At 33.9% G+C, this 66,741-nt stretch overlaps 4 protein-coding genes and 1 pseudogene across 4 annotated transcripts; 2 read left to right on the plus strand and 3 right to left on the minus strand.

The window, feature by feature from the left end:
- The first annotated feature begins 11,064 nt into the window (after positions 1-11,064).
- LOC120200747 lies at positions 11,065-11,715 on the plus strand. The gene has a single exon (XM_039201507.1). It carries the CDS (start codon positions 11,065-11,067, stop codon positions 11,713-11,715), a length of 651 nt encoding a protein of 216 aa, XP_039057438.1.
- A 2,392-nt stretch (positions 11,716-14,107) lies between these two features.
- LOC120200748 (replication factor C subunit 3-like) lies at positions 14,108-19,981 on the plus strand. The gene is made up of 12 exons (XM_039201508.1): positions 14,108-14,866; positions 14,914-15,030; positions 15,859-15,969; positions 17,183-17,215; positions 17,300-17,477; positions 17,558-17,736; positions 17,816-17,952; positions 18,041-18,136; positions 18,298-18,367; positions 19,587-19,664; positions 19,751-19,826; positions 19,899-19,981. Exons 1-12 carry the CDS (start codon positions 14,108-14,110, stop codon positions 19,979-19,981), a joined length of 1,917 nt encoding a protein of 638 aa, XP_039057439.1.
- Positions 19,982-28,917: 8,936 nt separating this feature from the next.
- Positions 28,918-53,002, minus strand: LOC120200805 (ubiquitin carboxyl-terminal hydrolase 12). The gene is made up of 32 exons (XM_039201556.1): positions 52,841-53,002; positions 52,475-52,538; positions 52,146-52,293; positions 51,882-52,039; positions 50,442-50,707; positions 50,130-50,348; positions 49,935-50,043; positions 49,725-49,840; positions 49,345-49,443; positions 41,889-41,998; positions 41,665-41,739; positions 41,087-41,165; positions 40,845-40,982; positions 40,658-40,738; positions 40,435-40,554; positions 39,928-40,050; positions 33,110-33,187; positions 32,927-33,015; positions 32,740-32,848; positions 32,575-32,643; positions 32,394-32,504; positions 31,809-31,864; positions 31,534-31,711; positions 31,342-31,443; positions 31,167-31,238; positions 30,750-30,815; positions 30,524-30,589; positions 30,000-30,086; positions 29,794-29,910; positions 29,514-29,588; positions 29,318-29,401; positions 28,918-29,192 (listed from the first exon to the last, which is right to left on the minus strand). The coding sequence occupies exons 1-32, from the start codon at positions 52,868-52,870 to the stop codon at positions 29,151-29,153; spliced, it is 3,336 nt and encodes a 1,111-aa protein (XP_039057487.1). The 5' UTR covers positions 52,871-53,002; the 3' UTR covers positions 28,918-29,150.
- A 3,754-nt stretch (positions 53,003-56,756) lies between these two features.
- On the minus strand, positions 56,757-57,957 carry LOC120200750 (40S ribosomal protein S5-like). Its single transcript, XM_039201509.1, has 4 exons — positions 57,909-57,957; positions 57,371-57,444; positions 56,991-57,262; positions 56,757-56,908 (listed from the first exon to the last, which is right to left on the minus strand). Exons 1-4 carry the CDS (start codon positions 57,955-57,957, stop codon positions 56,779-56,781), a joined length of 525 nt encoding a protein of 174 aa, XP_039057440.1. The 3' UTR covers positions 56,757-56,778.
- Positions 57,958-58,641: 684 nt separating this feature from the next.
- On the minus strand, positions 58,642-60,602 carry LOC120200751 (annotated as a pseudogene).
- Between the last annotated feature and the right edge of the window lie 6,139 nt (positions 60,603-66,741).

Consider the following 66,741-nt stretch of genomic DNA (forward strand, 5'->3'; position numbering starts at 1 on the left):
ATTTTGATAGCAGTGGAATTTAAGAAACATCGGCCCACACCCCAATAAAGGGTTGGGAACGAGGTTGACAGTGTATTGCAGTAGCCCCCACCTATGCTAACCTGCGCCACATAGGTGCCAAATCGCCAAAAGCCAACATCCCCCCACTTTCATATTCTGTATCCATTGGGAGGGTTAGCATTTTGCAATTAATGCCACCAAACTTTATACACCATGTGGGAGGATCCTAAGACTTGTTTGGCACTTTCAATTATCCAATGGAATGCTCAATTCATAATCAAATGTTTATGCTGCTCACATTAATTCAATCATTTTTTAAATAAATATTAAACGTGTCGTTTTTCAGATATTAAACATGTATTTCTAGTTAGTAGCATGCGGGAGTGGTGGTTAAAGTTCTGTCATTAGCTTCACTCCTGATTCATAATACAATGATAACGAGTATTTAAACAACTGAAATTTATGTCAATAATATTTTAAGAGTTTAAATTTTATCACTTATTGTTTCAAAAGCTTATATTTTAAGAGTTCAATATTTATCCTTGAGGACAAATTTTGAGTAAGTAGCCTCAACGGTGAAAAGGCTATTTGTTTGTGTAGCCTTAGTGGCAAAATATTATTATCTGTTGTTGTGGCTTCAGCAGCGATATATTATTATTTATTTGTGTGGCTATGATGGCGATCAGGAAAACAGTACAAAATACTCGATACTATACCTATGCGACTTTAGTGACAAGAGACTATTTTCTATTTCTGTGGTTATAATGGTGATCAAGAAAATAATACGAACACTCGATATTATACTTATGTGATCTTAGTGGCGAGAGACTATCGGGATATATGTGATTTTATAGCTTGATTCTTAGTGATAATAGACAAACATATATTACTGGTGGAATAATATTCAATGCTTAATGATATCGGGTACCACCCTTGTCATTGCTACCTGACGTTTACTGATACTAGATATCAATGCTATCTGATATTCGATGCTTAATGATACTGAGTATAAAATATTATATATTATACTTGAACGTTGTGTGACCAAGTATAAATATTGTGTATGATACTTGATGGCACCAAAAATGAGTTAATATGAGATTTAAACAGTGAGATATTTCTTTGGCTTAATACGTTAATTATACCTTGAATTTGATAATTTTATTTAATAATTATTTTTTCTAAAGAGGTACAATGTGTTGACATGTTCATTCAACAATCAAATATATTGTGATATATAACACTTTATTATTAGTTTATTGATCAGTTAATCTCATGTAAAAAATTTAATCAGTCGTGGAAATGTCATATCAACTTTGATATTATTTATTATTCTTTTCAAATCCAAGTAGCAATGTAGTTAAAAAGAATTCATGTAAAATTAAAAAAAAAAACATCAAATTCAAAGCTCAATTGATATACAAAGAAAAAAAAACATTTAAAATGACTTTAACTCTTTATTTATCATGAAATATAATCTACTTTTAGTTTTAAAAATATGTTCTATTTTTATTTTTTTTAAATAGTTTTCATTTTAAATTTTTAAAAATTAGAAAACATGTTTCGTTAATATAAATGAAAACTTGAATCTGAAATAAAAGTAGTGAAAATGTATTTGGTATTTATTTTTTTAAAATAGAAATGAAAAAATAATTATTAAATAACTTAAACTATAATTATTAAAAAAAATCATTACATAAATTTAACATGAAAGTTACACGAATATAAAATAATATAGTTAATAAGAAATTTTATAACATAAAATTCATTTAGTTTATAATAAGAATATAATGTTAATGCATATTGGACATTAATTAAATTTTAAAAAATACATTAAAAATATTATTGTAAGGAAGAGAACATAAAAGTGTCATTAAAATAAAAATAAGTTTAGTGATAATAGGCCCTCAAACTTTTGGGGGAGGGGAAATCAGTGTAGCCTTTGAACGTTTTTTGCACTCAATGTAACCTTTAAACCGAAAAAAAAATCAATATAACTCTTTGACCAACAGAATCAAATGTTGACAGTCACGACATAAGATAGTTCATGAAGCTTACATGACAATCAAAATGTTGATATGATAATTCATGATATTGTTGTGGCAATACATGATAGACAATGATGTAGTAGATGAAGTTAATTGACTTTTAGAAATTTTAAGGATTTATTTAATTTTTTTAAAAAGTAAGAAATTATTTAAATTTAAAATATAAAATATAAACAATTATTAAGATATTCAATACATTAAATAATAAAATACTACAAAATAAATTATTAAAAAAGTTCAATTTAAAGACAACATTTAGTGTAAAAAAATTTAGGGAATATATTATTTTTTTTTACAAAACTTTGAAGATTTTAGATATCATTAAGTCAAAAATTATTGTTAGAAGGATTTGAACTTGGGTAAGTTAAGTTAAAATCTAGATCCGATGTTTTCCTATTTTTTTCAAATTTTCAAAACAATTTCAATGAAAATATTGAAAATATCTTTTTTATGTTTTCATGTTTTCATTTATTTTTGTTTTCATTTTTCAAAAATCATTTTCTAATTTTAGAACAAAGCATGTTTTCTTCATCGTTTTCTATTTTCTAAGAAAATAAAAAAAAATAAACTATATTTTCGAAAATCAAACACACCCTAAGTATTCAAGTAAAAATATTTTTATGAAATTAATTTCTAAAACGTAATAAGTGATTTATTTTAGTTTTATTAAGAATAGGAAACAACTTTTTTTTTATCTCGATTTAATACAATTGAACCGATTTTCCATATTCGATTGAATCCTCGACTATTAGGACGTGCCAAAGAGGTCATAGTTCCCGGTTAAACCATTTTGACCAGCAGTTTCGGTGGGACTTCTAAAACACTAGTTTCAGTAAAGTAACATTGACTGCAACATAAATGAACTATACATAACCAAAGTAATCAAAATCAAAATGAAATAAACACAAAAATCTAAGATATTTACGGGAAGCATTTTACTTAAAGAAAAGAAACAAAAAATCAAAACCTAACGCAAGAGAAGACCTAGTTAATTGCCATCACTATTCAGTCAGAAACAGGTTACTTAAATGCATGAACATTATAAGAAAAACTATGACCAGACAAGTCATTAAACCTTATCTGATGCACTGCCGGAAACCTGTTACCTGGACTTCAATTCTTTTGTTAATAAGAGCAGCTCTAAGTTGAATTAGATGCATTTATACGATGGCTACTATGCACGTAAAGTAGCGCCAATGGCTTTCACTTCCATTTATTATACAATCCGGACTATTTGTAACCCTTCATGCATTTAACTGTGACAGTAGCTGCTTGAATAAATTCACAAAGTCAACTGGCATATATATGTATATATTGATCCCACTTTCATTTTTCCTGAAGTAATCGTGTTAAGTACTATCCATGTCTAATTCATATCCGGATCATCTGTATATTCTCTTAGCACAAAATTTCAGCAAGAATTCTTAAAAGAATCGACTCTGGAAAAGATGAAAGTTTTAAGTACGATAGGGAAATTATAGTGGAATACAACCAGCGAAAACTGAACCCTACATTGCATTTTCATCTCTCCACTATGAAATTTCCCACCATCATGGCAACAAAACTGACTTCTTTTATCAGTGAAAAGTCTAGCCAAAAGTGTGTTCTCAATATATATATATTAGAGATTAATTCAGTTTAATTCGATCTAAAAATTTTACGATATACTTTTTCGATGAATTTTTTATCTTATTATAAAATATGTTGTCGATATCTATGATAATTGTTTAACAGTGATGATGTGAAATCTCATTATATTGTTAATCAATCACATATCATTTTTATATGAAATTCCGGTTAATCTTGTTTAACCAATAACAAATTTATATGTTAGTAAAATAATTAAGACTTTTATTTATCACTTTAATGACCATAAGTAAAGGCATTATCAATTTGGACCTATTAATAGTATTATGAAAGTTTATGCATTAAATATCAAATTGCAACACGGTATAAGGGCTAAAATAAAAATTGACCCTAACTAATTAATTCTCACCGGAGCCTGTCCACTCACTTCCATTGCAAATAAAATGTTTTAAAACTTTGGGTCGGTAATTGTCTCCCAATATGTGCTTTTAATGCACCTTGTAAACATCGGCATCTTGCTTCTCAACAACAGTTTCATCTGCCGGAATGATTGTCGACGCTGTCATCGGTGCAGCTGATGGTTCCCACACTCTCTCTCAATAGCATCTCCTCAACTACTAATTAAACACCAGGAGTATCGTCAGCCTCCATTTTCTCCAACTTTATAGTTGAATTATTACATGCAAATTGGTGACAAGAAAACTAATCGCTTTAACAAATTTCAGAACATCAGCAGAAGTAGAGGTGTCCTTGTAATGATCACCAGTTGTCCTACAAGTAAAACAACTAGAACCAAGTTCTTGAACTTCACCAGACATGCTTTTTTTTCTTTTTCACGATTGATAGAAAGGGTGGAATCAGTGAGTACTTTGTAATATGGACTGCACATATTGTTCCTTTCATCGTTCATGCCACCAAAAAAATTGCTGACATGAACCTTATGAGGAAGTATTCCGTGAAACTTGTTATGTGCTCCTCTGTTAAATTAGACACTTTTCTTCGTTGATCGATTAAGTCGTCTAGTTTACTGATGTTACTCCAACTAATCCAGTGATACGATTTTTCACAACGATGAGTGGAGGCCGAGGAGCAAGTAGACCGGGGGATGACGACGAGGGTCTCAGCCGGGTTAGATGAGGAGCGTCCGGGGCATGTCTGGCTTCACATTTACTGTGTTGCCCTGCCAGTATCTGTAAATATGATTTGATTTGTTTGCCATCCCACGCTTGTTTTGTTTTGATGTAGTGATAAAGATGATGAACAACTCCAAAGAGTTTCGATGAAATTAAACGAGGTAGAGTGTTAAAATGTCATCAATAATGCTCAACTTTGTCCCACTCGCAACTCATCAAATCATATAGTACAAGTGTTATATTTTATTCAAAATAAAAAAAATGTTTAATAAGACAAACAAAACATAATGTTGGATTTTTTTTCTTCTAGGACGGGGGTTTATTTAATTTTCTTCTCAATTTTGTAGTGTGCTAGAACGTCACAAACAATGCTCAATTTTGCCCAACTCAAAACTCATCGATCAAACTAGTTGGATTTTGTAATACTTTCTTGTTATCGGCATCCATTATTATCCTTGTAAATTTCAATTTCTTAAAAAAATAAATTAAAAAAAATTCACGACCCAAAAATAATTGAAGTGGAATTGATATCTATTTTATCTTTTTAAAAAAATAAAAAGCACATTTGGTTAATAGAAATAAAAATAGTGAAAATATATTTGATATCTATTTTTTTAATAGAAATGAATAAATAATTATTAAATAATTAAATTAAAATATAATGATTAAAAATGATCATTAGAATAATATAATATAAGTAAATTAATTAAAATTCTAAAATCAATAAAAAAATACACTATTAGAAGGATTGAACATGTATAACTTGAGTTAAAAAACCAAATTGTGTATTTTTTTTTCTATTTTAAAAATAATTCTAATGAATTAAGAAATGTTGTTTTAAGTGGTAAGTAGCTTGATATCGTTTAAGCAAAGTCTCGAATTCAAATCCTTGTATACGTAGAAAATCCATGTTGGGAGACTCACCCACCAAAGTCAGGTGTTCGACGCGGGTCGGTCCGAATTAATCAAGGCGAAACCTTAGAACCGGTAGGACAAAAAAATAATTCTAATGAAAATATCAAAAATTAAAATTTTCATTTATTTTCTATTTTTCTAAAAATTATTTTTTAGTTTTATAAAAACAATATTTTCACTTTTCAATAAAATAAAAAAAAATATTTATTTTTCAAAAGCGAAAAGATCCTTATTTTTATTCACTTTTAAATTGAAGAATTGGGTCCACTCATTTTGGGCCAAGTCATTAATTTTCTTTTCAACTCTGTAGTGTATTAGAACGTTACAAACAATGTTCAACTTCGTCTCATTTAAAACTCATCAAAAACAAATTAATTATATTTTGTCTACTTTCTTATTATCGTTATTATGATATTATCCTTGTAAACTTCAATTTCTTAAAATAAATTAAAAATTTACCCATAAAAAGTTGAAGTGATATTGATGGTTCAAAACAAAACATAATATATAAATTATTTTTTAAATGTATAAGCGGGACAAATCATTTATTTCCTTTCAACTTTGCAGTGTGTTAGAACGTCACAAACAATGTCTAACCTCGTTTCACTCAAAACTCATCAATTAAACTTAGTTGGATTTTATTATAATTTCTTGTTATTATCATCGATTTGTCAACCTTGAAAACTTCAATTTCTTAAAAGAAATTGAAAAAAAATATTTAACCTGAAAATTAAAACGTAGCGTATAATTAACATATTTTTTTGTCCTCCGGTTTCAAGGTTTCATCTTGATTAATTACGATCGACCCGCATCGCATATCTAGTTTTGGTGGGTGAGTCTCCCACCAGGGATTTTCTGCATATACAATGATTTAAACTTGAGATATTGCTTAAGTGACATCTTGCTTACCACTTGAATTAACCCCTGTTAGTTTATTAGAATTATTTTAATAATAGAAATCCGGACCGACCCACGTCGCACATTGACTTTGGTGGGTGAGTTTCTCAGTATGGATTTTTTGCATACACAATGACTCAGTTAAGACATTGCTTAAGTGATATAAAACTGTTTATCACTTGAACAAACCCTTGTTGGTTAGTATAATTAACGCATTTGATTCAATGGAAACAATTTTTTAGAAGATAAATTTTTAAAAATAAATTATGTTTTTTCAGAAAACAAATTTCAGAAATTAATTTTTAATGTTTAGGTAATATTATGAAAATAACATTTTATTGTTTAGTAAAATTTTATTTTTAAAATCTCTTTTAATGAAATAAGCATATTATAAATCAAGTTTTCTCTCTCGGTGCATGTTAGCTGGCTCTAACAGCGAGAGAAGACGAAGCGCTATTTTTTTTGATCTAGTGTTCATCTCTTTTTCTTCTGCCATAATTTTTTAGGGGTTCTACTGGGCTATGTCTGGCGACATTGCTACGAACTGGCGTGAGCTTTTTGCAGCGGGGATTGATCAGGAGTTAGAATTTTTTCCACCAGCGATGATAGAGGGCTCCTGCATTGTCAAACCACCGAAAGATGTGTTTGAGGAGGGAATCTCGGAGTGGAAATTTGCTCTTGTTGGTCAGTTCATTGGTTCGGCTCCAGCTTTTGGATCCATTCAAAGAGTTGTCTCGATGCTTTGGGGGAAGGCTTCTCCGATTAAGGTAAGTCTTGCCGGGCAGAACTTATTCGTTTTTTCTTTACCAATTCGGTTGCTAGGGACTGGGTTTTAGAAAATGGTCCATGGCATGTACAACATAAACCGATCTTTCTTAGAATATGAGAACCTAATTTGAAGGCACTTCAATTTGATTTGAGTCAAATGTCGATTTGGATTCATTTGTACAATGTTCCTCTGGAGCTCTTTTTTAGAAGGGGGCTCAGCTACATTGCAAGCACCATTGGGAGACCTCTTCACATGGATTTCGTTACAGCTGCTCGAGAGAAGCTGGAATATGCTCGAGTTTGCATTGAAGTTACTGTTGGATCTCCCATTCAGGATCGTATTGATGTGGTATTGAATGATGAGTCAGTAGCAAGTATTAGGGTCTCAATCCCATGGATGCCTAGCTCTTGCACTGATTGTGGGCGTTTCGACCACTCTGTGAAGTTGTGCCCTCGGGGTAAAAGAACTGAACAGGTATGGAGGGTCAAGGGGCCTGTCAAGCCTTCTGTTAATGGCAGGTCCTTAGATGATGCTAGCACTAATAATATAACATCTAAGGGGTTTAATTCGAGCAAGGATAATGATCAAGTTTCTAATGTTGTCTTGCCCTGTATTCAGGAGGGAATTAGTGAGTCTCCTGTTGAGTGTCTTGCTTCTGCCAAACCAGTGTTGGATGATGGTTGCAAGTTGGTTAACCAGAATGATATTGTTGCTGATATCAGGAAAATTTCTGAGGGGGGTACAGGTCCCATGTTATAGCCAAACAAATTTATCATCTTCCTTTGAATAAAAGAGGTAGAGGAAGACCTGCCAAAGAGAGTAAGATTATTGGTGCCTCAAAAATTAAATTTGAGGTCCTCAACTCTTTAGATCCTGACAGTGTCTTGGAAATTCATGTTGTTTATTATGGTAAAAAGTAGAGAGAAGCTTTTATGGGAGTTGTTAAACTTGTTCAAGAGTTGAAACTGAAGAAGAAAGAGCATGTAGATAAAGTCAACAAACTTGAGGAAAGAGGGGGTGCTTCTTCCTCCACACCTGCTTCAAGTTAACATGTTTTTGGAATATTAGGGGTTTTAATAGCCCCCTAAAGCAATGAAAGGTTTTGAGGTGGGCTGTTAAGAATCATACTAGTATCCTTTGCCTTCTGGAAACTAGAGTGAAGGAAAGCAATTCATTAGCTATTCTGTCAAGTAAGTTTGGTGATTGGCAGTATTGTTGCAATTATGATTATGCTGAAAATGGTCGTATTTGATGTAGCTTGCTCCATTATTTCTTCTTTTAATCAAAGCATCACTCTTAATTGTCGTTTTAAGAGTATTAATTTCTTCATTACTGTTGTTTATGGCTCAAACGATGGCTCTACTCGCAAGCATCTGTGGACCTATCTTTGTTCTATGAAAGCCTCTATGGGAGACAGGGCTTGGTTAATTGGTGGTGACTTTAATGTCATACTCAATGCTGAGGAAAGTTATGCTCAGATTAATGCTGGCCCTTTGGCTGACATGGTTAACTTCCAAAGTTGTGTGGAGGACTTGGGGCTAACTGATCACCCCTACGCTGGTCCACTGTTTACCTGGACTAACAAATAACACGCCACTTATTTAGCTCGCAAATTAGATCGGGTTCTTGTAAATCCGAATTGGAACGAAGCTTTCCCTACCTCTGATGTGGAGTTTCTAGCACCTGGTGATTCTAACCATTGCCCTGCACTTGTATGGTTGTATAAAGAGGTCCCTGCTGCCAAGCCCAAACCATTTAAATTTTTCAACTTTTGGGTTATGCATCCTGATTTCATGTCCTTACTCAAGGATTCTTGGCAAGCCCTAATTTATGCAAATCCTTCTCAAACACTCTTTCTAAAGCTTAAGAGGCTGAAAATACATCTTAAGGAACTTAATAGAAATAATTACAACAACATATCTGGGTAAGTTAGAGAGAATAGGGAAAAATTGGAGATTTTCCAACTTGCTAACCTTTATCCTGCTACTACTGGAAGAAGTATCATTGCTGAGCTGGAAACTGAAAAGGAGTTGAGGGCTCTTGAACAAGCTGAGTTACTTTTCTACAAGCAAAAAGCTAAATCCGACTGGATTAGGGAAGGTGATCAAGGTACACAATTTTTTCACTCCATGGTAGCTTCTAAAAGGAAATGTAATACTGTTAGAGTCCTCTACAATCAAAGTGGTGCCAGGCTTGACACTTTTGAGGACATGTCAAATGAAGTGGTTAGTTTCTTTGTGAACCAACTTGGAGTGGTTGACCCTGAAGTTAAGGTTAGTTCTGTTAGTTGTATCAAGGATCTCCTTGGTTATTCCTTGTCACGTAAAGCAGCTGATGGTTTATGTAGAGCTATTTCTGAAACTGAAATCAAGAAGGCCTTATGGGGACAAGAGAACAATAAGTCCCCTGGCCCAGATGGGTATAATGTCTTCTTTTTCAAAAAGACATGGGATATTGTTGGAGAGGATTTCCTGACAGCTGTTCGATACTATTTTGATCATTCTTTTGTGCTTCCTTCATTTAATGCAACTACTGTGGTGTTTGTCCCTAAAATCCCTAATCCTAGCCTTGCGAAGGACTTTAGGCCCATATCCTGCTGCACGGTTGTCTACAAAACGATTACAAAAATCTTAGTGAACCGGCTCTCTTTGGTTTTTCCTGATATGATCTCTTTTAATCAAACTGCATTCGTAAAGGGGAGAAGCATAATAGAAAATACTCTCATCGCACAGGAAATCGTTAGGGGCTTAAGATAGATCTGCAAAAGGCTTTTGATTCCTTAAATTGGGGTTTCATTAATGTGAGCTTGTATGCCATGGGGCTGCCTGAAAAGTTCATAGATTAGACATGGGCTTGCTTTGCTAATCCTAGATATTTCATTGTTTTCAATGGTAGTCTTGTTGGATATTTTAAAGGGGCTAGAGGAGTGCGACAGGGTGACCCCCTCTCACCTTACATCTTTGTACTAGCAATGAATGTCTTGTCTAATCTCCTTAATATGACAGTTGAAAAGGGTGTCTTTAGCTATCATCCAAAGTGTAAGAAAATTGGGCTCACCCACCTTTGTTTTGCGGACGACCTCCTCATATTTTGCAAGGGTACCATGGATTCTGTTATAGGAGTGCAGGTTGTGCTGTACCTTTTTTATTCCATGTCAGGGCTGAAGCTTAATGCCATCAAATGTGAGATGTATGTTGTGGGTATTCCTATAGAGCAACTCAGTATCATCAAGGAGAGCACTGGTTTCAAGCTGGGTAGCCTCCCAGTGCGATATCTGGGAGTCCCGCTAATTACCAGGAAATTGGCTGTCAAAGATTGCTAAGGCCTTATTGACAAAATTAGAGCTAAGCTTAGTTCATGGGCCAACAAGCATCTCAACTTTGCTGGTCGTTTACAGTTTGTTCGTTCCGTCTTACTCAGCATTACTAGCTACTGGAGCAAGAAACTTATTCTTCCTCAGGCAATTATTAGGAAGGTTGAGCAGTTGTGCTCTCGTTTCTTCTGGAAAGGGTCCGATACCCCAGCCAAAGGAGCACGTGTGAGTTGGAAATCTATTTGTTTGCTGAGATCTGAAGGTGGACTGGGGATTCATGATATAGGTGGCTGGAATAAGTCATATGTTGTCCAGTTAATCAGGAAGCTTTTGGCTAACAATGGCTCTCTTTGGGTGGCGTGGATGCGTTCTTATGTTTTAAGAAATGCTGACTTCTAGCAGATGGAAGTCCCTAAGAATACTAGATGGAGCTTTAAATACTTGCTGAAAATCAGGCCTGAAGTTGCTCCCATCCTTGTGGGTCTAGCCCAAGAGGTTAGTACGAGTTACATCTGGGACAAGTTGCGCCCCCCAGCTCCTAAGGTTCCTTGGCACCACCTGGTCTGGTTCTCGGGTCGTATTCCTAAGCATAGTATCATCGTCTGGATGGCCTTATTAAACAGGCTTCCTACTCGAGTAAGACTTCTGCGCATGGGCCTTGCTATTGAATCGGATAAATGCTTGTTGTGCGATAACGAGGCTGAGACCAGGGATCATTTATTCTTCGAATGCCAATTTGCAAGGGATATTTGGGGATCCATTCTTAATCTTTGTTGTATCTCTCGAGAATGTTGTAGTTGGAAGAGTGAACTGGCTTGGGCTACCTTATTACTCAAGGGTAAGTCCCTCATTGTGGTTATTCTTAAGCTTGCTTGGTCTGGGAACATTTATGGTATATGGAATGAAAGAAATGGCAGACTATTCGGGAACAGGGCAAGATCGAATGATGAGTTGTTAGGTGACATCAAAGAGACTATACACATTAGGCTGGCGGGAAAAGCATTCAACCGGTTAGACTTGCTCTATGTGTTAATTGGGGCATTGCCTGAATAGGGTCTATCTTGCTGTTCTAGTTTAGTTCACTGGTTTTCTTTGTGGTTTCCACATGATTTCCTTGCTTTGCTATTATGCTATTTATTGTCTTTGTTTACTGTAACATGATTTTCTGCTTCTTGGGTAATGAAATTGAATTATCTAAAAAAGAAATAAGCATATTATAGATTTTATTAAGGGTTAGGATCCACTTACATAATGTAAAACTTTTTAGTTTCACACATATTTAGGACCGTTGGATGAGTGAAGATAGATGTCTGAGATTAACACCTTGTATTTTTTTTCCTAGTGAATATCTTCTCATTTCCTACTGTTAATCTCAACCATCTATTTTCACTCATTCAACAATCCAAAATCTGTGTACATTGTGTAACATGATTATATCCCTTTTATTAATTTTTACCCTTTTTATTAAGTTAATTTATTGTTATCAAATTATATTTTACAAAAGTTTAAAAATTAGTTTATATTTGTAGATAATATAAGTAACTTAAGTTGATTATGTTATAAATATATTGTTTTAATTTTAAAATATTTATGATGCATATTTATTGGTATTTGTAATATTATCTTTGTATTTTAATTTTTAATTGATATTATAATTATATTCAATTGATATTATCTTAATAAATTATAAAAAAGTATGTTTCCTCCATGCCTACATTAAAAGAACAAAGAGTGATATTAATTAGTATCATATCACGTTAAACTATAATAATTCTCAACAATAAAATTAGTAACGCACCATATTAAAATAATAATATTGTTCAAATACATAAATAATATCACACCATACTAAAACAATAATATTATCTAAATACATAATTAATAGTACACCATAATAATATAATAATATTGTCTAATTGCAGAACAACACATTAAACCAACGATATTGTTAAAGTACATAGTTAGCACTACAACATATTAATACATTAATATTTTATAAGTATATGTTATTATTAAACATCACATTAAAATTACACATTTTTAACCTTAGATAAACTTTTAAGCCAAAATTTTTGATATTTTTTTTAGTAAAAAAAACTTTAGCCACGAACTCATTTTTTACTAGAAAATCAAACACATTGTAAAGAAATTTGTCATCAATTTTTTTTCTTCAACAACATCACTTCTTTGTAAAAATATTACGTCTTATCCCTAATATTTTTTTAATGATTCATTAATCTCATAAATTTGTCACTCACGGATTGGTTATAGTTATTATCAACACTTTCTTTGATTTTTTTTATGTTTTGATGTTCCAGATGAAGATATTTTTTTTCTTCCTCACATCTTTCTTCTTGAAGTTAATCATTATCGAATATTTATTAAAATTGTCCAAATCTATATCAGTAAATATTATGGAAAAAACTCTATGTTGTTATTCTTGATTGATAACCACGACCATCTCATCATAATTATCAAACATTTTTATTAAAAATAATGGATATTTCAAGTGTATTCATTAGGTATATACACAGTTAAAATAACAAATAAAACATAATTTTAATATAGTAGAAAAAGAGCATACAAATACTATTGTCACTACATCATCATATGTTTCTCTGTCTCATGTTATCATTTTCATATTGTCATTCTATCCAAATTTACCCTCTCATCGAATTTAACATATAATTTTTTATGTATTTTTTATGATCCTCAAATGGTATTCTACAATGTTCTTGTGTCGCATTAAACTTGGAATCTCTTAAAAATAATTGTGGCTACTCGATTTATAGAACCCAATATGAAAGTATCAGATGTTTTATTCCACTTTTGAGTTTCTCTATAAGTATTTCACAGAAAATGCATTCCATTGATTTTATCCATACGTGTCCCCCTCTTTATTTTAACGTGGCTACTAGATTCTGAAATTTTATTTACAAAATCAAACAAACTCTTTATCTCATCCAACGATTAATTTAGTCGGATTTTATTATAATATTTTTTTATCATCATGATTTATTATCCTTGTAAACTTTAATTTCTTAAAAGAAAATAAAAGATTTATTTATCGAAGAATAATTGAAATTGAAATGACATTGATGATTTAAAGTTGAGAGGGAGTTTCTCACAAGAAATTGTTAGAGAAATATATTTGATGTTAAAATTTTTTTTTTTTGAAAAAAAAAATTAAAAAAATTATTTAAGTAGTATTAAAATGTTTTTATTAAAAAATTGAGTAATAAATTAAAAAGTAGAGTATAACTTGCCTATTTGATTCAAAATAAACAAAAATATTATTGAATAAGAAATTTATTTTCTTCTCTTTAAAAATGAATTAGGGGAAGCTTTCGATGTCCCCCAAAGTTTGTTCTTCACCATCTTTATCGGTAGATATCAAAACAACGAAAAAAGATAGTAAAAGAAACAAAAGGAGGGCAAGCGTGGGATGGCAAACAAATCAAAGCATATTAACAAAAACCGGCAGGGCAGCACAACAAATGCAATTCCGAGTCCAACTACTCGCCCCCGACGCTCCTCATCTGATCCGGACCTCACCATCAAGACATCCAAAGCCGAGACCCTCGTCGTCATCCCCCGGTTGAGTCGATCCTCGGCCTCCACTCATCGTCGTGAAAAATCCTCCTACTGGATTAGTTGGAGCAACATCAGTAAACTAGGCGACTTCATCGATCGAAGAAGAAAAGAGTCTGATTTAACAGAGGAGAGTCTCGGTGCACATAATGAGTTTCATGGAATACTTCCTCATAAGGTTCATGTCACCAATTTCATTGCTGGCATGAATGATGAAAGGAACAATAAGTGCAGTCCTTATTACAAAGGACTCACTGATTCCACCCTTTCTATAAACCGCGAAAAGAAGTCTGGACCCGACAACAGTCCGGATCGAGAGAGTCAAGCAACTACTGCGGCCAATTCATCTAGCTCGTTTTCGAGTATGTTGGGTAAAGTTCAAGAATTTGGTTCTAGTTGTTTTACTTGTAGGACAACTGGTGATCATTACAAGGACCCCTCTACTCCAGCTGATGTTCTGAAACCTGTTAAAGCAACTAGTTTTTCGTCGTCAACGTGTAATAAAACAACTACAAGGCTGGAGAAAAAGGAGGTCGACGATCCTCTTGATGTTCAGTTAGTAGTTGAGGAGAAGCCATTGAGGGAGAGAGTATGGGAACCGGCGACTACACCGGTGACGGCGCGGTAATCTTGCCGGCGGATGGAACTGTTGTTGAGAAGAAAGATGCCGATGTTTACAAGGTGCACCAAAAGTACATATTGGCAGACAAGTACCAACCCAAAACTTTAAAAGATTTCATCTGCAATAGAAGTGAGGTCACTCGGTTGCAGGTTCTGGTGAGAATTAATTACTTATTCCTATCAACAAAAAAAAAAAGAATTAATTACTTATGGTCTATTTTTATTTTAGCCCTTATTCTATGTTAAAATTTGAGTTTTAATGCATAAACATTTATAATACTATTAATAGGTCTAAATAGACAATATTCTTGTCGTCTTTACTCTTTAGAGTGATAAAGTTTCTTTTATATGTAAAAGAGTCTTAAATATTTTATTAACATGTAAATTTTATTGGCTAAAATAATTAATTAAACTTTCATGTAAAAATGATATGTGATTGAATAATAATAATTATATTAAATAATGATAATGAATGTACACAGTGACAAGACTATGAAGGAACCGGTGGCAATCTAAATTTATTTTAATAATTCTTTAAAATAAATATATTTTTGAGGATGAATTCCATCAATGGATATACAATTTGATTCATTTTAATTCTATATACATGTTTTATTTGGTCTGAAATCTTTCACATCTATTATAAATCTTTATTTTCTCTCAAATTTAACTTTTCATCAAACGAATAACACTATAATTTTTTTTAGTTTTGGTCAAATTAAATTTAAATTACGATCTCTCATAATCGCTTTAATTGTAGAAGCTAACGATGTTACTGATTTTCAGACTTGTTTATGATGTTACCGATTTTCAGACTTGTTTATAATATTATAAAATTAAATACATCTTTCTAAATTTTAATATAATAGAAGGATTAAAACAAATAAGTAGACCATTACTTGCTATTACTTTTCATATATATATATATATAGACTTTCTTAGTTTCTAATACTTCGTGCCCCAATTGTATGTCGTATGTTACAGGTGAAAAGTGGAGAATGTAATCACATTATATTTGAAGGACCTCCTGGTGTTGGCAAGAGAACCATGATTTTGGCTATGCTTCGAGAAGTTTTTGGACCCGACCAAGTTCAGGTATGATAATATTAAGTATTTACGCAATGTATATACGTTGTCAATAGGTTAAAAATATTCTAAACATATATTACATTATAATCATCATATTATTAAAAAATAAAACTTCACGGGAAACATGATTTTGGCTATGTTTCGAGTCATTTAGAGGGCATTTTATCTTTTTGGTCACCAAATTAACATAAAATACTATATAAATCATAAATCTTTAGTTTAATCAAATAATATTAATGAACATTTATTATTAACAAATTAGGTTATTTATATTAATTTCGTTGAATGTTTTTAGTTTAATTTATTAATAATAAAAGGTTCAATAATGTAATTTGATGAAGTTAAAGATTTCTGACTAAAATGTAAATTGATGCTAGATTATGTGGATTTTAATGTAAATTACCCTCATTTAGATGACCCTTCAACTTCGCTTCATGCAAATTGTCACTTATAATAACAGTCTGGTCTCTTGTATGAGCATATTCGTTCGTTTGCAAAGCCACAATTTCTTGGTCAAATTCTGAATTTGATCATTTATTATGCTCATATTTGTTGATTAAGTCTTTATATTTTAATTTAGTATAACTTATCCTCTACATTTATAATATCACTAGTGTGTTGAAATAATAAACACCTCAATTATTTAAATTTAATACTGCCAAAATTCTCTTAAAAAATAAGTCTTTCAACTCATCAAATTGGCATTTTTTTGGTAAACTACATATTTAGTCACTTAGCTATTTTCGCGATTTAGTTTTGGTCATTTAACTATTTTTTTCCAAAAGCATACTTAAAGTTATGTTTTAGTTTCGTTTTGATCATCCACAGTTAAAAAAACATAATTGTTGGTGTTATATTTTTATTATTTTCAATGGTGATATAGTATAACCTTACAGTGATACGTCAACATCACCGTTAATTTTTTTAATGGCGAGTGACCAAAACGTAACTCTAAGTATGATTGAAGAAAATAAATAGTTGGATGATCAAAACAAAAACTGCATAAATATTTGGTGACTAAATATGTAGTTTACCCTTTTTGTGTTGAAATGGATGTTTTTAGGGGGGAACACATCACCGTTTAATTTAAACGGATTATTTAAATTAACTAATGACATTATTAGAGTAAAAAAGATTAAATTTGAAGGACAACCCATAATTTGGCCTAATTTATTCTAGCTAAGAGAGTAAAAGGTATCTTAATTTTCATGTTTTGCAGACAAGGGACGAGCTCAAGGCTTTTCACTTGAAGGTAATTGACAATCCTCCACATTAATAAACGACATTGAGTTATATCTGTATAGCTTTGAAATGAAAAATGTATAATCAATGACAGGGGGAATCAGTAGGAAGAATCGAAGTAAATGTAAAGGAATCTGACAAACACATAGAAGTCAATCTGTCGGATCTAAGAGGATACGAGAAGCATGTGATTGTGGAACTAATGAAGGAAACACAAGCAAAGAACTCCAAATCTAATAAAGCTTTGTCCAACGACCCTGAAAACTGTAGAAGTAATCAATCCTACTACTCTATAACAACACCACAAATCATCTACCAGTATATGGTTTTTAAAGGTTGAATTTTTGTGCAGCCATTATTTTATGTGAAGCAGACAAATTAAGCCCAGATGCTTTATTGTACATCCGATGGCTGTTGGAAAGGTATAAAGCTGGCAACAAGGTTTTCTTCTGCTGCTCCAACGTGTCTAAGCTTCAGCCGATTAGGTCACTTTGCACAGTCATTAAGCTATTACCGCCCTCGAAAGAAGAGGTGGCTGCCATTGCTGTTTAAATCCTGCTGCAACATAAAATGATGTTTGTTTTATCAAGTTTTGGTATTTTTGCTTCAGATTGTTCGAGTCCTGGAATTTATAGCTAAACAAGAAGGCCTGTCTTTGTCCCATAAGTTTGCTGAAAGGATTGCTGAAAGTTCAAAGAATAATCTGCGTCAAGCCATTCGTTCATTCGAAGCCTGTAGGGAATCAAGGTAAAACAAACATCCGCTCCATTAGTAAGCTTTTTCCAGAGATTTTTTTTTCTTTTTCTAAAAATATATTGTTATTGGTGAACTTCAGTTATCCTTTCAAGGAAGACCAAAAAATTCTGTCCGGATGGGAAGAAGACATTGCAAATATTGCCAAAAACATGGTAGAGGAGCGAAGCACAAAACAGTGAGTTGTTTGCTTAAATTTGGTGCTTTGAAATCGAGTTTAATTTGGGAAAAAATGACAGCGTTCGAACTTTGCATAAGAAGATATTAACATCACTTAATCATATTATAACATTAAGATTATCTGTAATTGCTTAAGCATTTGAACTTGGTGAATTACAGGTTATATATAATCCGCAGAAAGCTTCAAAATCTGGTAGAGCATGATGTGTCTCCCGACTTCATATTCATGGTAAGTAGGGCTCACCCAAAAAAAAAAACCAAAAGAAAAATATTTCACCTACTTGCAATATGTTGTAATTCTCAAAATCATGTTTTTTAAATAAATATAAATGTTATTAATTCTAACTTTTACAAATGATATTTATCATTAATAAATGCTGGTTCATTACTAACAGACATGTAATTATTTTATTTATTTTTAATAATAGTTATTTATTTTAAATAAAAATTAATACAGCTATCTTAAAATTAATGGTATAATCTTAAAAATTATCTTATGTGTCTAAAAGATTGACATGACATTATTATATTTACAAAAGTGATGATATGACACATGTCATGTGTCTAAAGTGATGATATAATATTATCACATGTCTAAAGTGATGACATGTGACTTTCACATGTATATAAATGATGACTTAACACATGTAACGTGTTCAAAGTTATAACATGTTATATGTCACATGTGATGAAATGATATATGTTATGTCAGTCCTTTAGATATGCAAGACTTATTACATTAACAATAAGCATTGATTGTTGGTCAACTAACTCATCCAATCAAAAATCATTTTGACTTAAAATAAAACGTTGGAGATCACGTGGTTAAAAAAAGGAGCTAAAGTTATTATTCAGTCAAATGTTAGGGGTATTTTTTTTTCATCACACCAAAATTAGTATATGATTATATTTAAATATATTTAAATAAAAATTAATTGGTAGTAATTCAAATAAATAAAATAATTTTATCTAATAGTTATTTTTTTCAGTTTCTAACAACATGAAATTCCCACATTTATTCAAAAACAAATGTTCCCATTCCCAAAAAAAAATTCCATTCCTAGAAAACTTTTATGTTTTAACATATCAAATATACAAATCACTCCCCCACTAATTCAATTTTCATTTTATTATTTCTCTATTTCCCTTTCCTTTCCTTTCCCCTTCCTTTTGCAGTTTAGGTATCTAATCCCACCTTCAAATGGTTCGGGATTACACTGACTAGTTTAAATATTGAATAAAAAAAATATATAGCTTATTTTTTTTAAACATGGTAAAAAGCTAAAAAGAATAATATTAAAAGTAAAAAATTCAATGAATTATCGACCGATCAGAAGCGACTAAATTTTGCTTTATTTGCATATTCAATTTTGTTTTGAATTAGTAGTCTCAATGTTTGATTATAATATTTCAGTCGAGTTAATTTATTCAATCTTAATAATTTACAGTCATTGGTGGAAGAAGTGAAGAAGCAGTTGCAGGATAGCCTGCACCATCAAGTAGATTGTTTATTTGAAGAATACAATGTAAGAATATGGATGAACCCTTTGCTTTATGTTTCCTCATAACTATCTTAATTATCTCCAATTAAAGCTGATTGCTGTTAATTAAGAGGGATGATGAAAATATGATTGAGAGCGAAGATGATATGGAAACAAAGGACAGCAGGGTTTTCTCAAGAATCGAAGGTATGCATTTCATTCAAGGCAGATTTTTGCACTCGCTTGTTTTCCTATTTATATTGGAATTATTGGACGCAGAGTTTATAGCCAGATTCATGAGCTGGTTCAATAAACAATCAAAGATGGCGACTGCAGCCTTGGCCCACGTTCAAGGGACTTGATTTTCTTCATAATTAAAACAAGGTAGTGAAATAAGCATTTGTGGTTTCAATCATGGGAGGATGTATATGACTTTTGTGGAGTTTAATTGCATACCTATTATTAAATTTAATTTAATATATTAAGGAGAATAAAAAAAATAAAAGAATTTACATATCCATTTTTCTTAAAAAATAAAATATTAAAATTTTGTACTTTCATTTTCTAATTTCTAGTGGTTTTCAAAAACTATTATTACCTTCATCCTTTTTGTACAAGTTGAACTGGGGATTCCTTTTCGAGAATTTTATTATTATAAATTAATTTAAATATAACATGATTTTTGCTATTATAAATAAATCTAATTACAATCTTAGGCAAAGAAAGTTTCCTTGAATTTTTTTTTTTTTGCTTTAAAAAATTTGCCTTTTAAATCTTATTAAATACTTTAAAGTATTTTATTTGATAAATTTGATTTAAGGTTTTCAAAGTTATATATTTTAGAGAGCTAATAATTAGATAAAAAATATAAAAAATTTAGTATTAAATGATAGAGAACAAGTCCATCTTCAATATTTTAGAAAAAAAATTAAAAAATAATTTAATGTATCGAGGGGAGGAAAAAATATTACATATTCAATATTCTTTAAGAGAGGTATATTAAAATTTTGGACCCTTATTCTCTACATGGATCTTTCATTATTTTTAACCCTTGGGATGGGCAGGCAACCCAATGCATTGTAAGAAATCCAAAAAAAAATTGAAGATGGGTTATTCTCTTTTCCCTCTCTCCTTTTCTTGTTTCTTTTCTGATCGTTTGATTTGAATTGAAATTTTTCTACAGGTTTTTGTTGTTTGGGAATGAGTCTTGCATCAAGTTTCGAGTTTTGCTTGAGATAGGAATAGCAGTGTAACGTCGGCATCATTGCTGCTATTTTCTAAGTATTTGTGCATACAAAAGCCAATATTAAGAACAAGTAAACATTCCAATAAAAGAACAAATATACATATTTAATTTTGCATTTACAACTAAAATTGAATTGTCTGATATGAACAGTTCAATATTTGTAACCTTTTTCGGCGGCTGGTGGAGTATTCTTCACACAGGTAATGGCTGGAAAAGAATGGATTTCAATGTATTAGTAAATTGTAACAACGAAGATAAAAGAATCACAAAATGTTACGGAGTTGTCGAATTATTTATACAGTGGTAGCCTAAAGGCATTGAGTTTATACACCAATAACTTTCCATACTTGTACGCTATTGGTTAATCATTAGAGATAACATTAAGGAGTAACATCATCAAATAAATATATGAGAATGTGTTGAAATATATATCCGACCCTGTTATAGTTGTCATTATCTCATTTCCTGTAAAAGAATTCAGTAGTTGTCCTTATTGGAAGTCTTAGCTAGTTTTCTCTCAATTTTTATGTAGGTTGCTCCATTTTTTTATATTTAGTTTACGTTGATATCTACTTTGGTGTTGGTTAATAATTGATATTTTTTGTTTATCATTTTTTTTATATTTCATCTTTACTTTTACTTTGATTTTTTAGTTTCTAATAACTATGTCTTCATGGCATATTTCCTCAGTTTATGACATGTTTTCTTTAACCTTTTGGCATGTTTTCGATTTTTGTTATCAGTCATTTGGTCGTTATCTTCGTTTAATTTTCTCATGGTTGGATCGTCTCGATTGATTAAGATAGTGTTTATTTGTTATCATATTGATATTTCTTTCTTTGGACCATCGAATTTGATTTGAATACATGGTTTGCGTTCAAAGATAGTTTTCTCACGATGCTCTGCACTAATTTACATTTGTTGATGGTCTTTCAATACTTTAATCCCCTATTGTGGTTCGTTTGTCGATACAATCGAATATGTTCGTATCTATATTTTATTCGAGTTTTTGGATGAATTTTTAACTTTTTTTTCTTGTATAAATGTATAACCTCAAGTGACTATTTATTGAGTCAATTATTATAGAAAATATCCTATTATATGTTTAATTTACGTATATGATTATAAACTTTTATAGTAATTTCGGATATTTCCTTTTTTTTAATAAACCTAACCGTTTTTATTTACATAAAAAAATCAATGTACATACTTTATTCTTCTTATTTTATCTCATTATATTTTTATATTATATTAAACCAAACATTATAACATGTTAAATTAAAGGGTAAAGTACACAAATGGTCCTTCGGTTATATGAAACTATTTTGTTGAGTCCTTCGACTATTGAAAGTTACAAAATGGTGACCCTACTATTTATATATTTCAAACTCGTCCTTTTTCGCTAAAAACTTAACCATCTAAGATGGATATTAACTTATTGACTGGGATATGATACAATCTGATCTCAAAATCATTTGAATTGTATAGTCATTTGAGATTCTAGGGTCAGATGTTATCATATATCGATCAACATGTTAAAATCTAGACCAGATGACCATCAATTTTAACAAAAAAATGACAAATTTAAAACATATGAATAGTTGAGTGACAATTTTCTAATTTCTAATAGTTGAAGGACTCAACAAAATAATATCTTATAATCAAGAAAATGTTTTGTAATTTTTAATATCCAGAGAATGATTTATGTACTTAACCCTAAATTAACTTATATACACATAATTTATCCTCCACAATTAGAACGAAAGTGTACATAAATTCAAAAGTCAAAGAAAGTGATTCTCTTATCAAAAGGTATTAACAAAATAATTTATTTTTCAAAGATATTGATTTTTCTAAAAAAAATTATATGTTCTCTTTTCATTATGGCTTTGGGTCATGATCTAGAATTTATTTAACAATTGACCCAAATAAGAAAGGGTAAACTATACATTTAGTATTTAAATTATTACTTTTATTCTATTTGATACCTAAACTTTATATTTTTTCAAATCACACCTAATGTTTACTTTAATTTTTAATTTGGTATATTGTCGTTAAAAATTAACAAGATTATTGACATGATATTTTTTTTATTTTTTTCCAATGATGATGTGATATCATCTTATAATGACATGTCAACATCACCATTAAAATTTTAACGGCGTGACACTAAATTGAAATTTAAACTAAACATTGGATACGATTTTGAAAAATAATAAAAGTTTGGATAGCAAAATGGAATAAAAGCAACCGTTTGTATACTAAATTTGTAGTTTACCCAATAAAAAAAATATTTTATTTCATTTTTACTTTCCTCACGGTTGAACCTCCCCATCCTACAAATAAAGGAAAGCTTTAGATGTTAGGGTGCATTTAGTTTACGAAATGTAAATATTATTAGTAGAAATAAAAGATTACTGGGGAATATGATTACTGTGAATGTTGTATTTTGTGTTTGGTTGGTTTAGCAGGAATGTAAGATTACAGTGATTGATTAAAAGAATAAAAGATTATTGGAATGTATATTTTACCAAATTGTCCTTATTATATATTTGTTTTTTAACAAGTTAAATTCTACTATTAATATTACTATAATTAATTTATATATTTTCTATAAAAAAATTAAATTCAAAAAATTTATATAATTTTTTTATAAAATTGAAAAGATAAATAGGTTTAATAAAAGGGTAAAATTTTATTTTAACCCCTGATCTTCATATAAAATTTTAATTATAGACTTTTTTTATAAATCTAAAATAGTTTAAGGATAAATTTATAATTTAATATTCGTAGAATTTTTATTATTCAACGACAGAAGAATAATATTTTTTTTTAAAAAAATAAAGATATTTTATTCTAAAACGCTAGTAATCACATTCTTAATAATATACCCAAAATACCACTATTGATAATAAAAGATTACTGGAACCGAAAATATTGACCAACCAAACGGAAGAATAAAAATTTTCCAAATAAAAACGCCCCTTGGTTATTTTCTTTTTCCAAATAAAAACGAAAATAAATAAAAATCCCACTTTTAATAACAAAATAAAAATCCCATTCTGAATCATCAGAGTTGATCTTAAATAAAAGCCCAGGTATGGAACCAAATAATTATTGTATTCATGGTAATTTTTCTTCTTCTTTTCAGTGTACCTACACTATGTTTCTGGGTTTATTCTTTAGTATTTGGGTTCTTATTGTGATGGTTATTTGGGGATATCTAATTTATAAATTCTTAAATGCATTTTTCTTAAGCCGTCGATCGGGAACAACCCATTTGATTTCTGATGATTTTTCTTCGAAATACCACAATAAAAAGCTCTTGCAGGTAATTGTTTTTATGTTTTTCTTTCAAAAAAAATTTGTGCTTGAGATGAGTGCTTCTATTATAACGAAAAGTAGCTTCAAGCTCTAACATATGGGTGTTCTGGATTAAGCCTTTGCATCAACTTATTCATTCAGTTGTTAACTAAGTATAAGCCGTGTAGGTTTATATCTTCATTAAAATCAGTGTTGCAATACCATTTTTTTTTGTTTAATTTCTTTTTAGGATGGAATGGAGACATGCTTACTTGGCTTTAATTGGGTTAATCCCTAAAGATGTTTTGCATAAAATTTGGTTTAGATAAATGATGCTGAAGCTGTGGGATTACCAAAATGCTAATTGATGCATTTGTGGGGATGAGTCTTGGATTCAAATTTTTGTTACATATATGTATCAATTTTTTCCCATAGATTTGGAGGACCATACTCTTATAGCCATGAATATGTATGGAACATAGGTGATCGATATAGGTACTTTATGAAAAAAGACAGTCGAATAGCATAGCTATTTCCCGAGTTATGTCAATATAGATGCAAATGAACTGCCTTGTTCATGATAACTTCTGTTTATTTCCATGTAAATAAGCTAGAGGTGTTTTCAAAACATTGCAGGAAATATAATATCTATATTCTATTCTGTTATAGGCAACCTTCTCTCTGATTCTATGCAATATGTTATTATGGTGAATAATCCAATATGCTGCTTCTTAGTTTTGAGAAGCTGAATGCATTCATGAAAAATGATCAAGTTACCAACCAGTGTAGGCTAATGAAACTAATTATGTAGTTTTTATGGTTACATTGAACTTGAAATTGCTTAATGTTGGATTGATTCATTACCTGCAGTAATACGCCTTATAATATGATTGGTTTTCTTTTGTTGTTTTTTTTTTGCTGCTGCTGCTGCTTGATTTTCTTTTTCTTTTTTTGAAGGTTTCCTTCTCTTCACGTTTTAGCCAGTGTTATTCTGCAAACAAAAGTTTTGATCATGATCTAGAATAAATATTGTTTAGATTCTGCTTTCCTATAGCACAATTAATGACAGTACAAATGAATTTACAACTTTGAGATAATGTATTGTATGTCTATGCACTACATGTGTAACAACATGAAATTCTAGAGCCATTGAGTGAGTATGACCCGGACTTTAGTTGCCCAATTTCCTTTTGCTATAGACTTGTTGGACAATGTGGTAGGCTTTTAATTGGGTTGGTCTTGAGCTCATTTAGTTGAAAGGGGAATTTGTGCAATTCTTATCAAATTTGGGGGGTTTATCATTTATATAACAATTTACCCACCTTCAAAAACTTGGCTGAATTCATTTGTTTTTATACGGGAGAGTTTATAAATGGGCAGAAAACTTCCATTCTACGCAGCCACACTTTCACCCATTGCCCCCTTTGTATCTTCTTTCTCTTCATTGATCATCTTTTTACTTTTCCTCCATTACCAAACTTCAAACTTTATCCCAAGACTCAAACTTTCTCTGGTCTTGCCCAACATTTTAGAATATCAAGGTAACCTTCTTCTTCCTCTCTCCGTGACCATTCTATCAAGCTTAAAAGCTCTAGAAATGGAGCCATGTATCAAAACCAAGTTTGATGGGGGGGGTTTAAGAGAAGGATTTTTACAATCTTTCTTCATTTTTCTATGCATTCTCAATCATAAGATTTTTACAATCTTTCTTCATTATTACTGTTTTAAATGTAATTTGATTTTGAAATCCTAAAGTTAAAAGATTTTATGAGGTTGCTTCAGTGATCCGAATGTGGCACCTCTAAATCCATCGGATCTTCTGAGTCGAGTTTGGGGTGTTACAACATGAATATGACATTATAGCTTGGATGATTAAAGTATTATGTATGTGCTCCAAGACCCGAGAATGAAACATGGAGTTGCTAATCTATGCCAAATAACATTTTAACGATTAGTTCAGAAATACTCGGTCACTTGGTCACTTTCTTTTTCTCATTGCATCCATGTAATTTATAAATTACATAATAGTTTTGTTTCACAATTAAAGATGTTGAAAAATAAAATAATTAATTAACATGTCTTTGCTGGCATGTGTCCTTGTCTGTGATGCTATAAACAATTTTCTTTTTCTTTTTTTTTTACGTTTATGTGGCATTTCATTGCAATTGCAATTTTAAATGCTTTTAACCTATCCTGATATGTCAAATAGGTGTGTACCGATGGTGAAATCAAAGAAAATGCAGTTAGGACTGAAACATTCAAACAAGAACTGCTTATGCTCTTCAAACCGCAACAGCGAGTTGAACCTGCTTGGAGAAGATGGTTGGGTCGTAGTTAAAAAGCATAGAGTCACCATTCTTATACCACCATTAGCTTTGTCTAAGAACTCAAAAATGGCAAACCAGGGACCTGATCAACTAGAAGCCACGCCTAAAAATAAAGCGGAGAACCAATCAAAGCTCTCTATTGAAATGTTTCCCAAGTTGCCATCTGAATCTGGACGAGCATTTGCTCATAAAAAGGGTATTGAAATTGCTAGATCTCCGGATCAGCAAATTTCAACTTCAGCCAAATCTCCAGGTTGTAGAGTGGAGCCAAAGAATCCTGGTGGAGTGGTTACATTAGAATCTCATAAAATACTTGGACTGCCTGAAGCCTCAAAAACTATCAGGAGTCTGAGATCAACGGATTGTCCTAATGTCACTTTTTCTGGGAGCATGTTACTGAACCGAAGGCTGAGGGTGTCAAATCTTAAGCTTCAGCAAGCTGGTGGCCTGACCAGGTGGCTAACATCCCTTGGATTAGATCAGTTTGTAAGGATTTTTCAGGTGAAAAGTATCAACAAATTCCAGTTAGTGAATCTAGATATGCAAAAGCTCAAAGATATGGGTGCACATGCTGTCGGTCCAAGGAGAAAACTGATCCATGCTATTGATTGCATCTGTCAGCCATTTTGCTTCGAGGCCTTATAAGTATTCCTGGTGGAGCTAGTTTCCTTGCAACTGATGAATTAGAAGGTAGAAATCAAAGCATAGAAGATCAGGCTTAAACTTCTTTGTTGTAGATATTCAGTTTCCTCAGACAGCAATTGACGCAAATGATGGAGATCTCGGATTGCTGCTGGTTCTAAGACGATTATTCAGGTTAGACACTCCGATCAGATCGGTGCTACCTGTCGTGAATCAGGACCAGTCAAAAGGGTTTTTGTATTTGTAGGATGTGTAGAAAGAGAGAATACAGGTGATTTTCACATGCCTCATCTGCTAGAGATCCTTGTCTGACTTGCCAGCCTGTATTGTAAATTTACTATGTTGAGGCCAGAAGCTATGCAAACGTCATGTTTTGTTGTTGTCTATTCATATAATTCAACTCAGTAAGAGCAGTAGTTTCTAAGACATACGCTGGTCCTTTGAATTTTTGCAGATTGTTTCTGTTTGTTTGGGTTAATATGTAAAGACGATCTCATCCTACTTTCATATAAGAACTTAGGGCTCACATTGGAACATGCTTGGTTGGGACCCTCTCAATACATTTTCCCTCTTCTACAGGAATTCAGTCATGAGTTCAACAGTGTCCATTATGCTGTGCCAAAATAATTCTTCCATTTCTCTGAAATATAACACATTTAAATGGTTTTTATCTATTAACCAAAAATAAATAAATGGTTCATGTCTAACCAGCTAGGCAACACAAAATGTCACCCTCTATTATCCTTAAATTTGAGATCTAATTTTTATATTTTAATTTAATTATTTTACATGGTTAATTTCTCTACTTTAATTATATTTATTTTTATAATATTATCCGTTAGTGCAAATAGTTAATATTATTAATTATTCTCGTTAAAATTTATGTTTACCTTTTCTATTAAAAACGTCTTTCCCACCATAAAAATAGGTCGATATGATATATTGGAGTATTATTTTTAAATTAGGTCAATATTTTAATTAATTTATTAAACATTATAACTATTTTAGATTAGTTAATAAAATAAAATAAATATGTGAATATGATGAATTTAAAGACCAAGTATTTTCCCTATTATAGTGTTCATGATTCGAGATAAAGAAATAAACCTTCCTAAGCTTAGCTCAATATTTTTTTCTAGTTAGGAGGCATCAAATCTGGTTTTTTCTTCCTGGTAAGAGGGGTATGGGAGCAGGGTGTAACGGACATAACGTCTCAGCTCAATCATTATGCAGTGCGACACTTGAACGAGACATCGATGTTATCACCAGAGGCATGGACTGCTTTGTTGTTGGAGGATTGGCATGTGCAAGTGCAACTACGAATCTAGTGGTGCACACTCATGCTTTCACAATGGCTCTAGAATTAGGGAAAGCGTAGTCAGATGTCAACGTACATGTGGCTTCCTTAATTTCTAAATTAAAGACCCACTTTGTCCATTTTGCGCCTACATCTACGTCAAGCTCGCCGGAAGTGAAATTCTAGTTGAAGCTCTGAGAATAGCTTGAGAGAAGAAAATCAGTAACCCGGAAAAGAGAATATACTGCAGGAACAGTACATTTCTGGCAACCACAATCCCTCTTTAAGAAGCAAGAAAAAAGATGTGCAAAATGAACAAAAAGACTTGGCATCTGCAACCAGCTATACCCGATACATATATCAGGTCAAAAATCTTTGTATGTACTGTTAGATTACATACAGAAAGAAAGACAGCAGCAGCATGTGCCCTTCCTAACATACAAAGGCAAAACAGCACAAACTAGGTGTGTATCAATAGCAACACTGTGAAAACACTACATCAAATAAAATCTTTGCTCCCCGATCCACATCCAAGCTAATAATATATATATCCTACAGAAACTAATACCCAAGTCCAACTTCAATTCTCTCTAACCAAAGCTTCAACTATTTCCTCCAAAGCGTCATTCCTTTGTATTTTTCTCCGTATGTCTCAATGCCCATCATTTGAAGGATCTCCACATCTACTGATGTGCTAGCGTATAGTTAGCTTTCTTCTAGTTGTATATTTTAACTGATTTCTCAAATGTGTGTCGGTTCTGCAATAATTACATCCGACATACAATTACAAGTGCTACACAGAGTATATATTAAGAAAAACGGCAATAAAATATACTAAAAAATGTAGGCATATGGGGAACAACTAAAGTCAAAATTATAGTACCTGATTTACGTAAGTCCTTTTGGGAGAGGTATCAGAATGCTCTAACCCGAGGTATTGCTCCCACGCACCATAAACATCTCTTCTCTGAAATGTATGCAAAATTAAATTAAAACAGCACTTTGCACAAAAATAGAAATTACATAAATATAGGTGTGATCAAATGTAACGACCGAAAGTGACGAAAAACATGATATACCTGAAAACGTTTGAACAAAACGTCAGAGTCCTGTAGATACTCTGGTCGACCCAATGACATAAATGCAAACTTCCACTGAACAAAGAGATGGGAAAGACATCAAGACAAGGGAGTCAAAATTTGTTTTCATGATCCCACACACACACATACACATAACGATCTGTACGAACATGAAAGGCATAAGTGCAAATGAGAATAAAAAAGCTAAATTTTTAAGTTCAGGGGAAAATGTAAAAGGAAAAAGGAATATCAAAGATGACTAAGATAAAAATGAACACACCTTGGAGAACTCTTCATCAGGAACCTCCAATTTCTTTTGTATCCTCAATTTAACTTCAGCCAGAGTTTCACCTTCATGAATGACCAAGAAAAAGGGCTCACCAAAATTTTGCACTTGCTGTTTAAGAAAAAAGCAAATCATTCCACCAAATATCATAAAAGTTGAAACAGATCATGAATATTTATCAATTCATTCATGAAGAATACCATCTGGTTCTGGGCAGTCTCTTTGCTAAAGTGGTAGACATGGATCAAACGATCATTTGGACCGAGATTCTTTTCTTCTTCTGGGATCTGAGATTTGATAAAAATGAAAAAGTTAGATTTATGGTGAGATACAGATTTTTAGAATGCCGTACTCCCTATATAAAAAACCAACTTTAGTGAACAGCACTTGTTCCACCATACATGTCACTTTTCTTCATCAATGGCAAGTATCCATTTTGAAATTCAAAACATTCCACTCAGTCTCACGCCATGCCAGATACACATACACACTCGAACATACATACAACTTTAGAGGTTTTTCCTTTAAATACGAGTAAGATGATTAAAAAAATGCTAGTTGCGTCTACTCAACCGCGCAAATATCTGCCTGGTACATGCTACAGGAAGGGCCAATCTTAAAAGTTTAAGTTGTGAACCACTACAAAAGCTATAACCCAATAATTTCAATAAAGAACGGTCCATCCCATCTATTTACTTCATCAGGAGGAAAAATGAAAACTTGCCTCTTCAGCACGCAATGTCCAATACTGATCATTGATGTTCTCAATTTTTTCACTGGGTGGAAAGATCTGGAAAAAAAAAGAAAAAAATGAGATGCTATAAAAATTAACACACAAGGCAAACATACTTTTCTTCAATCCCAATAGGATACTTAAAATTCAATTGTATAATATATTTTTATATACAACCTAAATTGCAACTTGGTATCAGATTTTAACCAATTTTAACCTTGTAGATCTTGTGATAGAAGACTTCAAGCAGTCTAAGCTCTGCATTAGGATGTGACAACTCAACCTGTTTCATAGTGCAGAACAGAAAAGTAAAGCTGTAACTCAGTATGAACTTCAAGTTGTAAGGGAAGATAAAGAAAAAATAATGCTGCCTCAGATGGGAGATTATGCATTAACGCAATATAAATAGAATCTTTCATATGACAAGGAAAATGTGAAGGTTCTGGCTGGTTCTCGAATGCATGTTCATACAATTGTTACTTTTACTCTGATAAGGAGAGTAGAAAATGAGTTTATCAAGAAGAGAAGACACATTCGTTGCAAAAACTGAGCTACATAAGCCAATCATCATTAATAACAATATCTATTTCTAGGCACCAGGTATTCAGAATATAAAATAGTAACCAAAACATACCTTTGTCTTAAGTTCATCAATCACATCCGCAATAGTGCTCTCTTTAGGCAATCTAATATTGTGAATTACCACCTGAAAATCATGTTGAAAATTGTTACCACAAAGGCCTGTCAACACTGAAAGATCGTAAAAGAAGAGGAAACTGGGGAGGAATAAATACAGACTCTATACTTACTTCATCCTTAGTAGCATGATGGAAAGCAACTTTCAAGTTTTTCAAACCTTGCAATTCTGGCAAAGGGATATCCAGAACTTCATAATACAAAATGTCAGAAGTCTGTATTAAGATACACAAAAATAATCAGTCGACATTATATTTTACATAAAAGGAAGAAACATAGCAAGATGTCAAACCCATATGCGCTACCTGGTTATAGTGGATCAACATTTCTGACAGATTCTCTACTCCTCGATATCTAATAGGCTGAGGCTTAGGTTGTTGAGAGTAGCAGTTGTGAGATGTGAGTCTGATTTTGGATGGATCATCCATACCAATTTTCTGAGCCACTCTTTCCACAACATCATCGTAAGTATGTACCTTCAACCTTGAACGTTATCGAAGAAACTGAGTGTAAGTATCTAACAACTGTAAGTAATAATTATAGTACTATCTGAAGAGTAGTTTGCATTATAAGTGCTTACAACTCCAGACAGAAATCATCTTCTTTTGGTCTCTCCATAGAGCGAAAATGAACAATCTAAGTAGCATCAATTCACAAAAACAACTTAATTAAGTTACAAGAATCCGAGCACAAATGGAATTAATAACAATAACACTAATAATTGGAATGCTTCGTAGAAGAGAAGAAAAAAAATTGTTACAATTCTCAGGCACAATCTAAATCCTTATGCGTTTCTTCAAAAATAAAAATGATGAAATCTTTAAGGGTAAACAGCTGGTTTAAATTAAATAGAAACAGCCATCAATTTGACAGACCTTTTTTTTCCCTTTTATAATCAACAATTAATTAACACCCTGAAAGAATGAAAGATCTTTAGAACCAAATATAGAAAATAGACACCTCCTTTCCTCTCTGGTGCTACATCTTTTACATACTGTTTTATAAAATTAATACCAGGTGGGAGATGTGGATTTCCATTGCTTCATAGAAAGGAGGACATCGGGTATGATATAAACACTTATCAGACACCCAGAATAAAATCAGTTAACAAAGAACTGAGAAATACCAATTAAATATTCAGCAAACCTCTACATATTAATAGTACCTGACGATTGTGCACATATTCCAGAAATGAAGGCACGTCTGGATACTGGGATGCTTCTTGACTTGCACTTGGAAGAGACTTCTGAAAGCATATAATATCCCCATCTTCTATCTGCAAGCAAAAACAGTATCACTGGCAATCTACATTGAAAAAAGGAACTATATTCAAAAGCAAAATATACCTGACTTAACCGGAAAGAACATCTTTTATCAAGATGCTCACACATCACACAAGGCTCAAACTTTATTTCCTAAAAATTGCAAAAATCAACAGGTAAGATAATCTGATTAAGAAAAACTACTGAAATGTGTATGCATTGCAGAAACACATTTGAGAAGTAACAAACCTCGTAAAGTTCAAGCTCTTCATCAGGAGCAAAGCCAGCCATTTGATTTAGCTTTGTTATATATTCTATTGGCTTACCAGAAAGTTTTACCAAAAGCCTTCCGGCATAACTGCAATGGAACAAAGTGCAATGTCATGAAGAATGAGGAAACATCAAATGCAGAAGATAAAGTGGAAAATGTAGATACCACAATTCTCCTTTCTCAGGGTCATAAAGCTTGAAGAAAAGCAGAATATCTTCCCTTGTTTTATCAGGTGGGGGAATAGGACGTAAATCCTGAAGTTATCCATAAAATGAGAAAAGAAATATGATAAGACAACAAAAAATTATTATCTGCAAACTTAAAACAATATCCAAAAAACAACATTACCTGTCCACGCTCAACTTCCAAGAACAGTTTCAGTTCTGCATTGTGTGTCTTATTAGACACCTCCTTCAACTGTCCAACCTAAAATAACCAAATACATGCCATTAACTCATAGGACCAATCAAAACCCGCAATAATAGGACAAACAGTGCTCCTCACCAAGTACTGCATCCCATAACAATGGTTCATCTTTGTTTAAATGAATGACACTAAGCAAAAAAAAATTCCAAACATTCCTACTATAAAGTATAAACTTCTCCAAATAATAGCTAATTATTTTTTTTTTGATAGGAATAGAAGGCCTCAATAAAACCCCCTTCGTGATTAACGGAACTTAAAAATAGCTCCTTAATCCACACAAGGAGGAAAAGAGTGCCCTAGGATTTCATTAAACTCAAATATAACAAAGTAATACAAACTAATCTAACTCAAGAGATACAAAACCAGAAAGAAACAACCCTTAACAGAACATAATTCAACCAATACCAGCCTTAGCTAGGACATCCGCCTCTATATTGGCTGTCCTACTAACCCAACTAATAAAACCTTCATAAACACTAAGCTTTTGAATAATGTCTTTAACAATTTGAACATAAACAACAGGACAAGAGACCACATCCTTAACCCAGCCAACTGCCACCTTACTATCACTCTCAATAATCAATCTATCTTTAAACCTATGACAAATAGATTCATAAAAATCTAAACCCTTTAGGATAGCCTTCAATTCCATTAAAGTTGGGGGCCCCGGACTAGCAGGCTCTTTGAAGGAGCCAAGAATCGAACCAGACATGTCTTTCAAAATACCACCTAAACCACTCCTCTTCCAATCACTCGAAGTAGCCGCATCCACATTAAGTTTAATAAAACCTTTTGGAGGAGGGGACCAAGGAAACATGGTTGAAATCCGATTAGAATGGGACGAGTGGGAATCCACTAAGGAAGGGTCAGCAATAAGATCATCCTTGGAAATAGTAATATGAGTTTCCTTAGCTAGAAACCATGAAGCGAGCCTGCACCTTGCTAGAAAGAAAATCTCTGCTCGATCAAGCTTCCCTCCTTCAAACACTATAAAATTCCTGGTCTTCCAAATTGTCCATAAAACAGCTCCAGGGATAAATGACCAGATAAGTGAGTTGGTCTTCAAGTAATTCCAAGCCAATAGGAATCTTTTAGCATCTGCATGAAAAACAGACTGAAAATTCCAATAGCCCAAGAATTTCATCCAAATTGGCCAAACAACCGAACAGGAAAAAAATAAATGCGATGAAGACTCTTCTTCTAGATTACAAAAAGAGCACAAAGTATCATTTATGCCCTGAACACCTCTCTTAACCAGAGCTGTCTTCACAGCCAACTTCTTTAAGATAACTTGCCAAAGAAAAGTCTCTACTCTTGGAGGCAACAGACCCCTCCAAACATTAGACTTCCAAAATTTAGCTTTCTCCGAATCGGGGGAACCCGAATAAGATAGATTGACACATGATTTCACAGTGAAAACCCCTTCTCCAGTCTCCTTCCAAAACAGTCCATCAACGACAACAGCAGAAATAGAAAAATCAGAGATAACAGCCATCAAATTCGCCCATTGCTCAAATTCCCAGTCATTCAACTCTCTCCTCAGCTGAACATTCCAAATCCAACCCCCTGAACTGAACTCCCCGAACTAAAATAATCTTCCTGCTTTATTCACTGCAATAGAAAATAGTCTAGGGAACAATACCATCAAAAGATGATCCATTGCCCAATTGTCTTGCCAAAACCAAATGTTCCTCCCATTGCCAATTTTATAGCTATATTTACCTCTGATACTACAGCCCAACGAATCAGCTTTATAATGATTACTCACCATATCTCTCCACATCTAAGAAAATTTAGGAGAAACTTTACTGTCGAACTGCATCAAGGAAGGGTCCAATTTATATTTGATGCAGAGCATTTCCCTCCAAACCGCCTCCCTCTCAATAGCAAACCTCCAAGCCCACTTTTCCAAAAGTGCCCTATTCACCACATTTAAATTAGGAACCCCCAAGCCTCCTTCAATTTTTGGTTTACAAACGTCGGACCAGCTTACCCAATGGATCTTCTTTTTCCCATCTCCACCACCCCATAAAAAATTTGACATAATAGAATTTAGAGTCTTGTAAACTGAAGCTGGAACCTTGAACATTGACAAAAAGTATATAGGGAGTGAGTTTAGAACTGATTTAATTAGAACTAGACTGCCTGCCAGTGACAGAGAGGAGCCTTTCCAGCCCGCTAACCTCTTATTAAAGCTTTGAACCACTGGATCCCATAGAATGTTGGAGTTCCTATGTGGACCTAGAGGGAGTCCAAAATATTCTGAGGGAAAAGAGCCCACTGAACATCCAATCATAACTGCCCAATCCTTAATTTCCTCTTCCTTTAAGTTCACCCCAAATAATTTACACTTCTTTAAATTCAGCTGAAGACCATAAATAATCTCAAACACTCGAAGCACCCTCTTTACATTCAAGATCTGTTTTTTCGACGCCCCACAGAACATAATAAGGTCGTCAGCAAATTGCAAATGAGTTAAATTAAAATTCCTCTCCTCTTTTCTAATGACCAAACCTGAAAAAAGCCCTCCTGAAACAGCCTTCAGTATTAATAGATTCAAGAGTTCCCCAACTATATTGAACAACAATGGAGACAAGGAACAACCCTGCCGAAGATCCCTCGCCATTGGAATTTCCTCGGTAGGGACCCTGTTCACCAAAACTGAAACAGTTGCTGATGTGATACATTTCGAAATCCAACCTATCCATCTAAAACCAAAGCCCATTTCCTTCATTATTCTGAACAAAATAGGCCAGTCAAGAGTATCATATGCCTTCTTGAAATCAGCCTTAAAAACACAACCTTTTAAACCATTCTTCCTCCAAAAGTCAATCCCTTCATTGGCTATAAGAGAACAGTCCAGGATTTGCCGACCGGGGATAAAAGCGAATTGACTTGGACTGATCAAATCTGAAATGCAACACCTAAATCTTCTTGACAGACATTTAGAGAGTATCTTATACAATCCACCAACTAGGCTTATAGGTCTAAAATCGTCCAGACCACCAATGTTTGAAATCTTAGGAATAAGAGTGATGAATGTGTGATTTACTCCATGTTCCCATTCCTTCCCCAAGTAAAAATTATGAAAGAATTTCATAATATCTACCTTAAGGACCTGCCAAAACCTCTTGAAAAATCCCAGATTAAAGCCATCAGGACCCGATGCTTTGTTACTACCACAAGAGTTCACAACATCCCAAACTTCCTCCTCAGAAAACTCTTGCTCTAAGAACTGATTCTGCTCCAAATAAATTCTGGGAAAATCCAGATTCAAATCATCAATTTCTAACGTAGTTCGTTCATTATAGATCTTAAAAAAATACTCTTTAACTATGGCCTTAATTGCAGTTGGATCTTCAACTGTTTCCCCTTTGAAATTTAAAGCAATTAGAGCATTCCTTTTATTCCTAATCGTAGCACAAGTATGGAAGTATTTAGTATTGTGATCCCCATCTACAATCCAATTAGTTCTCGAGTACTAAAACCAGATCTGCTCCTGAATCCTGTGAAGCTTCCACAATTCTGCTCTAAAATTTTTCAACTCTGTTAATACCTCACTGTCGACAACTCCTTGCTTCTGTTGAATATCATCCTCTATCAACGAAATTTTCTTCTCTAACTCGGAAATCAAAGCTCCTGGATACTTATCTCTGTTTCCAGACCACTTCTTAATTGCATGTTTGGTGTTCCTCATCAGACTAAAAATGCCTGCCTTCTTCTGACTATCCTTACCACTCTGAATAGAAGAAACAACCAGATCCTCAAAACCCTCCTCATCCATCAAATAATTGAATAATCTAAACGGTTTTCTACCCCAGTCCACTCCTTTATTCTCCAGAACTATAGCATTATGATCTAACAAAGATCTTGGTAGAGGAGACTGCAAAATGACCGGAAACAACTCTAGAAAGCGACAATCAACCAAAAAACGGTCCAATCTTACAAAAGTTGGATTCTCTTGGTTATTACACTAAGTGAACCTACCCCCATTCATAGGGAGATCAATCAAGCCCGTATGAAGAATGAACTCATTAAAGATCTCCATTGAACTCCTACTTTGACCCCTTCCCATTTTCTCATCTTCTTGTAAATAGACATTGAAATTCCCTCCCACACAAATGGGATAATTCTGTCCACTAAGAAAACTGCTTAATTCTTCAAAAAAACCAGATTTCTCCTCCTCCACTACTGGACCGTAAACATTGATGAAACCACACCTGGAATTATTACTCCGAAATTTACCGAAAGTAGCTATAAATCTCCTGCTAATAAACTGACTCTCCAGCTCAAAAACATTGTCATCCCAACAACACAACAGGTCCCCCGCTGATCCAACTGAAGGAAATTCCAAAATTCCTTTTAGCTTATTAATTCCACTTCTCCTAAAAAAAGACCTAAATTTCTCAGTCTTAGTTTCTTGCAGCCTAAGAAAAGTAGGATTAAAGTTGGTGACTAAATTCTGAACATCCCTCTTTTTTCCGTTTTTCCCCAAGCCCCTAACATTCCATGAACATATTACTAACTTTGTCATCTTCATAAAAGGAAATAGGTGCAGACACAACCCTCAATCAACCAAACCTTTATTAACCCCATTCACGCCTTTCTCTAAAGCTATGATTTTTTCCAAAAAGGCTTCTTTCCCTTCCTTAAAAGACACACCCAAAAGCTTGCTAACCTCCCAAGTTTCTACCGCTTCTTTCAATAGAATCGAAAAAGCTGAGGAGGATGCTGTATCAATGCTCACCTGGTCAAGGGCTTCTCGATACAGGATCCTTTTAGTTCTTCTCATCCTTCTGATCAACAAACCAGAATTGGACTTTAAGCAATCACCTTCTGAAAAGTAACCTTCAACTCCCTCTCTACGCTCCCACCCCCAGATCCATTGTCAAGATAAGGAAAAAGACTCTCATCAGCAATGTTCTCTGTTGATAAACATAGCTGATTTTTAGTACTGGAATCAACATCTAGCTCCCTCTGCTTAACTATGGTACCCCCTGTTTCAGACGAGATGTTCAACAAATCCCCATACCAGTATCTTCTTTCCCTCGACCTGTTGTATACCCTTTTGCAGCTGCTCAGACTTCTAGTTTCCAGCACATTACTCTCTGTTGTGAACTTTCTTCTAGAGCAATGTAACTGCCTCCCCCTTGAGTTGTTAGTTGAAACCAGTTCCATCGGTCTTAAATTTTCTTCGGGCTCTATTTCTGCACTAAATGACTTCTCTACAATTGGGCTCGTCTCCAATACATTGGACACTCCCCTGTTTTTTCCTGATAAACGAAGGTTTTCAACCAATTCCCCAAACTTATTAATTGTAAATGCTGGCCCAGAAATGAAACCCGAAAAGTATTTTGACCCAGACTGCCCAGAGTCTTCAAATTGGGCCTGAGATCCATCAGCCGAATAATTTTGACTTCTAATCCCCAAACCTGCATACTCACCAATTTTAAAATTCCCAATAGTCTGACTTTCTGACAGACCACATTTAATAACTTTCATATCTAAGGAAAGTCTTGCTAGCTGTCTGTCCTCACTAGCTCCTCCAGAAACACGAAACACTCCCTGGTCAATCCAATTGTCCACTGACAGACGATTTTTCCCTGCTGCGCAAGTCTCACCTTCCCCATAAACTGACAACAATCTGTCTTTATCCTTCTCAGACATACGCTCTTCAAAAAATATCTCGCCGGAATCCTCCACTGGAAAATTACTGAAAAACGAACTAGAATACTCACTAGCTGATCCAATCTTGATACTTACTTTGAATGATCTTCCATACGATCCAAGAGTAATCACCTCTGGAACATCAAAGGGACTTTCCACCTTCAATAAAATTCTTGCCATTGTGAGGTCTTCTCTTTTCCTTGTACTATCATGAATATCTACCACATTGCCCCATCTATCAGTCAACTTCTCGAAGAAGGGTTCATTCCAACATAACAAAGGAACCCCTTTTAATTCTGCTATGCAAAAGGTCATTGGTACCCCGGTTTCATTCAGTAAAGGTTCCACTCGCTCAAACCACTATTTTAAAACCTCTTCCTTTTTGCTCCATAACTCCAGTATCTCCTCATGAGATTTAAGAACTATCACACAAGAATTCCAGACATAGCCCCATCTAGCAATTTGAACATCATAGCCTTCTTTTAATAATGCATTCCGAATGAACTCAACTTGAAAAGAGTATTTGATAATCCTTGTTAACGACCTCTTCACCCAGTTGGCACTTTCTGATGGGATATGCATCTCAAATATATTTTTCTTGACATTCCTCCTCTGGATATCCTCAGACAATAGATCATTGTTCCCCCTTCTATTCCCATTAGACAACAGAGCATCCCTATAAGTTTTATCATCCCTTCTGCTTCTATTAATGTTTTCTCTTTCTCTTGATTTTGAAGATTCTGCATTAATCTGACCAGCAACCTTGTTTGAAGAAGAAAGCACCACCCTTGACCTTGAACGTTCATCCTTAAATCTGGAAGGACTAACTGAGATCTTCCTTCCATCAATCACAATCCCGTTAAATTCATCAACAGCCCTCTTCAGATCTTCCTATAAATTCAGCCTAAAAACATTTGAATCAACATCTATTTTTCCACTCCCGTGTAAAACACCAGCACCAGTCCTCTTAATAGATGTATCAGCAGGGAGAAGCAAAAGTTCAGGAAACATATACTACACAACAATGAGAAAGACTAGATCCAAAGCAGGAAGACGAACATATAACTACTTACTGGTTGAGCCTCCTCCTGGGGGGTTAATGGTCGATTTGGACGATATGTATGGTTCTGTCTCTTTGCCCAAATCCAGAAACGCTGATATTGCACTGGTATGCCAAACTCTTTCGCAAGTTCCTCCTGCAAATCCGCTCAGAAGTCAGAATTACACATTAAAGGAAAATGATAACATCACTAAGCCCATATCAACAAAATCAAAAGATGGAAATAAAGTCATTTGCTCATTAGGACAGAGTGGTAAAAATTAAGAAGGATGCTAAAGCAGACATACAGCACCACCATTCCCAAAAGATATATCAAAATAACTCAAATCTATGTTCTGAGATTTCAAAAACATTTCAGATACATGCCATTAGACAATCAGAAATACGTTATTACAAATTGATTCCAAAAGAATAGATAGCAATGTCATCACTCACCAACCACAGTAATTAGATAGATTTTATTGGATTGCATTTTAAATACAAGAAATGCACACAATAAATTAATAGTTATAAACGGTACCTTAAAATCATTGAAAGGTGTCTGCTTCTGAATACGGAAACTCTTAACTTTGTCATGATCCACAACATCAAAATATGTGTCCTTTCCAATCTGTTCTAGAAGATCTTCATCTCTTGCAACCTAAATGCATTAATGGCATACATAATGTGAGGATGAAAAGCAGAAGTAGCTTAAAAAGCCAAAACTTCGATTATACTAGATAGATAGAAAGATAGATAGATACCTTTACAATGGTATAAAGGTGAGCCTGTGCTTTATATTTCCTTTTGTCTTCTTCATCTTCCTGTTCTTTCTTTAACCTTATCTGAGAAATTAGAAATTAAATACATTACACTCGATCAAAAAAGTTAATGGAAGAAAGAGAATAAAGCAGCGATTTCACGTCAGTTACAAGTAAATGGAGATATTACCTTCAAGTGTTCAGCAATGTCCTTCTCATCAACATCGCAAATTATTTTGTCTTTATCACTTTCACGTATATAGACAAGCATGTAGGCATTTGAGTATTTTGTAAATTTGAAAGATGTGTTATTGAAGCCTGGATTGGTCTGTGGCAACCGTTGAATCAACAGATCAAGGCAACAAATTCAAATAAATTTACATAATGTACACAAATAGCCAGGTTTTTTAAAGTAGAACAAAGAAACATTACCTCTTCCTCACCACCATACTGCTCTTCCAATGCCCTCTTCATATCTTCTTTTGTTACCCGTTCATCATCAAACTTATACCTGAAAAAACAGAGAGAATAATAAATGGGTTTCCTCCAAAATGACTTATTTTCAATTTTAAAATTGGAAAGTACACAAAAGGCCAAAATATCTTCGGATGTGATTATATATAATATAATGAGATGCACAATGAAAAATAAAACTAACTCCAAAAGATGTATCATCAGAAGATAATACCAATTTGATCAACTGAGACGTTCTTGAGCTAAACACCACAAACCATTCATGTATATTAAACGTAAATCTCAAAAACAACATCAATTTCTCAAACAACTCTAGAGTATGATAATGTTTTTATTTCAATGTGCATGAAAAAGGAGCAATTTCATGTTAAACACGAAAATTAAAATACTAAAAGTAGCTGTAGAGGAAACATACTTCATGACAATCACATTATTCTTTAGGAACCTTCTTATAATTCATGAAAAAATAGAAACACGGAGAAGAACATGAGATTGTGATCAAATAAGTCAACCATCAATACAAGAAAGTTGCTCACCATTGGTCAGAAAGGGTCGGCCTGATAAAAGCATAGTAATGTCCACCATGTACTCCTCCACTATGAACTAAAACACTGTACGACAAAACAGGACATTGTTTTCTTTTCAGCAATGTAGTAAAGCTGGGAAACAACTTGTACAATGTACTACTACAAACTTGCCTTGGTTAGGGACATATCAAAAGTATTAGGAATGTGAATTACATAAAAATCTATGATCATACCTGTGAAGAGTGTAAAGGTTGCGAACACTCCTATCCGCATCAGGCGATAAATACTTCCCATTTTCTCTATCAAGATCAAGCTGAAGAGGAAACTCATAGCGGTCGTTTATCTACAAAAATGAAAGCGTTAATACAAATATACCATGCTTAACATGCATAATATTATTCACATAAAGAACACAACACGCGCACAGAAAACTAGTTTCATTCCCAATATTAAAAAGGACATAAAGGATGTTTATCACTCTGAATTCATCATTGGGAATCAGTCTACAAAAAGTGCTCGACAATTGTGGCATTGTTTGATTTCACGTGTAGAGAAGATTTGATCAATATTTTCAGAAACACCTCATAACATGTGTATTGAAGAAAGGGGAAATAAAAGACATGACAAGAAAAAAAAAAGTTCTATTAAAATCAGAGAATTAAAATTTGAATACAAAGATCATGTAGAAAACAGAGTCTCTGTTATTTCATTCTTATATTTTTCAATAGAACATATTACATCTTTATATACAAATTATGTCTCTAAACTAGGAAACTCTTAAGTTAGGAAAGATAGTGATCCTAGGAGAAGTAATCCCTTGAAATAAGGGATTGAAAAACAGAAAGAATAATTATAGAATCTCTTAACTTAAGGGTGTATATATGTTGTATATACCCAGTTTCAATGACAACTCATCGAACATCACTCGTGGAAGGGCTTTGGTGAAGATATCTGCCAATTGTTTCTTCGTCGGAATGTACTGCAGTTTTGCAACTCCATTGTTGACCTTCTCGTAAATAAAATGTTGTCTATCTCAATGTGCTTCGTTCTATCATGCTGCATTGGGTTTTTTGCTATACTCATAACTGATTGACTGTCAAATTCTTCTTGTCATCCAAGTCCAATTCTGTGAACAGCCTTTTAATCCACATTCCTTTACATATTCCAAGAGTCATTGCTCTAAACTCTGACTCAGCACTACTTCGAGAGACAATTGCTTGTTTCTTACTTCTCCAAGTCACCAAATTAACCCAAAAGTAGGCACAGTAGCCACTAACTGACCTTCTATCAATTAATTCACCTCCCCAGCTTGCATCGGTATAAACCTTCACTGTTCTGTCTTGATTTTTTCTAAATATAAGTCCAGCTCTTGGGGTAAACTTCAAGAAGCTTAGAATTCTATTAACAGCTTCCAAATGTTCTTCTCGAGGATCACTCATATGTTGGCTGACAATGCTCACTGAGTATGCAATATCAGGCCTGGTCAGTGAAAGGTAGATCAACTTCCCAACTAACCTTTGGTAGGTTTCCTTGTTTACTGGATTTCCAGTCCTTTCCATGCAAAACTTCAAGCCTGACTCCATTAGAGTTTCAACTGGTTTGCAGTCGAGCATCCCAATTTTTGCAAGAAAATCCAAAACATACTTACGTTGGTTTATGACTAGCCCTTCCTCGGACCTTGCGACTTCCATACCCAGGAAATACCTCATTCTCCCTAAATCCTTGGTTTCAAGCTCCTTTGCAAGATCCATCTTTAGTTTTTCTATTTCTTCTATATTATTGTCAGTTATAATCATATCATCTACATAGACAATTAGGAGGGTTATCCTACCACTCGGTGTAATTTTTCTGAATAGTGTGTGATCCGCTTAGCTTTGGTTGAAACCATTGTGTCATAGCCTTAGCAAATCGATCAAACTAAGCCCTGGGAGACTGTTTTAAGCCATATAAGGATTTATTGAGCTTCCACACAGTTTTCTTAGTGACCTTTCCTTCTAATCCGGGAGGACCTCCATGTATACCTCTTCGTCAAGGTTCCCATTCAGAAAAGCAATCTTTATGTCCAGTTGATGCAATTTCCAGTCCATGTTAACAGCTACTGATAACAATATTCTGATGGTATTCAATTTTGCAACCGGTGCAAAAGTCTCCTGGTAGTCAATGCCATAGGACTGAGAAAAACCTTTAGCGACCAGTCTTGCCTTGTATCTTTCCACACTCCCATCCGAATGATATTTGACTGTGAATATCCACCTGCATACAACAACTCTCTTCCCTTATGGCAAATCTGTCAAACTTCATGTCTTATTCTTTTGCAACGCTTTTATCTCCTCTTCCAAAACCTTTTTCCACTCAGGAGATTGAAATGCTTCTGTCACATTTCTTGAGATTTCCACACTGTTAATGCTGGCAGTGAAAGCCCTGAAATTAGACTGCAATTTCCCATATGCAACATACTTATTTATAGGATAAGCAGTGCATTTTCTTACCCCCTTCCTAATAGCAATAGGAAAGTCATCAAGATCAACAGCAATAGCCTATTGGGAACCATCATTACTTTCTGTTTCAGCTGCAATAGGATCTGAATCTGGTTCTTGGCAAATGCTAGGCTGACTGATTTCTTCAACATCTTTTTTCTTCTTGAGTAAACACTGAGTTGTTTCGGTTGGGGAGTTATGGTTTCAAGGTCATTGTTAGGTGCATTTTTTGTAGTGGTGGAAGGTGTTTTGCACGAACTAGAATGCTGAGATAAGGAGGAAGATAATTCATCAGAGTTATTTAGGTTATTCCCATCACCCTCACTAGGAATTGGGACAGTGCTAGCCGGATGTGAAGAGGCAGTAATAGGTAAAGAAATGATAGGCTGTAAAGAAATATTGGTTTGCACAGGCTGAAATTCCTTGTAACTCTCCCCTTGAATTTCTGTTCCTGAAAAATAATGTTGGTTTTCAAAAAATGTAACATCAAATGAGACATAGGTCTTTTTTGTGGAAGGTGAGTAACACCTGTAACCTTTCTGACTCGAAGAATAGCCCAAGAACACACTCTATGGACCTAGGATCTAATTTTCCTCTGTTGTGGATATGAACAAAGGTTGTACACCCAAACACCCGAGGAGAAAGACTTAAGTTTAAATGTTTAAAATAGGGAAAAAGATGAAACAAAACCTTAGTAGGAATTTTGAAACCAAGGTCTTACTTGGCATTCTATTGATGAGATAAGTGGTTTGTGTCTTTTATAGATGATTACTCTACGACAACATGGGTATTCTTAATGAGAGAAAAGTCTGAGGTTGAGTCTCTCTTTAAAAGTTTTTATCAAAAAGTTGAAACCCAATTTGACACAAAAATCAAAATTCTAAAGAGAGGCAATGGGAGTGAGTATTTGAATAAAACTCTTGGGTATTTCTTTAAGGAAAAAGTCATTGTCCACCTTACTTTTTGTGTCAACACACCTCAACAAAACGGGGTAACAAAAAGGTTTCTTACAATGTTCACACCAGAGGTGATTTTTCCTCTGCTGGTTCCTAGAGTTGGAACTGGTGACAAGTGGTGAAGCATATGTTCGTTGAACTGGTGGCACCATCAGAGATCTTCGGTTTTCCTCCCTCCGAATTTTTGAAAGTGAGAGTGGAATCTGAAATCTAAAAATCAGATTGAGAGTCTTGTCTGGGAAGTGATTTCGCATGCTGAGGGATCCAGATTAGCAGTGGAAAAAAATATAGTTGAACAAGAATTGATTTAAAGAGAATCGAAAATTGGATTGATCGCTCTAACTTGATACCATGTAGAAAACAGAGTAAGTCTCTGCTATTTCATTCTTATATTTTTCAGTAGGACATATTACATCTTTATATACAAATTGTCTCTAAACTAGGAAACTCTAAGTTAGAAAAGATACTAATCCTAAGAGAAGTAATCCCTTGAAATAAGGGATTGAAAAACAAAAAGGATAATTATAGAATCTCTTAACTTAAGGGATGGAACATCTCATTTCTATAATTCCTACAACCTTACACTTACATAACCTACACTCCCCCTCAAACTGGTGTATATATGTTGTATATACCCAGTTTGAATGACAGCTCATCGAAAGTAACTCGTGGAAGGGCTTTGGTGAAGATATCTGCCAGCTGTTTCTTCATCGGAATGTACTGCAGTTTTGCAACTCCATTGTTGACCTTCTCGTAAATAAAATGTCTGTCTATCTCAATGTGTTTCGTTCTATCATGCTGCACTGGGTTTTTTTCTATACTCATAGCTGACTGACTGTCACTAAAAATCTCAAAATTATTCTTGTCATTTAAGTCCAATTCTGTGAGCAGACTTTTAATCCACATTCTTTTACATATTCCGAGAGCCATTGCTCTAAACTCTGACTCAACACTACTTCAAGAGACATTGCTTGCTTCTTACTTCTCTAAGTCACCAAATTACCCCAAAAGTAGGTACAGTAGCCACTAACTGACCTTCAATCAATTAATTCACCTCCCCAGCTTGCATCCATATAAACCTTCATTGTTTTGTCTTGATTTTTTCTACATATAAGTCTAGCTCCTGGGGTAAACTTCAAGAAGCTTAGAATTCTGTTAACAGCTTCCAAATGTTCTTCTCGAGGATCACTCATATATTGGCTGACAATGCTCACTGAGTATGCAATATCAGGCCTAGTCAGTGAAAGGTAGATCAACTTCCCAACTAACCTTTGGTAGGTTTCCTTGTTTACTGGACTTCCAGTCCTTTCCATGCAAAACTTCAAGCCTGGCTCCATTGGAGTTTAAACTGGTTTGCAGTCGAGCATCCTAGTTTCTGCAAGAAGATCCAAAACATACTTACGCTAGTTTATGACCAGCCCTTCCTCGAACCTTGCGACTTCCATACCCAGGAAATACCTCATTCTCCCTAAATCCTTGGTTTCAAAATCCTTTGCAATATCCATCTTTAGCTTTTCTATTTCTTCTATATTATTGTCAGATATAATCATATCATCTACATAGACAATTAGGAGGTTATCTTACCACTCGGTGTAATTTTTCTGAATAGTGTGTGATCCGCTTGGCTTTGTTTGAAACCATTCTGTGTCATAGCCTTAGCAAATCGATCAAACCAAGCCCTGGGAAACTGTTTTAAGCCAATAAGGATTTATTGAGCTTGCACACATTTTTCTTAGTGACCTTTCCTTCTAATCCGGGGGGACCTCCATGTATACCTCTTCAAGGTTCCCATTCAAAAAAGCATTCTTTATGTCCAGCTAATGCAATTTCCAATCCATGTTAACAGCTACTGATAACAATATTCTGATGGTATTCAATTTTGCAACCGGTGCAAAAGTCTCCTGGTAGTTAAGGCCATAGGACTGAGAAAAACCTTTAGCAACCAGTCTTGCCTTGTATCTTTCCACACTCCCATCTGAATGATATTTGACTGTGAATATCCACCTGCATCCAACAGCTCTCTTTCCTTCTGGCAAATCTGTCAAACTCCATGTCTTATTCTTTTGCAACGCTTTTATCTCCTCTTCCACAGCCTTTTTCCACTCAAGAGATTGAAATGCTTCTGTCACATTTCTTGGGATTTCCACACTGTTAATGCTAGCAATGAAGTCCCTGAAATTATATTGTAATTTCCCATATGCAACTTATTTATGGGATAAGCAGTGCATTTTCTTATCCCCTTCCTAATAGCAATAGGAAAGTCATCAAGATCAACAGTAGTAGCCTCTTGGGAACCATCATTACCTTTTGTTTCAGCTGCAATAGGATCTGAATATGGTTCTTGGCAAATGCTAGGCTGATTGATTTCTTCAGCAACATCTTTCTTTCTTCTTGAGTAAACACTGAGTTGCTTCGGTTGGGGAGTTATGGTTTCAAAGTCTTTGTTAGGTGCATTTTTTGTAGTGGTGGAAGGTGTTTTGCACGAACTAGAGTGCTAAGATAAGGAGGAAGATAATTCATCAGAGTTATTTAGGTTATTCCTATCACCCTCACTAGGAATTGGTACAGTGCTAGCCGACTGTGGAGAGACAGTAATAGGTAAAGGATAGGCTGTAAAGAAATATTGGTTTGAACAGGCTGAAATTCCTTGTAACTCTTCCCTTGAATTTTTGTTTCTGAAAAATAAGGTTGGTTTTCAAAAAATGTAACATCAAAGGAGACAGGTCTTTTTTGTGGAAGGTGAGTAACACTTGTAACCCTTTTGACTCGAAGAATAGCCCAAGAACACACACTTTATGGACCTAGGATCTAATTTTCCTCTGTTGTGGATATGAACAAAGGTTGTACACCCAAACACCCGAGGAGAAAGACTTAAGTTTAAATGTTTAAAATGGGGAAAAAGCTGAAACAGAACCTTAGTAGGAATTTTGAAACCATGGTCTTACTTGGCATTCTATTGATGAGATAAGTGGTTTGTGTCTTTTATAGATGATTACTCTACGACAACATGGGTATTCTTAATGAGAGAAAAGTCTGAGGTTGAGTCTCTATTTAAAAGTTTTTATCAAAAAGTTGAAACCCAATTTGACACAAAAATCAAAATTCTAAGGAGAGACAATGAGAGTGAGTATTTGAATAAAACTCTTGGGTATTTCTTTAAGGAAAAAGGCATTGTTCACCTTACTTCTTGTGTCAACACACCTCAACAAAACGGGGTAGCAGAAAGGTTTCTTACAATGTTCACACCAGAGGTGATTTTTCCTCTGCTGGTTCGTAGAGTTGGAACTGGTGACAAGTGGTGAAGCATATGTTCGCTGAACTGGTGGCACCATCAGAGATCTTCGGGTTTTCCTCCCTCCGAATTTTTGAAAGTGAAAGAGTGGAATCTAAAATCTGAAAATCAAATTGAAAGGGGTTGGTATGGGAAGTGATTTCGGATGCTGAGGGATCCGGATTAGGAGTGGAATAAAAATATAGTTGAACAGAAATTGATTTAAAGAGAATCGAAAATTGGATTGATTGATCGCTCTAACTTGATACCATGTAGAATACAGAGTAAGTCTTTGTTATTTCATTCTTATATTTTTCAGTAGGACATATTACATCTTTATATACAAATTATATCTCTAAACTAGGAAACTCTAAGGGGCTGTTTGTTTACTTCAGAATGATTAAGCGTTGAATGATTCAAATGTTGAATGATTCAGAGACTCTAAATGAATTAGTTCTGAATGAATTAGCTCTGAATGTGACATGCTGTTTGATAATGGCCCTGAATCATTCAGAATATACTTCTGTGCTAAATCATTCAGCACTGTTTTGCTGAATCAGTCAGCACTGAATCATTCAGAGGTGCGAGACAAACGCGCTGAATGGTGAACGGCTCAACATTCAGAGTTGAATGGTTCCATTAAGAGGTAAACAAACAACCCCTAAATTAGAAAAGATATTAATCCTAAGAGATGTAATCCCTTGAAATAAAGGATTGAAAAACAGAAAGAATAATTACATAATCTCTTAACTTAAGGGATGGAACAGCTCATTTATATGATTCCTACAACCTTACACTTACACTTACATAACCTACATATCAACTATGTGTAGCAGGGAAAGTAATCAGTATAAGTATTTTTCTAGCATATCACATTACATACTCCAAAACCTTGAAATTAAAATTACATATGTATACAATGCAAGTACCAAATGCAACCCAACTATACAACTCCTTCAGAAGTAAACTGATTTCCAGCACTGACCTTTACCATTGTATCCCGCATAAAATCATATTCAAACCGCTTTAGCTGAAGCTGAAGTACAGGGGGAAAGTCGATAAATAAGACACCTTTCTTTGCATCCTGAAATGAGCAACGGATTTAGCACACAATTACTAAAAGCCATTGGAACTTAAACTCATCTGATTACCAAGTTTATGCCGGCAGAATATGGCTTAAGTTGATTTTGATGGGTTCAATCCATATTTCAAACCCCCATAAATAGAAATTATTCCGGTAAAGTCTAAATAAAGAATAAATTGTCAAACATAGCCTTGTTTAAGCATTATTCTGACAAAAAATGGTCAATCATTGATACAAAATTTCAAACCCAGTTCTCACCACCTCAAGGGGGAAAAAATAACCTGTAACCCATGCTCTTCGGCATGATATTTGTTGTCACCCTCAAGGCGCTCAACTTCAACATATTTGTCAAAAGAAGCATAAACATCCCGACAACCTTTGACATCAAGCTGAAGGTCTGCCACCAAATACGCACACTTAATGTTTCTTTTAAGGGATAAATTCAATATTCCAAACTTATATTGTTATAAATATCAGTAAGAAATAAATACCATAAAATGATTCCTTTCTTGTAGACTTGTAATCCACATTGATGCATTCAATATAATTCATATGATGACCCTCAAACAACTTTTGTATGGTCCCCTCTACAACAGTTCCCTGAAAAGGGAAAAAGGGAACAACTGATAACATGATTTGAGATGCAAAAACTAAGAATATTTTTTTCTTTTTTAAAAGGTGGGTACCTTCATTTTATCTTCAAGCTTTTCACACAAGACTCTATTGAGTTCTTGTACATCATGTTGCATGAATGAATCATATGTATCCCATCCAAAAGATTTGGTCAAATCCTTCGTTGCGACGCTAGTGTCATTATATTGAAGCTTATAAAATAAACTCTGAAGAGCCAAAGGAATACTTCCTATAGGCATGTCATTTTCAGTCGTTGGCATGTGGTACACAGCCTGAAATAAAACATTGAAAATTACATGTTTCACTCCTATTAAACTAAGAGCATAAGAATAATCCAAATTGATTGAAAAAAATAAGACCTCCACCTTTCTGAAGTATGGTATATGGTATAGAGTCTGTAGAAGCGAGTTCATATAACAAGTTGCTCCTTGGTTCTTAAGTCCAACATAACCAGTCTCTTTCTTTGAGTCATATGACCAGTAATCCAGTATCTTACGGACAACAACCTCGGCTTCAATAACAACAGTGTCATTCACAATATACCCTTTACTAGGGTCATAAAGATCACTGAGAGGCATAAATGATGTGAAACCCCAATCACTCTCTCTTGCATTGAACTGGTGTTGAGTGTCTGCAAATGAAAGTCAAAAGCAAGGAACTAGCTAAGTTTTGGATGAACTGTAATATTTAATTAGGAACAAGAAAAAATCTTCAATACCGAAAAGGTTCCTTTCTTCTAGCCATAAATCAACTATCTCTACTAAACACCCAAGTTCTTGCAATAAACATAACAAAAATGATCTGACCAACAGAGGGCAGCATCTAATCACCTTATTGTGGAACAAATTATCATTTTCAGAAAACACTGGAACAATATAACTTATAATCTTTTCATAATAATTATGTTCATAAAATTTAGTTATACACAGGCATATTTTTTCCAGTTCTACATATTATTTGGTCTCGATAAAATAGGAATGACAAGAATCAGTTGGCCATTCAAAACCCAAATGGAATATAATATGATCGTGTCAACCTATACTAAAACAGAAAAAACATGACCCAAAATAGAATATGAGCAAAAAAAATGGCAAACGTATTATTAAAAGTCGCTGAAACTCAACTCCAAAGTAAATAACCTTGAAAATAGAATGAATAAAAATATAAAATAGCACAGCATTACGTAAAAGATCTTGTTATCAATCTATTTGGACGAGACTGCTTGTACGAGAAATAAGGGAAAAGGGCATAAATAAATACAGTTATATCCTGCTAGTAAATCAAAAATTACTTCAGCATAAGGTTGTATTATATGGATAGAATGTCAAAACATAATCTATTGAGAAATAAGAAAGTTTTAGAACCACTGAATTGTCATTATCATCAGAAAGAATACCGTAATATTTAGAGAAATAAGTCAGTTTTGATTACCATGAACTTTTATTTTGCATGAAAACCATATAATTTTGGAATGTTATATTTTTACAGCAGATTCTCCTAAACATTCTATTTCCTTTCAACTTTCAAGTCAAGTCTTCTCAAAATCCATGTGAAATATATAAATGAATGAACCAAATCATGAATCTCCTCTAGTTGTTCCTAAGCCCCAACTAGGAAAAGGTATAGCTGTAACATAAATAAGTCTACAGTCTGAACCATCACCTACTGTGACAAAGCTAAAACTTGAACGCTACATAAGAGAGACAAAATTGAACATTGAGGAAGTGTAGGATTTGAAATAAAGGCCGCTATCATAAATTATTACTTAATATAAAACACCAAACCTAAAATAAGTTAGAATATACCCTTTCTAATCGAATATTTGTAATGAACTTGATTGACCACTGCCAAGCTAAACTGAGCATATCTACTCCAACCATATGCCAATGTAGAAGAATCAGCAACATCGAGGTACATTGACAAATGATCCACATTGTTTCCCTTTGGAAAAATTAGTACCCGCCTGAACAGAAGAATCGACGCATCATCCAAAAATCAACCACATGACAGATTGAACCAGACCAATCAAACATATTCCAATAACAACAACAAAGAAATTCCCACTTTACCATTTATAGCCACCAACAACAAATATATCTGAATAGTGCTTCTTGGTGTTGAGCCTAGAAAATTTGTCAATTGTCCAAGTGAATTTCATTGATTGAGGTTCCTCCACTTGCTGATTCTCAGCTGTACTAGCCGGCTCACCTTGAGCAACTAAAATTAGGCAAAACCAAAAAATAAAAAAAAATGTATATAATAACAAAACCCTAACAACCTAGCTAATCAAATTATCAGTCCATTATCACACCATAATTACAACCCAACTTTGGACCAACTTAAGCTTGTCCACAAAATAATGTCTATTAGAGTATTTTAAAGGAATAAAAACACAAACCTTCCATTGGCTGAGGTCCTTCGACAACATCCGAATGCGGCACGAGCATCTCCTCGTCTTCTTGCTGTTCCAAAATCCAAAATTCCAAAATATAAAAGCTCCAATCAACCAAAATGTAACTTAAATCTCACAATCAAAACCTAGCCCTAACTCTCTCAACAAAACCCTAATTATTACACCCTCAGTGCACGAAGAAAAACACAATCAATTCCACGAAATCCACGTCCATTTATTAACTTGTCAAATTAAGAAAAGAGAAAAGAAAAGTTCTAAAAAATCATTTCAGCACTGCCACCAAGAACAAAAAATCAAATAAAAATACTAAAGTATGTATTGAAAGTCAATAAAGGGGAGAATGGTATGTACATCAACCGGCGGAGTAGTCATCGAAGTCATGAGTGGAACGAGATGTGGACCGTCCGATCATAAAACGGAGGAACTAAAGAGAAAAATCAAATAAATTTGGAAAGGGAATTTTGAGGAAGGGAATAAACAGAGCAAAAGTAGAACGAACTGGTGTTAAGTAAACCAAAATGCCATTACAGTGGAAGGGTTAAGATTGACATTTTATTATTCATTGAAAAAGGTGTTTTCGGAAAATGTAAAAATGAAATAGTAACAAACAAATCGGAAAAAGACACGTGGAAAACGAGTTGGAAGTTCTGCGATGAGAGGTGGTGAAGTCAAAATTTAATATCTAGTTTAGCCCTCCCTGGTATTGAAACATCAAATTGATATTTTAATTATAAAAAAAAATCTTTAATTTACTTTATTATTTTTATTTTTATTTTGAAAAATTAAAATTAAAGAAAATAGAAAAAATTATGAATATTTAAAAAGTAATTTTAAATTTGTGAAAGATTATTTTTTTAAAAATAGCATTTAGCAATATACAAATTATTTGGCAACCTAAAAAATTCCTTTGATTTAGCTACCAACGCCTAGGCTAGTTAAAAACCTGCAGGTGACCCATGAATCTTATTTTTTATTTTCATAAATCCTTGTAATAAATTTAACCAATAACAGTACCAACTTCGATCCAAGCACTGTTAGCGTATAGGATGAATATAAAATACAATGGATTAATATAAAATTATAAAATAAATTGTAATCGAAAATTTTATCAAATAATGTAATATTTTAAAATAAATTAACATTTTAAGTTGAAACTAAAACGTCATGTTCTCTATAACAAATTATGTAAGGTTTAAAATTATTCCAGTTACAATATAAAAAGTTATCGTTAAAATTTTTTATTTATAACTGAAATTATTATTAATTGTATAATTTTTTAGAATATATAAGTAATATTTTAGGTTAAAACTCGTCGAAATATAACATTTTCGATTGTAAACAAAATTATTATCAATTGTGTAACCTTTTAGGTTAGACATAATAATATTTTATGTTAAAATTCATTACAAATTAATATTAAGATTAAGCCGTCGCACAACAAAATTACCCTTGTCATCTGCGATATTAAGCCACTTTGAACAAATGGTGGCACCTTGGCCATGAAATTTGTACAACGGCGTGATGGTGAAGTCGGGTTTCAGCATCGAAGGCGTCAAGTACTGGAGATTCTGTGCCGTGGATTGCAAGACAGTGGAGAATGAAGCATTTTAAGGGGTGAAAAATGCAGTGGAGATGGGTTTGGAATTGTCGTTGAAACGTTGGATGAATTTCTGTTGATTGGTGCCTCTGATTTAAAGGTTTTAGCTGTTGATAGCTGAAGGGCCAAAAGTAATGAAAAGATGATGTAAATGTGGGGAACTGCCGTTGATTTTTGGTGTTTTTGTTTGCTAATTTGCTTAAGGATTGGAAGTTTTGATTAGTGTTTGATAGATGAGGGATTGAAACGTGTAAATTCTGCCATTTGCATTCCTTGGGTTGCAAAATCAAAGTGATAATATCATGTATTTCAAGGTAACAACCTGTGTATGTATCAGTTACTTCCGGTTAGACAATATTATATGTAGAGGTTAGGGATTGTAAAAATATATTACCTGAATTATTTGACTCGTCGACCCAGTTAAAAAATCAGATATTTACAATAAAAATATATGATTTTTCGGGTTGGATACCCAACCTGCTATTTTTTCCGGGTTTTTGGGTCTGTCCTGGATCACAAAATATCCTTTAACCGGGTACCCGCCAACCCGGTTTCTTATATATATTTTATTTTATATTAAATTTTTTATTTATAATTCTCAAATTATTTCACCATAATATTTTAAATTCCTAATTTCTTAAACCATTTTACTATAACATTCTAAATTATTAATTTTTTAAATTATTTCAACGTAACAATCTAAATTATTTCTTTTAACTTTAAAATATTTTAAATTTAATTATATTTTTGTTAATAAGTTTTATCTTTTAATTATATAATTTAAATTTTTAAATTTAATGAGTAGAGTAGTATTATAGACCTTTAAATTTTAGAATTTTTTATGTAATTATTTTTTTAAATAGTATAATTAAAGAAAAAAAAATGAATTGAGTACTCGTAATTCGAAAATATGAATACCTGGATTTTACAATTAATGGGCCGGGACAAGAGTCGGTATTTTGATAACCAAAAATTGGGAGTATTCAGTATTTCAGGTAATTGATTTTAAACACCCCTATTAGAGGTAGTGTGACAGTCTGCGAGGTTGTCATTTGATGGTAGTAGTTCTTGTATTCAAGTTGTTGTTGTAGAGTCATCAAATGAAACCATTCTCCGACTCAATCATACTCGGGCTTTATTTTTAAAAATTGTTTTTTTAACAAATAGTGTTTTAGAATTTTTAAAATTGTTTATGATTTTTTTATAATTTATTTGAATTTTTAGAATTAAGATCAAATTGATAAAAATAAAGAGATTAAATGTTATTTTTTAAAAAGTATGATCAATTAATATTTTAATTATAATTAAGGGATAAATTATACACTATCCCTTTTATTAATGTGTCATGATATCAAACTAATTAAAATTAATGATAAATTATATTTTATGATAAATTGATAAATCATGACCTAATTTTTCAAAACCAGCCAAATGTGTTTGCTTCACTTTTAATCTTTATTTTCCTATTCTCGACTCAAAAATCTTATTTGTTTGACCAATTGCATTTAATTCTCACATGATTAAACTTAAATCATATTCAACATATCTAATCACACATTCACACTTACTAGTTGATCTATTAATATTAAACAAAATAGACAAAAAAATTATTGATCGATAGTTTTCTGCCTTTATGATGTGAACCATAAGAAGTCAATCAATCATATGTATCCTTAATCTATTGAACTATCATAAACCACCAAACCCATGTTGTACATCAACAATAGTGGTCTGGGGTGTGCAAGTGTATATGCAGCATTTCATATGTTCTTTTTCCTTTTATATAGTGATTTTTTGTGTGTATTAGTTGCTTTCTGAGTGAGGAAGAACAAATAATTGAATTGTGTTTTTTGGAAAATACTTTTTTAATTACGATAAATTTTCATTATTAATCATCTAAATTCAGAACAAATCGTAATTTAAATTCAGAATAAATCGTATACATTGAATGAAGAAATTCGATATTCATCGAATAAGAAATTCGTTCTAACTCGAAAAAGAAATGACATAACTTACTATTATCACATATTAATATTAATGATTGATTGTAGTGATTTTATATATAATTTGAAATATCTCAGATGAATAAATGTAACAGTTAATTTATCCACTGCTAATGGTTAATTTATTTCTTCAAAGACCTCCCTCAACGGTTTGCCTTGGCAACTCTCTCAATTTCATCCTTCTTCTTGATGGCATAGCTACACATATCCACATAGATTACAAGAAATTAGCATAGAACACACACGATAAAACATTTACTATCAGAGATTTAAATTATGGTTGAGATTGTATTTTCAATTATATTAGTTTATAACGGTTGCAAATATAACAAGTACGGTTGAAATCACTGTAGATATTGTATAGTGATTTTCTTAAATTCGTGTAACTTATTATTAATCATAATAATTTTAACTGTCACAATAAATTTATATTCTTTTGAAGTTTACCGTAATAGAACAATTACGGAAATAGCGACTCGCTATTGATAGTTACCCGTCAAATTGAGATTTAATTCATCGCTATTTGTGTATTTTGCTTCACACTGTTATTTTCTATGATAGTAATTTCAAACGACGCTGCTACCGTTATTCCACTGTCTGACGACTTTTTAAATATCTGCTAACTACTTTCGAAGGAAAAAAAGAGTTCATTTAATTACCTGTTGGTTTTAATGTTTCTGAACGCAGACTCACGGGGACCGGTTGTTAGCAGATAGATGGCCTGATTCACACGACGAAGAGGACAAATATCGACGGCCTGACGCCTTACAAGTTACAACACCGGCAGAACCGATACGAGTAGCGTCTTCACGAGGTCCTCTGGTTACATCATCAACCAGAAAACAACAAAGCTTTATCAATAATAATCAACAACTTGAAACAAGGTGATTCGAGTGCATACCTGTTAACAATGGCATCAACGATGACTTGAATTGGGTTCTGATGAGTCAAGAGGTAAATCATCTCCATGGCATGCTTCACGATCCTAACTGCCTTGAGTTTCTTCCCATTGTTTCGACTGTGCATCATCAACGAGTTCGTAAGCCTCTCGACGATCGGGCACTGAGCCTTTCGGAATCGCTTAGTCGAGTATCTACCGGCTGTGTGCGGAACGTAGGTAGCGTACTTGGAGGTTTGAACGCCGACGTAGTCACTCAAAGAGATGTCAGCTACCTAAAATCAATGAACTAATTTATTAAAGTAACCTACAAAAGCAAAAACTTACAGTACCAAAAAAAAAACCTAAAGATCCTCGAAGCTCCAGCGATTGAAGAGCTTGACTTCATGGTATGGTTGGGTCGGATCTTTCTCTTTATTAATGGTGCTCGCCGGGGCTGCGGCCGCTGTCACCATACCTGTGAAAACCAAATGAAAAATACCCCTAAGCCAAAAACCACTGAAAACTTCTTAGTATCACTGTTTTCTTTGCTTCCGTTAAGATGAATGTTTTAAATTGTGGTTGTGGTTTGGTCACATTTTTAACTGCATTATGTTTATCACTACTAATGTAGCACAGTTTTTTTTTTCTAAATTCTCGCAATTTATTATAAAACATAATAATTATAGAACAATTTATTATTATCATAATTGACCATTAATTACAGTCGTGATCTATCATTATTGGTGTGATTCCACTTCACGCTACTGTTTTCAATAATAATAATTTCAAACAATGTCATTATCGTTATACAAAAAACTATTATTCGATCGCTATCTAAATTCCATAGTAAAACTGTTATTAAAAAATGCTCAAGAATGCTACAGATAGTAACAAATATTTTTTTTTCTAAAGGAAGGAAAAATGAAAGCAAATTCTTACCCTTCTGCAAAGAGACTTCGCTGGTCGGTTCTTTCATGACCTTGGACATGATGGAGTTTCAAGGGCTGAAATCAACTAATAAGAATCACTCTGAAATATCATTAATAAAATGTTTAAATAGATAATTATTTATATGTTTATTTTACATTTAGAATGTTGATAATAAAAAACTTCTTTTTCTAAAAACTCATGATTTGTGTGAAAAATCACGTCCAAAGATGTGAAGAAATTAAAGGCAAAAAGGAAACAGAGAATTTATAATGTGATTTACAAAGCTGATTAAGTATATAATCTGCTTTTTGCTTTGTTAAAAAAACCTACTTTAGTTATACTTATCTAGCGTGTGATCAGGAGGAGATATCCCATAATACCCGCTCAACATCAACTCTATTATGTATATGCTTTTTCATTGAACAAATCAAATTTTTAGAAATAATCTTCTATTGTTATTTTTCATTATAAATATTGACTTTATCCCTCTCTCTAATAATAATAATAATAATTTATATTCAACAACTATAATATTATGAATTCAATGCTCAAATAACTCATAACAAAATAAATGAGTTGTAACCATAATCAAAATCACACTCGTAAAACAAAACAAAACAGAAGACAAAGAAGAAACGGATCCCATATCTTCTGTTCTAACCATAACCAGAATCACACAAGTATTTCAAAACAGCATAGGCTTTTGCTTTTTCCCATTCCCTCGCTTGCTATGGGGATGTGTTCAAGTGAACAAATTACAGAAACTCGTTCCTTTACTTAACGATGTTCGAGTAGACGCAACGGGGCTAAAAGGTGTCCGAGGAGATGCAACGGCACTGCTTGTTGTTTGGGATAAGAGTGCATGCTCTAAAACCTGGTTCTGAAGCTCGGAAGGATAGTCCCTCTGCAGCTAATGCGCGCCCCCACGCCTGATGACCACTTGCATGATAACAGTTGAGCTAGCTGATATGGCTCTGGTCCTTCAGCATTTTCACCGAACGAATAGGTCTTAGTGCACAGAAAATCTTCTTCTGATAAACATTCTTCCGATAAACATTCTTCCGATGTTTCATAGCCACCTTCTTCCACGGGTTCAGTCTCACAGATGTCGACCACATCATCTTTTGCTGCTATTTCAAGTTCTCTTATTTTGGAGCATAATGCCCGAGACAATATTGACATGGATTTATTGGCATTTTTGGTAGCATCAGAATCATGCTCTTCTGAATCAGTGTTGGCCTGAATTGAGTTTTCATTATTTGTTTCCTCAATGTGTTTCGAGCCTTCCTGTTCTGGTGCATTTCCCTTAAGCATACTATTCTTTCTGCTAAAGGCTTCGTCATCTTCAGAAGAGAATTGCTGTTAAAACCGTCACAAGAGTTGCATTAGTGTCCTCCAAGGAGAGATTTTTGGCCAAAACGGCATGAAAAAAAATACAATAATGTGTTCTCTACCTTGACATTTGTGAGGTCAACGTTGTGTTCTTGAAGAAACGAAACGAATACTTGGAAATTCTCTTCTGTCGGGAGATATTGTCCGCTGTGAGGCCAGATCGCCTTCAAAACACCGTCTTCCACTATCAGTCTTCTGGCAGACAACGTTGCTCCGCCAGAAAACTCGAATGCTGAACGCGTCTTTGTTCTTGATTCTCACATACAAATTCTTAAATGCACTAAGAACAAAAATCCACTTGGCATCTGTCGGTCCACCTGTGGTATCCACAACTTGCCCGCTCTGCTTGTAAACGAACTTCCCATTCCTTATTACCACTTCAAAAGAATCCCTTTCCGCCTGCAAATCCACAACAATGGCTTCAACTTGAAGGTTGTTTCAAAGGGAAAATTAAAGGGTAGATTAAACTCACAGGACCAAGATATTTGATGCATTGCTGTTGAAGCTTTGATCGAGGGCACTTTTCAAGACTCATTTCTCTCCCATCTCCGATATCAAGCCTGTATTTCGGAAACAAAAGGATTGGTTTCCAAAAAAATACCTTCTTTTTATGTTTACTCCATTGAAATCTTACCAATAGAAAAATGGCTGTTGACTCTCACATTGAAGCCATGTTGTATAATAAATTGGAGATTATGACCATAACGATGCCTATGATCAATCTGTTAGGAACAAGAAAACATGGTTAATGAAAGCTTTTATATAATTACCTCCTCGAGCCAATGCTGCAAAGCAAGCTTTCGAGCCTTTTCGTCTTTAGATAATTCTTCCGACCTGCAAAAGAAGACAACATTCAACACCATTACCCAACATAATTCAACCGATCACCTTCTTCACAACTCAACTCACTTTGGCAGCTCTTGTCCTAGCACGAGACCACAGTGAAACGGCGGTCTTCTGTTTTTCTATTTCGAATAAGGATACAGAGGTTCACTTAAGCTCAGCAAAGTCCAACAACTCCCACCTACAAATGGATTATGAAAGTTAAAATATCAAGTTGGGACGCATGAAACTACTTCAAGGTTGCCAACATATCTTGAAAGAGTGCGCAAAAGATTGAAAGAGACCATTTCTGCTCAGCAACAACAGCGCAATCTGCTAGTTGTCTCCTTGCCCGAAAGCTCTTGTACACCTTTTGCAACCTTAATGCAGCCTGGTCTTGTCGTCCTCCGTGCACAGTGAAGTTCGAACCCCGCTTTTCCTCGGCGTTATCGTTATTCAATTTCATACAGCTTTCTGTTTCAATAGAGGTAGGAGGAGTCTTCAAGCTTGAAGATTCTCAAGCAGTATATTCCCGCTACCATTTGGTTCCATTACTTTTGGATCTGAAGCAGGCCTTTTGAAACTGCGAGATTGTCACCTTGTCTTCACCTTCACATCATTGAAACTTAAAGATTTTCCAAGCATGGATTGAACATGTTTTCTTATTACCAATACGACTTGAAAGTTTTGATTCCATGAATACTTGATGAAAGTTGATGCTTGCAACAATCAATGCACTTTGGTTTCGACATTCCAATAAAGAAGAAAATCTGCATCACCTTGGATTTAACACAAGAAGAAAAGAAATGGCATTGATGAAGCAACAGTACACCAAACCAACAAAAAGAAAGAAATGGTACCACAAATCAGAGGAAACGGGGAATAAGAAATGAATTAAAAGAGAGTGGGAGAATAAGAATGACTAAAAATGCCAACTTTGGGTTAGGTAACAAAGGATGGCCTTTGTACGATTTTTGGGGAGAAACTATCTATTAAGAAGAACACAATATCCGGCCATGTACGATTAGAAAATAACTTCAGTGACCGAAAATGTCTTATAATATACGATTTTAACCAACTTTTTTTGGATTTGCGAAAATGACCAACAAATTCGCAACGCGAACTCTAATTTCGCAACTCAGTTTCCAAATTTGCAACGCGAATATGTAAATCACATTGCGATTTTCTAAATTCGCAACACTGAATTTCAAATTCGCAACACGAATTTTAATTTCGCAACAGGTTTTAGTTTCGCAACACAAATGTTTTGGGTATATAACTACGCAGCAGCAACAACTCATAACCTAAATCCCTAAATCGCAACTCATTCCATCTCCATCTATCACTCTTTCCGACGACATCCGTTCCTATATCCAACGACATCCTTCCCCATTTCTAATTGTTTTTTACATAATTTTATTTCTATATAATTTTTCAATGATTTCTCTCCCAAATTATCAACTATCAACTTAATAAAGGTATGTTTTTCTCTAAGTTAGTGATGATATGTAGTTTATAGCTCGTTTGTTTAGTAAATTAATTTACAATTTGTATAATGAAATCATATAATATTGATCATGTTTGGATAGATTTGTGTTTTGGAGGGTTATGGGAGAATGTTCATGGTGTTTTACAATATATGCATTTACTCATGAATCTTCAACTAAAACTGTTATTAAAAAAGTTAACTTATGAAACTCTAATGTTACGTGTTGCAAAGAAATTGAATTTAGAGCCTCTAAGTGGATTTAGGCTATCTTATCAGAGAAAATGTAAAGTTTATTTGTTAACCGATAATGAAAATGTTGAACGATTTATTGCTTACATTAGTGTTTCGCAAGAAGATGATGTTACATTGTATGTTGTTGAACCTAGAATTAGTGAAGTTGGGTCAGTAGCGGGTAGTAATCAACTAAGTTCTTCAACCCCAGTTTATGGTGCTCACAATGTACAATGTTGTTATCAACCTCAAAATTTAATGGTTCCACCACAATTTCATCACCAAGAAAATTTTGTTTCACCACATTTCCAATACCAAACACAATATCAAACATAATCTCAAAACCCGCAACCTTTTCCTAATCCAAATCCTAATCAACTTTCAGCACCAAATTCCGGTTTGTATTGACTAGTTAGACGATTATGAGCCAACAGAAAAAATTGTGAGTACTAGTCAGTATTCGAAATTTGATCTTGGTCAATACCCGAACTTTGATCTTGGTCAATACTCGGATTTTGATGATGTTTCAGAAGAAGAAACAGACCCTGCGTATAATGATTTTGATATTGGTCAATACCCGAATTTTGATGATGAAACAACCGTTGTCGAGGAATATGTTGTTGATAATAATGAGGAGGAAGTTACGACTGTGAATGAACATTGTTCGCGTATTGTGAGTACTATAAAATTATACGCAAATAATGTGCAAGTATACACAATCACTCAAGTAATAAAGTGATGAGTGAGTATCGTCTCCACAGGGATTGGAAGGATATTGAGTAAAGTTTATGCACTATTCTAAAGTAATTAAGTATAGATAATGGTATTCACAAATGATTATGTTGAAGCAAATGAAATGTGTATGAGTAACAAAAGGAAATGTCATGGCAAAGGAAAATGGTAAAAAACAGTAAATAAATAGAAAATAAAATAAAAAGAAGATAATCCTCACGTGACAAGCTTTCATTGGAATGAATGGTAGGGATTGATCTAAGGATGCTAAACTTATTTCTCAAGTATATTTAAGTTTTCTGGACTTCACTTACTCGACAGGGCTTTCCTAAAGTGTTCTCAGAGGAACCTAACAGAATAGGATGCCAAGGCATCTGCTCTCACTCAACGATGTTGGATAGCCTAACCTATTGATAAAGACACCCTTTTTAGTCATTGAAATCATATCCTAGTCTCTTCCGAGATCTAAGGAATTAGGTTATAATATTCCTAGGTCGGTTCAAAGCCCCTTGAAAATACCATAACCCATTGCTTATGAGGATCTTATCTTGCGTTTCTTCCGAATACTTACAAGTATTTTTAGCTTAGGATTCTTCCGAACACCTAACCTTCATCTAAGAAATGGACATTTCCATGCCTCTTACAAGCCTAGATGGTGAAGCATTCACAAGCAAAGCAAATAAAGAACCAAAATAAACTTAAATATACCATTAAAAATAAAGTTTAAACATCCATTAAACCAACCACCACCAAATAAGTTAGTTCATGGTAGGGTTCGAAATATTCATAGAAAAATCCATAAAATATTCATTCCAACAACCCACAAATAAAATAAATAAAAATAACAGCAAAGGGAAGTGAGAAAGAGCCTTCGACGCGCGCCACCTGAGGTCTCCTCGGCCACCTCGAACCGCCTTAGCTTGCTAGCTCCTCTCGGCGCCTAGCTCGCCACTCCTTGAAGCTTTATCAATGGAGGAAAACCCAAGGAAGAAGAAAGGAAAAGGGAAAATAAAAATGTGATTTTTATGCTACAATATGTGTCTCCTTTCTTCCACCCCACTCTCTCTCTTGTGAGGTGTAATATATAATAAAAATATCTAGGGGTAATGATGAGGTTGTTGGGATATTGTTGGATGCAAAATACCCCTCATACCCCTAGAATCACATGTTGTGCATGAACCTTATCCTCCAAGTGTCAGTGGTCCCCTAGCAGGCTGTTACAACCATCATTTCACGTACAGAGCCAGCTGTCCACGTACATCTGTATATTTTTGTCGTTTTCTGTGCCAGAAATGCCGAGGCATTTCAATCTGCTTTAGCAACATGTGATGCCGCGACATTACTTCCCAGCTCACCTATTTTGCTTGTTATTTTCTGCACATCACTAAAAACCACACCTTCCTCTTCATATAGCACCTTAATAAAATAAAATGACACAATCACCAAAAATACAATTATATGCAGCTACATACATCTAAAATGACCTATATGTACCTTTAAACAAATAATAACTTAAGTTGAAAAGGCCTTAAAAATAGTATTTTTACGGAGTTATCACACCCCCAAACTTAAGCTATTGCTTGTCCTCAAGCAATGGATAACAATTAACACAATCAAAATGTCATGGCAATTTCAACAGTAGGACAACAAGACAAAAATTGAATTTCAACCCTCAGAAAAATCAGCTTCTACATGCTAGACATATCAAGAATTCAAGTACTTTTCCCTAGGTCAAGATTCTTTATGGTGTTGTGTATGTGATTTATTGTATCTAATCTATACTTAACGAATTTAGGCAATTTCTAATTGAGTTCCCTAGTTTTGCCACGGCATTAACTCATTCATTAAGCACATTTATACTCCCTTTTCACTTACTACACATTTTTTTTCACTTTTTTTTACACTGCTACGAAGGGAGTCAGCTCATCACACCTACCATCCCACACTCTAGGTGAAAGGGAGCATACCTTCCACCCCCAAGCTAGTCAGACAGAGTCATCCCGTGACTACTTTCATTCACTCGTATGCGCATGGCTGCCATTTATTAAAGAGAGTTCCAGGCAATGCCACGGCAAAGAGGAGTGTCCCTCTACAGCTATGCCGAAGCATTTATTCACGATTAAACAAAATTCAGAGATAAGGGAGTTTTTTTAATTGATTTATCATTTAAGCATAATACCATATTTTAATGCCAAGGCTAACCAGAGTTCTTTCATAAAAATTTCGTAAGTTCATTAAGTATAGAGAACATACAAATCATGTAATAATAATTCACAAAGCATCAAGCCCTAGAGTCAGTTCTATCATTCTCAATAGTCATTTACATTCAATTTCTAGCCTAAAAAGTTCATCTTCATTAGGTATCATCAAAACATTTCCATCTAACTGTCCTACCATTTACTGATGCCATGGCATAACATTATGCTAATATTATCATGCACATATTCTACAAAGAACACTACCTCCCCCAAACTTGAGAGAAGCATTGTCCTCAATGCTGAATAAAAACTAAGTTAAACTAGACTACATGCTATGTGATGCGATGCAATTCCATGCAAGGTACCTTGTCTTCCTAAGATGATGGTGGAGTCGCGCTGGCAGTGCTAGTAGTATTGCGTCTGGTGCACTTCCTCAGTGATGTGGGGCTTTTGTCAGGATCAGAACTGGGTTCAGCAGCTGGTGTGCTAGGGCCTTCAGTGTTCTTAGATGTTGAGGTCTCCATACGCCCAACAGATAACTTCAGACGTCATCTAGTCCATGCTGACTGGGTTAGCATCCTCTGGCTTGGGTGTATTGTCTTGCTGAATGACATTTACAAATGTCGTGGCATCCTCAAATGATGGCAAGATCTCGTCCAGAATTACTAGAAGATTATAAGCCCAATGTGAGAGCATCTCCTTGTGAACAGGTGCCACGACTGCGTCTTGTTAGAGCCTCAATTGCATCTAGCTTTGTCGTGGCATATTGGTTTGCAGCAGCCTGTGAAGTTCCCTCGTGAGATTTGATCATATTCATCCTTCAAAACACCCTTTGTCCTAAAAAAATAATATTAAAATTAAAACTAAAAAAATAAAACAAATAAAAACAAACAAACAAACACTCACGACAAAATAAAACTTCTAAAACATAAATTAAAAAGGGTTCAAGGGATGCAAACTCCAAAATATCATGAATTGTTATGGCATTTTTGTCGCGTTCGATTGGAGCACTAGTATAGACCAAAATGCTCCACATATATAACAACGCCACCTTTAGTGTAAGTCGATAGAACCCGATTTGTAGGACCTTTGCAGTAGTCCTCTCTTTTTTCTCCCCGTTGTCGTGACATCTTTTAATTTCTTGGGCAGCAAATTCGTTCAAGAAGTAGGGGTCATCATCCTGCATCAATCTGTTCTTGCCCTGGCTATTCAAGTAGGGAAGCAAAACACCACTAACGAGAAAATTGACAATGTCAGCGTACCACGACAATGCTGTGGAAAATAATAATTTCTCATCAGGGAATTGTTTCTCCATTTTATTCCTTAGTTCTTTCACAATTTCTAGCCTAGAAAAATGGGCAACTAATTGGGGTTGAGTAAATTCAATAAAATCCTCAGGTTTAGATTTCGTACCTGGTCTAGCTATAAGTAAGCTAGACTGACCCGTCTCCTTTGAAATATCCTTATGCTCATCTTTGTCTTCTTCAACAAGCTTCAAGTAATCACCAGTGCATGCAAAATTGCCGTGGCATGATTCTGCAGATTCCCTTTGGTCATCAACTCCTGCTAGTGGGGGTTTTTCCTTTACCGTGGCATTATTTTGCCTGCCATCATTGGGTTTACTCATTGAACCTTCAACTTTGTTCTCTAGTTAATGTAAGTCCTCTTGCAATTGAGACTCTTCATGCACAATCTCATAGCTAGGTTCTTCGAGTGTTTCCCCCCCAAACTTAGCATCTTTGTAGATCTGGGTGCCACTTCCTGAGGTGAATGTACTAAATTGCTCACTGCCTTTAGCCTTAATGACTTCAGTATCACTAGGCAATCTGTCTAGTTGGTATTCTTGTAATGTCGTGGCAATTTGATCCACTTGCATTTCCAAAGCTCTCAAAGACAAATTATGACTTTGCAACCATGCCCCTTGACTTTGTAATAATTCTTCTTGACTCTTAATAGATGCATCGTGATCTTGTAATAG

The sequence above is a fragment of the Hibiscus syriacus genome, unplaced genomic scaffold, assembly GCF_006381635.1.
Source record: "Hibiscus syriacus cultivar Baekdansim isolate YM2019G1 unplaced genomic scaffold, ASM638163v2 tig00006570_pilon, whole genome shotgun sequence".
Classification (NCBI taxonomy): Eukaryota; Viridiplantae; Streptophyta; class Magnoliopsida; order Malvales; family Malvaceae; genus Hibiscus; species Hibiscus syriacus.

Coding starts and splice junctions, on each gene's coding strand:
- LOC120200747 (XM_039201507.1), top strand. CDS start 11,065: ATGGAAGTCCCTAAGAATACTAGATGGAGCTTTAAATACTTGCTGAAA.
- LOC120200748 (XM_039201508.1), top strand. CDS start 14,108: ATGGCAAACAAATCAAAGCATATTAACAAAAACCGGCAGGGCAGCACA. Junction 17,216..17,299: donor TCAAGGCTTTTCACTTGAAG/GTAATTGACAAT, acceptor AATCAATGACAG/GGGGAATCAGTAGGAAGAAT. Junction 17,478..17,557: donor CGACCCTGAAAACTGTAGAA/GTAATCAATCCT, acceptor ATTTTTGTGCAG/CCATTATTTTATGTGAAGCA.
- LOC120200805 (XM_039201556.1), bottom strand. CDS start 52,870: ATGACTTCGATGACTACTCCGCCGGTTGAT. Junction 50,044..50,129: donor AGCTTGAAGATAAAATGAAG/GTACCCACCTTT, acceptor TTCCCTTTTCAG/GGAACTGTTGTAGAGGGGAC. Junction 32,505..32,574: donor GTTCTTTCCGGTTAAGTCAG/GTATATTTTGCT, acceptor TTTTGCTTGCAG/ATAGAAGATGGGGATATTAT.
- LOC120200750 (XM_039201509.1), bottom strand. CDS start 57,957: ATGTCCAAGGTCATGAAAGAACCGACCAGCGAAGTCTCTTTGCAGAAG. Junction 57,263..57,370: donor CGACCCAACCATACCATGAA/GTCAAGCTCTTC, acceptor CATTGATTTTAG/GTAGCTGACATCTCTTTGAG. Junction 56,909..56,990: donor GTTGATGCCATTGTTAACAG/GTATGCACTCGA, acceptor TGATGTAACCAG/AGGACCTCGTGAAGACGCTA.